Consider the following 63,508-nt stretch of genomic DNA (forward strand, 5'->3'; position numbering starts at 1 on the left):
ACTTGACCTCTCTGTGGAGGCATAACAGCCACCTCATTCCTTCAACTTAAACATATAGTTATTTCATCACAATTATAGTTCCTCAGCTACAAATCTAGTCTGTTATAACAGTAGTTTTTATATTTAAAAAAAAAATGACAAGAGGATTTTTGGGAGTAACAACACAATCCTCCAGTTCTCTTGCCTCTACGTATTTCCCTTTTTGAACAGCGAAGACCATAAGGTGAACGTATTTTAAGAAAGCTTAAAAAGGAATTAAGCTATAAGTGGTTTGCTTGCTGTCACTGTGCACTAATTGCTGTGTGCCGCTGTGTTGCAGGCTTCGCCGTGGCCTATAGACCTGTCTGTACCACCTCAGTACTCTTCAGATTTTCCTCGTCCTTTTCTCTAAAGCAGGTCTATTCCATTACGGTCTTGGGGGCTACGGTCCAGTTTTGTTTTACTCCGCCACTGCAGCACTACGACTGAACCGGTCTGCCTCCCTTCCTCAGTGGTATAATGAGAACAGTCCAGCCAGGATCAAAGCTGACTAAGCCACATTATTTATGATTAAACATTAAACAGAGGCAATTGTCAGTTTATCATCTTGTGCTAGGCTTTAAATGCAAGTTCTGCAACTTCTAAAACCAGGAGAAAAAAAACTGCTCAAGTTTCAGAGGCAGGTTGTACCTTAATAGTAATGTGGAAAAAGAAATATTCACCTTAAACTTCTGAAAGTTCATTTTCATTTCATATAATGAAAATTGTATTGTATTAAGTGTGTTTACTGTTTCCAGTTGATATAAAATTGTTTTAACTATGTATGGTCTGTGATCTTTAACAGATAAGGTTGCATAAGAGTTCAAATGAGTAAGTTAAAATACTCAAGTATATGTTAAGTCTTTTCAAAATAAATTCTGCTCTAAGATTTACACTCAGTACATTAACAAAATTGTGTACAAAATTTAACAGCCAGGTACTGGTTGCAACTATGAGCATACACAGCTTTTAATGTACTTTTGCTAAATTCTGTAAAAAATTAGCCTTCATTTAGGTGATGCCTTTGTCCAAGGCAACTAAACAATTTACTGTTTCATAAAGCAGTTTTTTTTCTTCTTTTTCAGTTCATGTGTCTTGACCAAGGGTACCACTGTAGTTGGATTTCAAGCAAAAACCATAAGAGCACAAGGCAAGAGCTCTAACCAGTGCACTATTTGCTATCTCCACAAAAAACAGGAAAGATAAATACGGATTTTGTTTTGAATTCCTACTCTGATACCTAACTGGTCTTTAATACTTCATGACATTTCATAAAGGACAGTATGTACAGTATATAGTCAAACAGTCAACTTTATAAGCCATATGAGCAATGACATTTTGATTTACACAAACTAATAGCCTCACCTATGTGTAAAGACAAAACCTGATAAATACAGTTTGGTTTCAATTAAAAATAACTTGGTTCTGTGTGGAAGAATTATATATTAACCATATAAATCATGTTCAAGGTGAGGAAACAATGTCTGATATTTAATAAGATTCAAAATTCACACAGTTTTGGTTTAAATCAGCAGAACCAATAGTTCTCAGAGAAACTGCACAGGCTTCCAACAGTAACTTTTCAAAAATGCAGAAACAATCATCCAGAGAGCAAAGAGAACAGGCAAGAACAGACTGAGAACCCCTGTTCTGTACCTTCCAGCTGTCACATTTTCAGTCATCTGTGCCTGAAGTCCAAATTGGGAGCCTGCAGAAGATGCGGGCAATACCAAGGCTGGATAACATGTCAAACCACGCAGGACAATGTAAAGCTCTTCTTCTTAGAGAATTCATAAGTTAAAACATCTGTGATGAGACCAATTTGATAATCCAAACTGTTTGAAGTTTCTTCAGTCCCACCCCCAAAAAAAGTCCATAAAAGTCATTAAAATATAGGTGCCTCTTTTTGTTTCAGAAAATACATAGTAGCAAAAAGTAACAAATCTTGTAAACATGGATTTAAAAGGGAATTATGTTTGTATCATCATCTCTGTTTTAGACGGGAATATCGTTGGTTTCGTCTTATGCTGGGCTAACTGACTTTCTATCATACACGCATAAAACATTTTCAAGTGCAATCCATTACACATTCAAGGGTTTAAGAACCCAAAGAGACGGCTGTCAAAGCAAATGGAAAGAAGACCATTGAAATATTAATTACTAAAGGAAGTCAATCAAGCTACACAGATAAAATTTTTTTTTTTTTTACAATGAACACACAACCACACATTAACAAAGGAATGGTTTAAAGACCCTCCACATCAATATAATATATGGATATGAACAGAACATTTAAAGGGGCAGTTTAAATTGGCTTATTAAGACCAGTCAAGATATTTCTGTGATACTGGTAGTCACAAATGGAAAAACTATAAATTTGGAGTACACATATACTGCAAAAAATTTGACTGGTAAAATTATGATCCAACAGTCACTATGGCTCATGAATACCCAACAGTGAACTTCCAGCCTTCATTGTAATGAGTAATATTTAGCCAATTACTATGGACACAAAGTGTACTCTTCTTCTTACTACATTAGACTAAAAACCCACAGCAACCTATGTACCCTGTGAACCTTTCAATTTTGCAAAATGCAGAAAAAAGGAATAGGGAAGGTTGATTTTTAAAAAACATTCATACATTCCTTTGATACTTTTAATATATCAAAAATGATTGCACCATTAAAAAAAAAAAAAAAAAAAAAAAACCACCACCACTTTAAGTTAGTTGTGATTAGTTTTTGGATCCCAGATATTTTTTCCTTTTTGTATGCCACCACAAATGAAAGTTAAATGTAAATTCACCATAAAATATTTGAACCCTTTGAAGGCATCCTGGTTTCCCTACAGTCCTCACAGCAACTGGTTTCTGTTCATTGATATACAGTCACAGCTGCAGACTGAAATGTACTCAAGACCAACCTCTGCTGTAAGTCGATACATCCAGCAAGCATCAGATGTCTTGCTTTTCCTGCATTTGTTCAGCATTGTAGATATCCAAATTGGCACGGTTCAGTGGTTTCTAGCCTTTTGCTGCTGTACTTTCATGTATGGTGGTTTTCAATGCAGATGAGCTCTTAAAGCTATGCAGTCTTGACATAACGAAAGAAAGTCCAGTTACTGCTACATTACACATGATAGAGCTTTATGATGTAATCTGTAACAATTTACAATTAGACAAACTAAATCAGCAGCAATCCACCTGTAACATTTTATCTTTTCAGACAGTTGTCAACTAGCAAAAGAAAACAAAAACCCCTGGAGGCCTCATTTTAACATGTCAGGTGTTGATACAAAAATTGGACGGCGGATTACGTTTCAACTCTATTAAGGTTAATACATTAAGAGCTCAACCAAAATGAAAACCAAAATACATACAGAATTTCCCAGAACACAGTCTGAACCTCTGGTGTACTTCAAACATGTCACTCTGGGTTGGGTTGCCTGACAACTGAAAACTGTCCCAAAGCGCTGCACCTCCCCTTCCCCCTGCAACACCCATCACACAGCCCCCTTCCTATCCTTCCATTTGGTTGTTTTTCCAGTAGCAGATTTTCACCGATGCAGTCCTACCTACACACGAAGATTCCTCATACTTAGGACAAGAGCTGTAGTCCCACTATCTTCTTGCTTCTGGACCTTTGGGAAGCTTTTCTGCCTGCTCTGAACCTTTGGGCTCAGTCTCCACACCGGCCTCCTTCGACCTTCCATCCACCTTTTCCGGGCTAGTCAAAGCCTTGGGAGGTGGGGGCTGATAGCGGTATTTGTACCCAAAGGCACGCAGGTGGTAGGTATAGTATTCCAACAAGTACATCAGCTTGGCATCTACGTAGTGAAATGAGATGGCGAGGTCAGAGCAGCACTGAGGGCCCTGCGGGACAAACAGAAGGTGCAACATAACTAGGGAGAAGCAACTAACTCAGTCTTAACAAGCAGATCACTCACTTGCACTGCCGCCCTGTCCAGCAATAAACTGACAAATATGAGTCAGTGACAAAGTTATATGCAATTTTAACCATGTTTAGGTGGATACTTCACCCCAAAATATGTCACTCAAGGGTACCACCTCAGGGTCCATTCTGGGCCAAGCTTAACTTGACAAATTTACTTTCTTGCTCACTATGGCACCTATTGTCCTGAGAAATAAACATGTAGAAACCATGGTCTTACTTGCCTCCACAATGGGGTAGTAGCAGTAATTCCAGTACCAGAAGCTTTTAGAGAACTTGCCAGTAAGATGACTCTCAGGCACAAAGGGATGGAAAGTCTCACGTTGTAGAGTATCCCGGGAGTCCCCAGCCAGGACTCCCATCTTCTCCATGCATTGCCCCAGTGCCAGGTCCTCCACCGACGTGGTGTGGGTACATACCTTGGTGCGGAAGCCCTCCACAAACCTTTTAAGGGCCTCTTTGCTGAGTACGTAGCCTGCGCCTCCACTCATGTAGCCCTGCTTGGCATAGGGCTTGAAGCGCTTGCCAAAGTAGATGGGGTCCTCCGGTGTGTAGTTTGCTAAGATCCAGCGCAGATTATCCAGCACAACATAAGTATCATCGTCTGCTTTGAGGAACCAATCTGCCTCATCACCATGCTTCTCTAAGGCATAGTGAAAGGCACGGATGGTCTTCCAGTACAGCTGATCACGGCCCTCTTTCGTGCCCAGTCCAACGGTGGGGAAGTCTGGGTCTGCCACTGAACTCATGAACACAACCGCATTGCAGTGCCTAGTCCACGTGGCTTTTACATGCCGGGCCTTCTGCTGTAGGTTGTTTGGGCCTGTCATCACCCAGCAGAAAATACGAACCTTCTTATACAGTTCATCTGCAACATGTCTGTCTGCCTCTGGGGAAAAGGGAAAGACTTCAATAAGCTCAATAGTCAGTAAGCTGTGTTTTCACTTCATGTACAAATTATGTTTATTCAAGAAGCAAACTCCTGCTAGAGGATGTATGTATCTATGGTGAAACATAACGTACTGCCGCATCAGATGTGCAAAAACGGCACATTCGTAACAGAATTGTAGCAGACACATTGACTTTTGAATCTGAATCACAAACATTGCATCTAAACCTTACTGGGCTATTGCACCAGTTCAAGAGCAGATCATTCTAGTTTAAGTCTAAATGCAACTGAGTGAAAACTTATGAAAGGTTATTGAAAGTACACATTTAAACTTCCAGGAAACATCCATCTTGAATAATGGAGCCTAAAATTAAAATTCTGAGATGGTTAAATGTCGATTAATGGTCGGTTAAATGTGGATAAATGTCTATAACTTAATGTCCTTAAAACCTGGCAGCATGGTGGTAGAGCAAGTAGTGCTGCTGTCTCACAGCACCTGGATGGTGCGAGAGAATGTGGGTTCAATCCCTGCTCAGTCTGTGTGGAGTTTGCGTGTTCTCCCCGTGTCTGTGTGGGTTTCCTCCCACAGTCCAAAGACATGCTGTTCAGGTGTTTTCACTTTTTTTGTGAAAGTGACAGAGAGAGTGTGTATGTTCCACTGATGTATGGATAAGTGACCCATTGTAAGTAGTGTATCTAGCAGTATAAGTCACCTTGGTGAATAAGGTGTGTGGGCTGGTAACATGACATAATATCCAACAGAAGTTGCTTTGGAGAAAAGCATCTGCTAAATGAGTAAATGTAAAACCCAACTATGTAGACATTTAGGCAACAGGTATTTTTTCTAAGTTAAATGTCTGTGGAGCTTTCAGCTGCATTGTATATTTTGTTGGGCATTTCTGTTGTGGAATCCTTTTCTTGTGTTTTTATCATCTTACAGACTACTAAATTTGTTGGTAACAAATAATATTGCAGTCAGTGGAGTCCTAAAAAACACGGTCCAAGTTAACGTGAATAATTTTACATCCACTGTTTCACATGTAGGGGGGGGTGTGGTGGTGCAGGGGGTTTGACCAGGGCCTGCTCTGCGGTGGGTCTTGGGATCGAGTCCTGCTTGGGGTGCCTTGCGAAGGACGGGCGTCCCGTCCAGGGTGTATCCCCTCCCCCTTGCGTCCTGTGTTGCCAGGTTAAGCTCCGGCTCAACGCGACCCCACTCGGGACAAGCGGCTGTAGACATTGTGTGTTTCGCACGAATAAATGTGACTGAGTAACATGGTTTTACACTTAAGTCAAATACCAAATCTGAGGCCCTTTCAAGTATGTGTCCTATGAAGTAGCAACTGCAGTGAGGTTCAAATCTGGGTCACATCCACTTTTCACATTACTCCCGGAAGCAGGAGTTAACCTGAAACGGTGCATTTCGGCTTGTGCGGCACGCAGCCTTGTACCGGACATAGACTTCGGCGTCGTCACAAATCTACTTAGCAGAAAACAGCGCAGGAGTGAGCGCGTGCGTGCGCACCTGGAGCGTGGTGGCCAGGCTGGCTGCTAGGTGCAGAACCGTCCTGGGCGTCCAGCTGAGCGCTGCCGCCTTCGCCATGCACTTGTCCCACCAGCAAGCCGACCACGTTCTCGGGGCTCCTGGGCAGTTCCAGTAGACTGTGCGGGTCGCGCAGCTGCCGCAGGAACATGTAGAGCGTGCACGTTCCCAGCAGGAAGCCCGCGCAGAAGGCGCACCGCGAGCTGAGCCCCTTCATGCTGAAGCGCCAGGCGTCACAGCGTCCTTCCATCCCGATTCAGAAACACACACACACACACACACACACACGTGTTAGCTTAACACACTAAAATTCTGATACACTTTACATGATCATGAGCTACTGAGACCCGAGAGAAACTACACGCTGTACTTACAGTTACAGTATTATTACCCGGTCCGTGCGATTTTTGTGACAAGTTCTCAAATCACACTAACATGATTAACGATAACCTGGAGAACAAGAACTTGTAGCAGCTGAATAAAAATTTTATTCTAAATTATTCTGAATTAAAAATTTATTTTATTTTATTAAATACGACCTTTTTTGCTATTTTGTTGGGACGTAGCGAGTAGTAAGTCCGTACCGAGCAGCTCTGTCACAAGGTTTAACTACTCAGTTACGACGTCTGTATAACTAGTATTTTAGTATTTTATTGGAACCTGCTGCTGACAGAGCACACAGGTTTATCCTGATCCTCCTGGAAAACATTAACAAAGAAAGACAAGACCGCCTTGAACTTGACGTTGAAACATCATAGCTAGACTAGAGCCTCTCTCTCTCTCTCACACACACACACACAAACGCGACTCGTGAACCAGTTCACAGCAGGCCACACTAGTAAAGTTGACTTTGAAAAAAGGAGGATAATAAAATCGCTTAGCTTTTGTTTGAATAATACCTGTTCAAACAAATCTGTATGGGCAGGGCGACGTGGTGAAGCAGAGTGAGTGACAATGACAATGAACGAAACTTGACACGTAAACCATTTTTACGACACAACCGCAGGATTTCCACTGAATGGCTCGTCATAGACAGACACAAGACACCAATAATAATACACTTAGTTTTACACAGTACAGAAAATGCATTGATTGCTAGAATTTCTTAAAGAAAACACTCACCTTTAGGCTTTATTTAACATGTAGACGCCTTCGTTTTTGAACTTTGCCAAAAAGAAAAGGCTGGCAGAAAACTAACAATCAACAACTAGTCTCAAATCAAATGTCGTGACGTGAGGAACCGACGATTCTGAACTATTCGATTTGAAGTGAGCCGAAAAACCCGCTGCGGCTGTTAACAGACTGTGTAACTTAAGCTGCACAGCTGAGCTTTTGTACCGGTTAATATTAAACTGATTTTTTTTGTTTACCTCAAAGCGTCCCAACCGACATCACTTTCGACATCTTTTATTATGTGACACAGAACACAACCGTTTCTCGACGCTGAACAGCGCGAAGTATGTTCGTTGTCATAAGGAAGTTCCGGTTGCTAAACGTCACCAGTACGGACGGCAGTCGAATACGAGGACGCCGAGGAATGACCTATGTCTGCGCATGCGTATACACGTGTACACCAGCAAATCACCGGCGAGTATTCCGTTCTTAAAGGATCAACGTTTTTTTCAACAAGAGGTAAATAGCAGCATTATAACAATGTGGACTGTGGAATAAATTCGTAAAAAAACTAGTTTTAAATACAAGTTTCTTCTCATGGTTTCCAAAGAAGTCATTCACAGCTTGTCTTCGTCAGGGTCGCGGTCGTCCGGAGCCCATCTCGGAATTACTGGGCTCCGAAGGACACGAAACGAGTCCATGCGGATAGGTACCACGCACGCGCTCGCTCTTGCGGCATACTGTCATATGTAGTCATAAATTGGTGTTGTATATTCAATTATTGACGTGACAATATTAAGTAAAAGGTTACTAATATGTAGTGGCAATAAAAAGAATACAAAATACACTGGTGAGATGTGTTTTAATAACACTATAATAATCACACCTGAACAAATGAAAATGTTTACTCAGCAACTTCTCTCTCAAGCAAAAACTATTTACAGATCTTACACTAATTATTCACAAAATTTGTACATGAAAGCCCTTTGTCACTTATCCAAGATTTCAGGGGAACTATTAAAAAAAAAAAGTTTTAAACATTTTTAGACTGTGTACAATTTCTAGAACCATGTCTGGCACTTCAGAATAAAGCTCTCCATCAGTTATGTCAAATGTAATGAAAGAAAAAAAAAAAAAAAATCACAAAGGATTTGTTTTAAGTATAATTCCAGAGAAAGGGGCTGTTTGGAAAAACCAACATTAACTCCTAATTTTGAATAACTTATGGTGTCCTAGTACTATATCACCATACTATACCATGCTGAAGTCAGACTGCATAGATTTAGATGAGACTTGCAATGATCCTCAGTAGATTTCATTCAAGAAATTCTCCTTAAGTTAAAAGGCATATGAAAATATGTTTGTCCCATATGCAGTATCTGTTTAAAATGCATTTGTTACAAATACTGAAATATATCAAAAACATAATTGCAGGTTTATGCTTCACAGCAATAGATGATTTCAAAATTTAAATATTTATACAGTTAGGAACTGGCTGCAATTTAACTTCACTAGGTCACAGCTTCAAAAGGAATTGGATACAGCTTAAAATATTATAACTAACAACTGGTGCTGTTGAAATATTAAACTCTTCAGCCTATGCTCAATCGTGATGTGGTTTCTCAAATATGTGAAACAACCTTGAATTTATTTCTTCCACCGTATCAAAAAGTGACATTAAAAAAAGTGCATAGCAGAGCTTAATGAGGCTTGAGGTACAGCTGAGATTCCCGGACAAAGCTAACATTAGTTTGTTCAATTACTGAAGTGTCTCACCACCCAACGCAGAGGGGACAGCAGCTGTAACAGGAAAGGAGGACAGATTAGGCAAAAGCCACATGTTTTCATTACAGTTATAAACAAGGCATAATTTTAAACAAGCTTTAAAGTCACAGCAAAAATGTAAGCTCTGCTTTATATTCAGTTCAAGCACTGAAGAGGGTCCTTTAAAAGATCCAGATTATCCAGATGTGCTTAAGAGTGGAGCCAAGTATTTAGACTTGTATGAATAGTCATTCTTTTGCATCTCGGTTCTCAACATGAAAACCATCCATGGGAGGGACACATTCTATTTATGTTCTTAAATAATTTGGACTTTAGTTTGCAGAACAGTCACATGTGCTACAGTAATAAACATTTTGGAGCATGGAAAGAAAGCCTTTTTGGTCACTGGTCCTCAGTTAATGATTTTGATTGAGATCTGTGACAGTGCAATAGAGTCCATACGCCACACTGTCCCTGTTGACCAAAGAGGCAGTGTTCAGAAGTCCACGTCATCAGAATCTGCTGCTCCCGTTGACTGTGTCTCTTCCTGCTTCTCCCCCCACACAAATCTGTAATTGTTCTCCAACTCTTGCTGTCTCTTCTGCTCCTTGTATACTTCCTCTGACCCACCTGTCTGAAAAAAACAGAGCATGTTATTTTAATGGTTAAGATTGTATGAGTATTAGCCTTCACACATTTAATACATTTGTTGCTTAGTAATAACTTTTACGAAGGATAAGCAGGAGGTATCACGTTTTCTAACAGTTTATCCACAACTTGTTAGCCACATTTCATTGTAGGTTATGTGAACTGATTCCCCCCCCCCCTTTTGTCTGACAGAATGCAGATTTTTGATCTCCAGTTCCATGGCTAACATTAACTGGGAATGTTTTCAAAATCCATATCCTTTACCAGTAAATTGATGAGAAGTTCCCGGAAAGATTTGGTGTCCTCTTCGGTGAGCCACTGGTCTCCAGCCTCCTCCGCTGTCCTGCGCGTCAGAATCTTCACCTCAATCCTACCTGGAAATAACACGTTTGTCAGGTATGCAAGAAAGTTGCTTGTACCACCAAGTCTCAAATGGCCCAATTTATGCAGATTCAACTTCTACCTCCAGAAGGACACTCCGACAGAGCCCACAAAAATGCATAATAGAGAGTGACACCAGCAAACACAAAAAGGTAGTGAGTGATGATATTTCAATGTTTGATCAAATGTCAGAGTTAGGATTCTCACAGGTGACTGTGCAGGTTTGCTAGCATTAAAAGAACTGAATTAGTTACAAGAAAAGCTTTAACAACAGGGCAGAAAACAAACAAACAAACAAACAAACAAAAATTACCTTTGTGATTCTTTCACAAGGAAATTTTGCTACTGATACAGGTGAGGACAAAGCCACAGACAGAACAAGCCAACAAACAGAATGGCAGCTTCTCTTGAAGGTGCACCACACAGAGCCACGTTTGAAATTTTTGTATGTCTACTGGCAGTTTTACAGAAAACGAGTGGATAGCAGAGTAGCAGCCTGTGGAAGAGATGCCCAAGGTTCCATCACTCTCCTACCTTCAGCTTTCAGTCCAGCTCTCTCTAGCTGCTCTTTAACCACGTCCTTAATTTGCTGCAATTGGGGGTCCCCTTCGCTCATTTCCTGCAACTTCAACTGCTGCTCGGGGCTGCCACCCGGCTTATACTTAGTAACTCTGATTTTAACCTGGTCGTCAGTGGCTCGGTCTAGTGCAACAAACAGAACATAAGGGTCACTGAAACAATCATGGGGAACCAGGCCTGGGTTCCTATTCACACAGGCCTGTAATGAGTAAGTGGGAGGACAACACCTGCTCTTGGGCTGAGCTGGTGATAACAGTTTGAGACAAGGATTCTTGTAAAACCTGTTTTATGATGTATTTATGACACAGCTAAAATACAAAATGACTTACATGCAGATGGTATGAGTATTACAAGCTTATGAATATGTGCGCATCAAAACAGTACTGGGTCTTTAACTTACGAACATGACTAGGATCAGAAATCTGTACCTCGATTTGTTTGTAAATCCAAATTCACTTACAACATAATAATCAATATTAGATTCCGTGAAAGCCCCAGAAAAACTATAATGCATTAAAAATTCACTCAGTCATGTATATATTCAGTTTTCATTAAACACTTGTTATGTGGAGGGCTTCACTCTGGAGCCTCTCCTTTAAGGCAAGGTCATGATACAGAGAACACCATTTATTAACATTTTTACTTCAGGCAACATTAAAACTGGGTGTGTTTTACTTCCAACTAAGGGCTAGGTGTAGAAGCACAGGTTGTGTCACTCCACAGCAAACTAAATTTTGAAAATAGACAAGTAAAGGAAATACAGTTAAATTAACTAAAAATATATTTTTTTTCCTTCAGAAATCTATAACTCGAAAGTTCGTAACCCAAGGACCCAATGTATATACATATGGAGTATGTAACGATATACATGCTAAAATCAGGAAAAAAAATAAAAAAGGTGCATCCACATGTTAAAGCCAGCGATCAAAGTATGGCTACCAGACTGCAATGGAGTGAATGGCAAAGTCAACAAATGACAATGAAACATCTCCCCCAAACTTCAATACAGGAACAGTACAACAAACAAAAAGGGTATGAAGGAGTGAAAAAATGCAGAGGCTGACAATTGTACCGTACCTGGCTGGCGGGGAACGAGGCTTGGGCTACCCCTAGCAGGATCTGCAGCCTCCTGGTCCCCTTCTGCTCCAGCCTCCCGGGCTTCTTTGTCTTCCAGCCGGTCCAAAAGCTTATCCAAAGTAGTTTCCAGTGTCTGGGTAGCTTGGTTGCGATCAAACTCTCCTTTCAAGCCCTCCGTTTCTAATTCTTGCTGAGCCTGGAATATAACATTTAATATTTTACTGCATTACCATTTTTTAATGACACACTACAATTATTGACTCAGATGCCTCAAAATATGCACATGAAAACAGAATGCAGCATTTTATGTGAACAAAAATTGAGGTGGTGTCCATTCCCAGTATCCTCAGCTTGTAGGCACAGCTGTTTAAGTGTTTGTTGGCTAGAACTGGTTATCAATCTGGTAACAACAGTCTGTGTCTAAACGTACTGGGACAAGTAAAAAATTTCTATCAGAGAAGTTTCACCTGTTTTGGTGCACTTATACACTGAATAGTCTAGATAATCATAGATAGCATCTTTGTACCAGAATGAATGGTGCAAATTTTTGAAATTTGGATTAGCAAACCTTGTATATAGATTCTCAGTATAAGAGGTAAAGTACATACTACGCTTTTTTTCTAAAAGCACTTACATTTTACCTATTCATACAGTTAGAGAATTTCATTGTACATACTTACAAATTATATAGTAGGGCCCAGCAGTCCTATTAAATCTTTCATCCATTTCCATCTAAATTCATAATGCTTTGATATTTGCCTAAAACATAAGTCTAGCAGGTAGGACAGATTCACTAAAACTTATCTAAGATTAATATGTTATGTTAAACAAAGCACCTTGATTTTCATCATGCCTCATTTACATGTGTAACTCCACTGTATACCTCATCAATAATGTTGTCAAATTCCTTCTGCATCTCTTCTTTGATTTCCTCAATCTTTTCAGAGGGGACTGAAAGGTCTGCCATTTCATCCTCGAACTCCTGCAGCAGACGTTCATCTTCGTCATCTCCCACACTCTCTTTTGCCTGCTTCCCTCTGCCTTCCTTCCTTTCTGCCGCAATGTTCTGCTTGTCAAGGGATTCTCCCTTTGGCCTTTCTTCTTCAGGGGAAATCTGAAGGGTGAGTGGTGTCATTTAAAAAAAAAAAGAAAAAAAAAAAAAAAATTTAAATTTACAGAACAACCACACCAGTGATGAGGTGACTGTCAATCACAGCAGCATTGTAAGTTAACTCATAATTGCATCTTAAGCCATTTCTCAGATGGTCCAGGGATTTGGCTTTTTAAAAGCAAAGAATGGCAATCTATGGTGAATTCAAGTACAAGCAATCCAGTTCAGAAATTTTGGATTCCAAATGCAGCTTGTTCCTTAGACTGCAGTGTGACAGTAGCGTAGTATAACAATTTCACCTCTTGGGTATGTCTTTTGTGTGCAGATGTCAGCTCAGTGAATGACATATCACACACACAGAAAATATCAAACAAAACAATTTAGTATGAGAGACACAGGCAGTCACTAACCTTTTTACTGCTCTCTTTCAGTTGTTTGACAAACTTCATTAAGTCAGATGAATCTGTGATGATTTTGAAATTGAACTTTTCATCTCCAAATGCTGTACCGAACAGACAAAGGAAAATCAGTCCCTACGCAATAACGCTGTACATAAGACAAGGCCCTTTAAAATGCACTGGGTTACCTTCTTCGTTGATGTCATCATCAGTGGTGACCTTGGAATTTACATCAACACCATCTTCCTGACAACAAAGCAGAATATTAGCATTATTAGCATTGTATGAGGAAAAGCTGTAGGTTAAAGCACTTCACAACAGTCTCCTTAGTACCTGCTGATTCTCCTGAGGGCTCTCTGGCTTTGTCACCCCTTCCCAGAAGACTGTGTCCTCCACATCTTCAACAGCAGAGTCCTCAAGAACTTCTGTTCAAACACAAATATAATCTCTGACTGGTGACTGTCAATCACTGCAAACAACAAATATGACTAACTATGGTCTTCAAAATAAGAACAAAGATAGCATGTTATTGGGTACCTGTGAATTAGTAGCACTGTAGAACTTGAACACAAACAACCTATAAAAAACAGCTTTTACCTGATTTTATAAGTCATTTCAGTGACAGGAGTCCAATTTAATTAAACGCTGTCTACCTTTTGGGTCCGACTCTACATCCTCTCCATCAGGCTTGGTCAAAGCCACTTTCTCTACTCTATCTTCATCTGTCTTGCCATCCTTCTCTTCATCCTTGGCCAAGAGCTCATCAAGATTCTTCAGCTCCTCTGATATCTGCTCTACCTTGCGTTTGGTGTCAGCTGAGATTAAGCAAAACATTTAGTTCCAAACACCGTGCTCTTACATTGCACCTCTCACATCACTTTATTTATAAGCAAAACTGCATACATGTACTGTTTATTGAATCATTTTGCTTTCTATCCCTTGGAAAAAAGAAAAAAAAAAAAAATCATTCACCATTCAATGAAGCTGTATCCAAAAAACATCCATATTTGCTAACCAAAACCTTTTAACCCAAGCATCTTAAATTGAGCACAATTTCACATGTTCTACAATTTTATTGCTATTTACTTTGTGACACTAGGCAAAACGTTTTCCACAGTACAGAGATAATTATGGCACGTATGACTTCTTGATACAACCCAAGGAAATAGAAGTAAAACAACCATGTAAGGGAAAAAAGTAGCACACCCTAAGAAGCAGTGAGCAACACTAAGTCTTTGGTACTCACAGACTTGAGCCCTCACATAGTCCATGTATTGCTGGGGACTCAAAGCTGGCTGGCAGATGATGCCCTGCGGTTTTGCTGAGGATGGTGGGCGCAAGAAGGGATGGCGGCAGGTGCGTGTGGTATGGACTGTCAGCACATAGCGGCAGGACTGTGGCTCATCCACACGGGCAATATAGTCCCCTGACCCCTCCTCGCACAAAAACTGGGACAATGAGAAGAAGCCTTCTTATATTTACGACCCCTAACCTCATGTTTTTCAGAAAGAATACAAGCGACAGTGCTTTACAGGAACCCGTGATGCAATACTTTGTATCATCCTCACCCTGACTTCAGTTTCTCTGGGCTTCCCATTGAGATCACATTTTGAGCCATTAATGTATGACTGGCTGTGGTACCGTTTCAGTCTATGCTGCTTGGAGGCCTGAAGAAAGAGGAAGGGTGGATCAGCAGGCACCCGATGAATGAATGCAAATGACTAATGTGCGCATTAAATTCACTGTAATTTTATTAACGAAAGCACAGACTACCTCCGTTTTGTGTTTTACGGACATACGGCAACATAACAAGCACACAGTAATTGTAAACACAGCAATATATGTAAACCTAAGTGGAAAGCACCTGATTCTCTATCTGTGTAATGAGAGATGACACCTAATAGACACTCCAAACACAAATTGGTTACAGATTTTGTACCAGTTATATCAATGTTAAGACAAATTAATCACATATGTACACTGAAGAGAATCACTGGTACCTTTGCAGTTTCATTATTCCAATCAAATTCAGAGTCATAATAACCCAAGAACAGCACATCTCCTTTGATTTCAGAATCTGTGAAAAGAAAGCAAATGGGTGATTATGACGACAAAGTACTTGGCACTGTTTTCGAAGCATCTTATACTTGGTTCCATCTTGCATCAAACCACAATCAGCCTGCAAAACTTACCTTCTAAGTGATACTGTCGAACATGCTGCCCAAAGCAAAACTCATACGTCCACCAATCTTTTGTCTGTAGTTTAAGAGAAAGGATGCGAGTTAAATATGATATGAAACTAAATTTAATCCAGATGTACTGAAAGCTGAATGTAGGTTGACAGATTAACTAGTTTAAAAAAAAAAAAAAAAAAAAAAAAAAAGTCCCAAAATTTCATGATATCACTTCAAGTTAAAATTAAAGGCTTGCTGTTGCAGTTGGATAGCTTCCTATGAAAATACAACAGATATATTTTTTTTTGGGGGGGGGGGGGGGGGGGGGGGGAATTAAAAATTTGATTTTAAAAAGACTCTTTAGTATGACTGAAAACAAGTAAAAGAAGCAGTGCCATCGGGAAGTTTTTACAGTGCTGACCTTCACCAAGCACGGAGCACTGTACATGGGTTTAAGCAGGTCAGAGATGCCTGGGCCAGAGTAACCTTGGGAGTCCGGCTCAGCTGCTGGGTCTTGGTGGAACCGGACTGCCTGAGCAGGCAAGCGACACTCGTACAGCTGCTTGTACTTGTTGGAAACCAGCATTACATCTTCTGTTTTGGCCTGCAGGGGACACGGACAAGAACACATGAGAACCTCAACTGATAGCATTAGTAACCATCAGCAGCACATTCTTCGGAAGCTCTTCGCTATCTGAAAAGGGTGACACAGGACAAAATGACCACTGCACGAGCTCAAAAGATGTTTTAGCCAGTAATTCCCATTTAATCCTTGCTGACAGATCTGTTGAGAACAACAAATGCACACCCATCTTTTTTTTTTTTTTTTTTTTGTTTACAAGAACATTTCAATACTGTTTCTACTAATAACAATTCTGACATGACATCAGGGTGCAGGAACAGCTAAGCTGTACAAATTCGTATCCACACACTATAACTGGCCAATGTTACAGCATGTTTTTTTTCTTTTAAATTTAAAAATAACTACTGAAAATCATTCCAAAATAAAACGCATTCTGTGTAACAGTAACATTTTACAGGCGAAACATCTGAAGAGAAGCTAAATTTTCGTCAGGTCACAATTCGAGTGCCTCTTGCGCCGATGGGTCTTTGTACAGATTCGTACAACTAAGCAGATCGGATCTGACAAAATGCTTCAGTTACGACTCGAGTGAAGAAGTTCGACATTTTAGTTCCAAATCTGAACATCATTACTATGATGATCCACAAAAAAATGTAAGGTTATTCCTTAAACTAAATTTGTAACAGTCAGCATTACTTAAGTCGTGTAAAGATCATCTTCCCTCCCTCCGTTCGTTGTCTCACAGACACAGCGGACAGCTGAAGAGCAGTGGTTAACGAGAGCAGGCTCGAAGGGTGTAGAAACGTGGTGAGAAAGGGTGTAGGAACTGGGTCACAAGCCGGCGCCTCATGTGCGCAACTCCCGCCTCAGCCCATTCCCTCACCCGAGACAAGAGCCGGGCGGGAAGCCTAAGGTGAAGGTCATGTTAACGATAACAATTCTTTCCACCTATTTAGACCTGGGCTTATTCCACCTATTCGAACTACTTAAAGGAACATGATGATATGAGGATCCCGAACGATATGGACAGAGAGAGAGAGAGAGAGAGGCGGCAGAGCTGAGTCTGTTTCTTTTGGAGCGCGCGCGCATTCAGTGACCAGTGCAGTTTGTACCCGTGGCCTAAACGTCCTCACAGCTGAGCTGACTCCAGCCTGGGCACTCACTCAGAATTCCTCATCTGATTCACTTCCACGGACACAGCTGACACAAGGGATTATTCCTCTACAAACAACATATCGACTGCGGCGCACCGAGCCCGATTAATAACGGTGTCACGGTCCGGTCCGAGCGACAAGCCAGTCGCAGTTCGCCTCGTCCTGCGCTATGTATTGTGTGCTGCGCTCGGGCGGTTCTTATTTACCTCAGTTTATCGCTAACACCGTGAAGTGCGTCTAACCTTCGTGTTAAGACTAGTAATACGTCTGGTTTCGGCCTGATCGGCTGGACTGCACAACAACTGCCAGTTCACATGATTTAGGCAGCAGTTCGTGGTCGAGTGGCTGCTTTCACGGTACTCGTGAACAGCACAGCGTCCAGGAACAACACGAGCAGGTCAGATGCTGCTGAGTGAGAGATAGCCGCCTGTGTGATCAACTACACTCCGCATAATAATTATTATTAAGGTGAACAACATCTATGTATCACCTGTCCCGCGATGACCGGGTCTGGAAGAATCTGGATGCCGTATTTCATCTCATTTAGCTCCTCCAAATTCAAGAAGGAGGACGCGGGGAGAAGACATGTCAAAAAGAAGATGTACAAGCCCCTGAACCATCGCACCATGGAAGCAGCCATATTTTTCACCAGATCTCGGTTTCAATTCCTCTTTCTAGCGTTTGCACAAAAATATTCTATCGTTGACATGGTCCATACTCATTGGGTGTAATGGCTGCAACCTGCATTACTATTGGACTTAAATCCCGTCTGTCCACTCATTGTCGTTTTTAATTGGGCGAGAGCTTTATAAATCCCACCTTATGTGACGAAACACTTCCTTATTGGCCTAAATGGCATAATTCTTGGGCGACAAATAAAACTGAATGTCTTATGTTAGACGTGTAAGTGTTCTGATAACTGTGTGGTTATTTACATTTTGTACCTGTAAAACGGATTGCAGTAATAAATCTTTTGTTGCAGAGGTTTTACGCGTTCCATGGCGTTTGCGTGACCCTTCATCGTTGAGTTTTCAGAGTCCATTGACAATGATGGAAAACATTCCTGAAGAAAAAAAATACTTGGTTTACCTTCTGTTGAAATTACGTAACACAGAGCGAGTGTAAAACATAACAGTTTAATGTATTTTTACTGGCGTATCACTATGTTTGGAAAATGATTTTTCTGCTTTATAATTTATTTTACCTTGCAATTTTAGTGTAGAATTATCTGCGTCGTACTACTTTATTTAGTTATGTTATTAAACATTACTTTCATCAATACAATAAACTATTACTGGTGGCACAGCGAGTAGCGCTACTGTCTCACAGTGCCTGGGTGGTGCGGGAAGACGTAGGTTTGATCCCCACTCAGTCTATGTGAAGTTTGTATATTGTCTGCGTGGATTTTTTTTTTCCGGGTGCTCCGGTTTCCTCCCACAATCCAAAGACATGCTGTTCAGCGTATCTAACCGCACGGTCTCGTTATGCTTTACACCGTGAAAGACACAGGCAGTGATCTTGTCAGCTTCATTTCTTTTGTATTGTAACGACCCGTGTTACCGCGTGTTGAGGGGAAGAACGCAATAATTGTAATTGAATGGATTTGCGTCACGTACGGGAATATAACGGGTGACTGCGGCTGCCAGGCTGGAGAAGAAGCCTGGGGGACGCAAAACAGGTTGGCTTACTAGCAGGTCCTTGAGGAAAAGCCAGGGGTCCTCGGACCGAGAGTGTGCCGATGTTCTATTATAACATTCGCACTGAACGCTGCCTTTGTGTGTGTCTTTCTTCGCCCCATCCGAACCCAGAGCGCCGCACGCCTCAGTATTAATAATAAGGTACTCTCTATACCCTGTCTTGTGCCCTGCTGTTCTTCCGGGGCCTCTGCCAACCTGCACCGACAAACATTATGTTATACATAATAATTTGTTACAAGTACTAAAAAAATTAGTATTTAAGTAATTTATTTATAGCAAGTAATTTGTTTTTAACCAAATGAATTCATATACCCTATAATAATGCACAAAATACACGAAACACAGTTCTATGCAATCAACAGCATCTTTATTTCAGAACTGTTGAGAGAGATACAAGCACATTGAGCCAAATAATAGCACTCGTACTTAAACTGGATGCAGGTGAAAAACTCTGTTGGAACATAGTAGTACACACTGTGACTGGCTCCTCAGCTTCAGAACACAACGGAGTGGAAAGCTTTAGTTGTCTGCAATGCCAAATTCCGTCCCACCACTCTTTCACAAGAGTTACAATTGTTATGATTTACTCCTTTGTGCCCTACGACCTAAATTCCCAGGCACGATTTCCTCTAAACTGCTGAGCATGACCTGTACGGAGAAGAGTTAAACTGAGATGACACCCCCCCGATTTGTTGTGCTGTGTGTTACTGACATCTACAGGATTGGAGTGTAAACGTCGGTTGCTGCCGCTCCACTGTAAAAATGAGTTTCAAAAAAGTAAAACGACAAGAGTTTGAAGTTTGGGGGGAAATTTAGAGGGAAAATGTTCGTACTTTCGAAACTTCGTAACTCTAATTTGCTCCATGATTCGTAACTCAAGTAGCAAGCGCACGCATTCTTTGCGTTCCGCGCTGCTTTTCACGCACTGCAATATGACACCGTGACACAGATCTCTGCCACTAGAGGGAGCGCGCAGCTCGCTGTCACACACCGATCGGGCTGGAGGGGCGGGGCGGGGCGGGGCGGGGCTGCGAGGGGAGGGGGAGGGAAGGCGGTGCAGCCGCAGTGCACGTTAGGGTCCACGTACAGTCCGCATCAGTGAGCCTTCAGTGCTATTTTCTCCGTACTGGTGTGTTCTGCACTATAGTGCGGAGAAAACTGGAGATCTGAAGGTAAGCTCTGTTTCTGCCTTTTCCATTTCCAATTTAGCAGCCGTGAATTTGATGAATGTTTTCATTCCCATAGCATTGGTGTTTCAAAGCTAATTACCGAGATCAGCCAGTGAATGTCAGGATATACATGGTACAGCAAATACATACATTGCAATATAAAGAAGGTTACAGGGTCGTTTATTGTCCACACTATAATTCGATGTAATGCAACGGAATGCCGAAGCCAATTAGGCCAAATGTAGACGGTCTGCCCAGTTATGGGTCTACTAAATATCATCATGATGATGGGTGTCATAAATCTCCGTTAAACTGCTCGTTCCATTATGGAACCTGTCGTGGCGTTTTTCCCTCGTACTTCAAACACGGTGGGCCGTCATCTAGTTTGCACTGTGTTCGTGGTAAAGCAATTAGTCTGTTTTTTCACAAGTGATGCATTTCCGTGGGCAGCGAGGCCTCGGCGAGCGCAGCAATCACAGCGCCATCCCTCCGAGCACCAATCTGACAGCATAATATAATTATTATTTGGAATGATCGCATTCGTGGCGCGTGGACGCGCGACCGGTCCCCGCGCGTGGACCGCATCGCAGAGTGTGACGGCTGCCTGGAACACGGGGACATGATCATCACGGCGGCGGCGGTGCGGGGTGGGGACAGAGGAGAGAGGAGGGGGGGGGGGGTGATACCTGTGCGGAACAATGGAAGGATCGCGGCGGATCGAGCCCTGCTTCGCCCCCGTCCCCGTGTTCCCAAGATAGTCCACGCGGAAAGGGCAGCCCCCCCCCCAATCCAGCCGGGGGCGAGCGCGGGGCGTATCGTGCGCAATGTGGCAAAACCCGAAAATGCAGAAACGAGCGGCCCGTGCCATGTCGGCGTGAGCCCCTCTCACCCTGAGCCCGTTCGTGTTTCCCCTCTTGCGTGAAATATAGACTAGTTTCACACTGCGCGTTGGCCCTCGGGTCCAGTTCGAAGGGGTATAAACGTGTCATCATGATAACGCCGCGGTCCAGGATGAGCAGGATGATGAGCAGGATGAGCGCTGTGGGGGGGAAAGTGAGCATCCCTGTGAAAGTCCCCAGTCCCGTCTCCTCCACTGTGCCTCTTTTAATGCTTTATTACCTACCTGCCCACTCAGTGTCTGATTTGAGTAAACAGCCCTTACAACGAAATGAGCACACTGACTGTTCCTCCCGAGCTCCTCACACTTGTACCGCAGTACTTGTGTTACTCGCTCATTGGGTGGTAGCAAAAAATATTTACAGTGTTCCTCTCCTAAAATCCAAGTGCATTCTTGGGGGGGGGGAGGGGGGTTACGTGGGATTGCTTGAGCAGCCCAGGGGACGTGTCCCTCCCCTGGTGCCTGTGTCTTCGGCTCGAGAGGACACGCACGGTCTGCTCCGTCCAGCAGCGTGCTGCGAGGAAGTGTGCCTTTATGTACATTAAGTGTGAAGTGGTGACGGTGATTTTTGCCACTTCTTTGCTGTGCAGATGGCGACGTGGCCGGACGGCGTTCCTCTGCTAGATCCCAGCGGCCAGGAACTGCAAATGTCATGGAACACCGGGACATAAAAAGCCCGTGACGAACGGGCGGTTCGTGGAACAAGAGGACACCGACTCAGGATTTCCGAATTTAGTAGCTCTTTGTTCTGGAACTCCTAGGCTGGCCGTGTTATCGAGGAGAAGGGGATCGCAAAAGTAGGCAGATGCCCAGGCTCCCGAACCCTTTCTCTCAGTCCTTCTCCATCTCTCGCTCAAGGCGAGTACCTTCCCAGTGTCAACAGGGTCTTAAAAAGGGGAGTCAAGGCAACTAGGTGCTTCTAACTAGGCATCTATGTTAGAGTGGCAGGATGAGCAGCATGATAAGCAGGTTGAGGTGTGTGTGTGTGTGTGTGTGTGTGTGTGTGTGTGTGTGTGTGTGTGTGTGTGTGTGTGCATAAATAATGACTTATGAACAACCTCCAGAAAGTAGGGTGGTTTTTAAAAGTCCTGTTGCGGTATTATGAGTGCTTCTGGTAATTATAATGTTCTGTAATCATGAATCAGATGGAAACTATAGGTCAGGCTTTTGGAGAAGGTTTCATTGTCATTAATACTACTCGCGATTTGTCCGTCTGCAATTTATTTCTTCTGCTTTCATTTCTCACAGATTTCCTAAGTTTTGCACTTAGCTGGCACTTGTCACCAAAGACCTTGATGCTTTTATGAAGCGATTTAGATGAAGTGCCTAGCTAAAGGATATAAAAGCTGCTCCCCTCCTGGGATTTGGACCTGCAATCGATTGGTCACAAGGACAGTGCCTTGACACCCACTGGGGATCAGTGTCCAGGATGCGTTCTCCACGAAAGGCGGTGTTGCTGGTGATCGTGGCCTCGGTGCTGCTTGTGGCGGCCCTCCTCCGCTCCTGGACGCCACGGACCTACACGACCGTGGATGTGCGCCAGAGACCAGGGACCGAAGCCGAGAAGCTGCTGGAGGAGAGGCTGCAGGACTCGGATCAGCGATACGCTGGGATTCCCTTTCGTCTGAAGGAGAGTGTGGCTAGGTGAGGAGGTCTGAAAGGACGTTCTCTGGAACCCAGCAGTGCATGTTCGTCACCTGCAGCGTAATTGTAAACCATTTTTAGTAATTGCCATTATTTAAACCAGGGAGCTTTGAAACACAAGGTTCTTTCTCTGGGTATATCACTTGTGTAGTTGCTGCTCTAAAGTCCAGTATATATTCATGTACAACAACTTTACTGAATTTCTTTCACCCTTATGGAAAGTGAAAATAACTCATTAAAGCAAATGAGTGGCACCATTGGAAGCGCTGCTGCCTCACAGCTCCTGAGCTGTGGGTTCGAATTTGTCTCTATTTGTGCAGAGTTTGCGTGGCTTTTCTGGGTGCTCGGGTTTCCTCCCACTGTCAAAAGACATACGTTTTATGTGAACTGGTGACTCCGCATTGCCCGGAGTGTGTGTAAATAGGTGTGATTGTCCTGCAACGGATTGAAATCCCATCCAGTGTGTTCTCTTCTTCATGCCCTATGCCTGGTGGGATAGGCTCCAGACCACCGTGACCCTGCAGTGGACAAGTGTTTACTAAAAACGAATAACCAAATGTAGAATTAAACCTGTTATGCACTGTTCAATGACAAGATAATATTTTTAAAAGCTATGCTAAATTACAAGAAAAATAAATATCTTTTCTCTCGTCTCACCACTCCAGCCTACTCGCACGAAATGGATGTGTTTGTGAAAGTGAGGGGAGTAGCATGAACCTGCCCTTCACCCAGCTGCTGTTTCCGAGGGTATCGGCCCACCCTCTCCACACGGCCTTCAAGGCCTCTGAGCTGGGAGAAGTGAAGCGGCGCCGGGCCCAGGAGTACCACAGCTTCCAGATGAGGTGAGTCTTTTCCCTGCTCAGCTGCACTGTAGGAATGTGTGTGTGTGTGGGGAGGGGATGCTCAGAGGAAAATGATGGAAATGAACATACCATTGATGATAATGATGACTATTATTAGGATTATTGTTACCGCTGACATAGATTCAGGTTCATTGTGTCCTGTTAAATGCTGGCGACGCGCCGATTATAAATAATAGTTCAGAAATGTTTTTGAGCTGCGGATTGAAAGGTTCAACGGATTATTCTGAAAAATAAAACGTGTCCGCAGCTGAGCACCACGTCCGGAATCGGGATTTCCACACGGAGTGGTTTGCTCAGCTGCTCTCGCTGTTATTACCCTGTGCTGTGTGCACCATATGTTTCAGGTCCCAGACTCCTGCAGATGTGCTCATTGTTGCAGAAGCCAACAGCCCTTTGCAGTATCCCACCCAGGGTGTGGAGGTTCGCCCCCTCAAAACCATCCTTATCCCAGGTACGCAGATACAGTCCCCACTCATCTGTGTGTATCTATGTACCGCACTGGTGTTAAGGAGAGGCAGCGTTGGAGCCTAGGAAGTAAGTTAGTGACAGCAGCTTCGCTTCTCTGTGCGTTGTTTGCTTTTCGATCCGTCACCAATATTCTGTTGAAACAGAGCTACAAAGGCCACCATTAAAACACAATTCTGTGCCAGATACGTAAGAGGAGGCAGTCGCTTTTCTCTCTAGACATGTGGATTAGAGAACCGTTTAAATCCCCCCCCCCCCCCACTTGACATATTGACATTTGAATTGCATGACGACTCCAGAGAATCCTGGAATATCAGGACACCCTTTGGGAAGTTATTAGAAAGTGCTGCATGATCATTCCTGTGAGAAATTGTAGCCTTTTGACCCCGTACCCTCACTCTGTGTATGTGGACTCGTGCATTTCCAGTGTGCGGTCTGCATGTGTGCTGTTTTGACCCTGTACTCTGCATGAAACAAACAAAAAAAAAAAAAAAAAAAATAAAGAAAGAAACCAAAATGACCCTTCAGTAAACATGTAAATTTATTACCATTTTTCAGGCTTAGCCATAGAAGAAACACCCAGAGAACTTCATCAGGTAAGTTCACTTTTTTTTTTTTTTTTTTTTTTTTCCTTTTAATAGCCCGATACCACCGGGTGGTGTTAATGGGATGGGATTTGAACACTGGAACGTTCTTTGTGCTTCTAGATCTCCACATTAACAAAACGCTGTGGGGAAACTGCTATTTGTGTTGTCTGTACTTGATGAAATTAGAGATACAAATTGCCCTTGTGTTCTGAGAAATCTTGCAGAAGTAGAACTTGCCCATCAGGCTGCTTAGTTAGAAAAACAGAATTATTTGTGAAAACATCTGAAGCTACTACTTCTGAAGTAACCTGTAATGTTGCCTGCAATGATATTTAATGTTACCTAATGTTTGTTATTTATTTTGGTAGATGATACTCAAGGACCTCTGCGTAAACCGAAGACATTCCTTATGTCCTTTATATATTTTTTGTGAATCGATATAAGTGCCGTTAAATAATGACATTAAGTTGGTGCGATTTCTGATAGGCAGAGTTGCCCACATGGGATACAGCAAGAAAAAAACCATACATGACAACCAGTAAGAATAATCGTGTGCTGCTGATGCTTAGCAGTGTAGAGCATGTTAGTATTTCTACTGCCATATGAGTCCAGCAGGAAAGAGCAGGTTGGCACCTGGGGCACCAGGTAGTGTAGTTCTTCGGACTGTTGTCTTGTAAGCTGGGATGCTGTTTCAAATCATGTTCCTGCTATAGTACCCTTGATCGTGGTATTTACCGTGTAAGAGTATTGTGCTGTATAAATGAGTAAATAATTGTAAGTTATACTGTATAAAGGAAAATGTCATCAAAATTATAATAATTATATGTCATTGTCATTTTTTTGAATTAAATGACTGTTTCAGAGCCGTGAAGTTTTGTCACTTAACTATCATCAGGATTTGGCGGTGTCTTCGGAGTCAACTGTGCAGATGTGATATAGCGACTTGACAGCAGGGGAATCGAGCTGCTCGGAAAGGGTCCTGATACTATTGCCTTTTTTTTTTTTTTTTTGTAGGTCTGAAGGTGTCCTAGTTACACTTGAAGCCGGGCTTTTATTAGCACAGAAAAGAGTGATCTTTCTTTCCTATCTCTTCTGTCACATTAGGTGAACTTGACAGGCACTCTAGGAACTTTCAATTTAGCAGCGGAGGTGGAGGGGGTAAAGGTCAGAGGTGAAGGAGAGATGCACATGACTCTTTCAAGCAGCCTCCTGCCCCACTTGAACAGGCAGCTCCAGTTTGTCACCTACACGAATACCCTGTTCCATCCCAGCACTGCTGACACAGGTGAGGCAGGGCAAGGGACAATCCACTCTGCTCTCCAGTGGCCGCTTTCAGTCTCTCGTGTCCTCATCTTGCTTTAATACCGCTTCCTAAGTGTGCTCATTTACGGGCAAGTGGTAGTCATGAAATTGAGAAATGTATGGGTTTCCAGTTGAAGATGTGCGATAAATTTCCTGTGTAAATGAAGACGGGGAGTAAAATTTACCACATTACATAAACAGTTGATTAAATGCTGCCCGCTTTAGTGTGCAAGGTTCAAGGTGGGTTTTCCTGCAAGGCCAGAATGCACAATATATGTGAAAGTGACTTGTCTGAATATAATCTGATGTGATAAGGACTCTGTAGCTTCACGTGTGAGAAGCGAGCAGTTGGACAGAGCAGAAGTGCACCCGATGTGGTTCTTCGGTGTTCGGATGTAGCGTAAAGGAACCTGGGGGATATACGTGTTTCCACGGTAGAGTCACACCGAGTATCTGCAGAAATGGCTAAATCCAGAATGCGAGTCCATAAAACGAGAGAATATGCCTGAAAAAGTAGCGATAGTGCATAAGTGTAACTGTATCTTCTGTGTTTTCAGTGCAGTTTGAGACAGATGGGCACCAGGCAGCCTTCACCATCAAGGTTCGCCATGGCGCCACTCCAAAGCTCTACAACCCGGGACCCAAAGGAGGTATGTTGGCCTCCCAGGCGGGATTCTCGCAAACCAAGATTCAGCAACCTCTGCTGTTTTCTTTCTTCCGCTCTTCGGCCGATTTCCGTTGTACGATCTCAAAAGCGCCACCCATAAAATGCCGCGAAGGTTCTTACGGCCTGATGTTTGATTTCAAGATATTTCACGACTTGATTTGCACTCCGGAGGGGGGAAAAAAAAAACACATCGCCGGGAACAGATGAATTTCTAGCTTCATTCAGCGTTAAAATGGAGAATGAGTTAATCGTGAAGTTCTTTGACTCGTCAGTTAGTCAGGCCTTCAGAGGCCTGTTTATTTGTCGCCCAGCACAGCCAAATCGTGATAAATCCAACTCCGCTTTTGTTGTGACAGTACGTTTATACAGCAACAAGCTGCAGCTGCTTTCTCCGAAGGTACCGCTCTTCTGCATATTCACCTCATTTCTGTTTTCACATTTTGATCCCATCCGATTCGGTTCATTAACCCTGCAGTTGTTTCACACATTATTGTGCAGGCAATATCTGTGCGAGCTGCAAAAGTTAAGTTCGGTGACACGTCCCTCATTAGGGCACGGCGGCATACGAGGCTTTACCCGGGACGTCCTCGTCCCATTTTTTGAACACTGGTGTCATTCTGCTTTGCTGTTCACATGTTACTGTAAGAAGTTCCTTTGATTGTGCCTGTTGATGGTTTTGTCCTGGTATTATTCGACTTTCTCGTTTAAAGCTCATGTCGTCCTTGGTTTTGATATCTGTTCTCTCAGGTTCTTTAACCCTCTTGCTGCAGCAACTTTTTCTGCAGCTGTGTTTAATGTTTTTTTTTTTTTTTTTTTTTTTTTTTTTTTTTTTCTTCAGGTAAGGCTTTAGTTTGTACAGGCTTAGGAAGGTACATAAATACGTACGGCACCTATTTCAACCGTTTACTTTGGTAACAAACTAAAATATAAACGTGAAAAAAAATCTATATTTATCGTAGGAGGTTTAATATAGCAAAGAAATTACCATACATAACATATTCATTTATCAGTGATGTGCTTGCACAAGCGCAAAATAAGAAAATTAAACACTCTTTGCAACACTGAAGATGTGCAAATGAGAGAGGAGATGTGTGCTAAGAATTTCAAGTGGAGCAGGTGGTACAGCAGGTCATGTGGGTGCTTCACAGTGTGATCGGCTGTAGATGTGGAGTGTGGTGTTCCTCGAGGTGCTCTGGTTTCCTCCCACAGTCCGAAGACATGTTTTAGGTGGACTGGCAGCTCTAAATTTGTGCGTGTGTGTGTGTGTGTGTGAGTGAAAGAGAGAGCTTTAATGAGTGTGTGCTTGCCTTGTGATAGACTAGCTTCTCATCCTTGTCTAGCCTAGCACCATAATGCTTCCCGGATAGGTGCTGGATGACTGGCTAGCAGATGAAATGAGCGAGTTGTTCAGTTTGAGACAGACTTCCCAACAGCTGTGAGATGAAAAGTCTCTGTTTCGAAAAGGTTGAGTTGCAGATTAAGTTCCTGACAGGTGGATGGACCAGTTGGGAGGTGACGAATGATTGACCAACGTCTACAACTCAACCGAGATCCAAGATAAGATGTGTGAGAGGCAAGCTGCGATGCATGAGGAAACGTGTAGCTGCAAGCGAAAAAGGGAAGAGCTCAATATTGTCAATGTAGCAGCGATAGGAGAACCCCCGAGAGGCAATGGCCGAGCCAAGGGAAGCGGCGATATAGCATAAAAACCGTTTTCCATGCTGTTCCTTACCTTAAAACCCCAGTCAGTTCAAAGAATCTTTGCAACTTCTTACTTGGGCTTTAAAATTTATATACTTATCAGCACTTATTTACCCACAGTTATATACTAAATTTCAGCTGCAGTTGAGGTGTGTGCTGTATTATGCGTGGCTTTGATAGTGTTGTACTTGCATTTAAAAATGATAATACATATTCATAATCTGTTCTCCTGCATGCAAAGACTGTGGGTTAAATGCATAGCGGCCCAAAGGCGCTGTAGCCCTAGCAGTGTTACGTTTGAATCAAGTTCATATCTAGTAGAGTAGTGGTTTGAGCCACTGCCTTTGGACCCAAAGGTTACAGTTTCAAATCCCACCTCCACCTGTAGTACCCTTGAGCAAGGTACTTACCCTAAATTGCTTCTGTAAAATTACCCAGCTGTGTAAATGGTAAATAACTGCAAGTAGCTTAATATTGTAAGTGGCTTTGGAGAAAAGCATCAGCTAAATAAATAAATAAATGTAAATGAATCACTGCGGTAGTACCCTTCAGCATGTAAATATCATGACATGTATATAAATAGTAAATATCTTAGTAAGCTGCATGGGAGAGAAGCATAAGGTAAATGAGTAAGTAATAATATAGTTGTTCTAGGACTACTGAAATGTAACTTCTAGGAACAGAAATGATGATAAGCCAGACTTTGAGCTTTTAAGTCTGTTGTACACCTTCACTTCACTGTCTGTCTCTTGCTCACATTCTTTTTTTTTTGCTATTTTTCTGGAATTTTGGTATAGATGTATCTTTTAACTTGCATGTGAAATGAGAGCAAACTTCTGACCTTCGTCAGTGCAGGCCAGCAATGCTTATTTTACGCACATTCTACCAAAGTGGAACATTTGGAGACTCTTTCAGTCTCCATCACTCAGTGTTAAAATGAATAAAGTGCTTTCCTTTCTGTCACATTCAGATTCTGCAAAACGTTTGCAAAGCTGTTGGTGGTCTTTGGTCATCCTTACGTACGGTCTTGCTGTGTCTTATGTGAGATGGTTCAGTTTGTACATAGTTCAAGCTTCTTCATTTTTATCCATTTTTTCAGCTCCTGTGATTTCTACACCGTTACACAGCAGCTTCACCCGAGGTCAAGTAGAGATGAGCCATTCCTGAATTATGCTTTGTTCTCTGACTGAAGCTTTGCGCTCAACTTAAGCTTGACAGTAGTGTACTTTTCATATGACCATCTTAGATCCTGATTACCATCAGTCCCACCACCGTTGGAGAGTCTGCAGACCACCTCCTCACCCATGCTACCAGTAGCTGTTTCACCGTCCTGGAAACCGGCCTGTAATTTCTAAAAAAAAAGTTAACGTGTGCGCTGTTTCATTGTGATTAAATACCTGTACCGTGTTCAGGGCCCATTTGACAGATTCAATTCAACTTATTTTTATAGAGCACGCTTCTCGGGCAGTGACACATTTACTTCTTTCGCAGATGCATTTCATTACGGGTAATATTTTTAGCGTTTGTTATTGTTATGATAGTTGTTGAGGTATGTTTCCTGTTTTACCTGTTTTTGTTCATTTTACCGGTTTCATTTCATTCTTTTTATAGTTCAGACAGCAAAACAATCTCTTCAACAGAATAAAATGCTGTATGAAAGATTATTACTGTTAAACAGGACTTTTATGTCTTTCTTTTTCTCTAGAATACAATATCAGTGCCCTGGTCACTATAGCAACCAAAACATTTCTGCGTTATGACAAGCTGCAAAATTTAATTGACAGCGTACGTCGTTACTATCCAGACGTCACCATCGTCATTGCAGATGACAGTGAGCACCCACAACCGGTCACAGGCCCCCACATCGAGCACTATATCATGCCTTTTGGGAAGGTAAGTGAGCTGTGAAGTAGCACTGACCCCTGTGAGACCAGACTAGGTGGAGAATAGTGTAAAAATATGTCTCCTGCTCTTCAGATTTGTGATTTTTCCTTTTTCTTTAATCATAGGGATGGTTTGCAGGGCGAAATTTGGCCGTGTCTCAAGTGACCACGAAGTACGTTCTCTGGGTAGACGATGACTTCATCTTCACGGCCAGCACTAGGCTGGAGAAGCTTGTGGATGTGTTGGAGAGCACCACCCTAGACCTGGTGAGCAACTCGGTGGTAGAAAGGTGAAAAATGTGCTGAACTGAACCCTTTGAATTAGTGTCGGTTGTATCTGGTGAGGGGGGCGCGGGGGCGCGGTGGTGCAGTGGGTTGGACCGGGTCCTGCTCTCCAGTAGGTCTGGGGTTCGAGTCCCGCTTGGGGTGCCTTGCGATGGACTGGCGTCCCGTCCTGGGTGTCCCCCCTCCCCCTCTGGTCTTACGCCCTGTGTTGCCGGGTAGGCTCCGGTTTCCCGTGACCCCGTATGGGACAAGCGGTTCAGAAAGTGTGTGTGTGTGTATCTGGTGACCCCCTTCTGTGACACAAAATAAACTCATTTACAATTGCAAGAAATATACCAATCTATCTTAAAATAAACATTTACGTTTATTCATTTCGCAGACGCTTTTGTCCAAAGCGACGCACATCTCAGCAAAAATACAATTTGTGCATTACATTAAAAGAAAGAAACATGGCTGCGGACATGTGACTCTTAAGTAAACCTAGTTTGTTACCTTCCACTTGATGCACCGATGTTCATCACTTGAGCACGTGCATAGAATGCAGGATAGATGAATGCTGATAAGCTTCTACCAATTTTTAAACAATTTTTTTTTGTTTATAATATAAGATCACATACAATGCCGGAGTAGCGGCTGTTTAAAGGCTAATCTGGGGATGCTCATGAAGTTACGATGCATGAACATTTACACCATGCATGAGCTGGAGAGATCTTGGGCGAAATGAGTGCAGAAAAGGTGAGTTTTCAGACTCTTGTTGAATTTAGACAGAGTTTCTGCAGTTCTCAGAGGAAGGGGAAGGTCATTCCACCACAACGGAGCCAGAACCGAGAACCACCGTGCTTTACAAGTATATCCGTTACTATTATTACTACTTGGCTTATTTCACCTTTTTAGCCAGTGTAACATGCAAGTGTTACATTGTACATGTTGTACACTGAGCTGGAGCAGTTACTGTAAGTTCAAGAGTGATGTGACTAGAGTAAGAATTGAACATCAGCCTTCAGGTTACAAGTTACAAACTTCCTTTTTTTTTTTTTTTTTTTAAATATTTTCTCACTGTTTTTCTCATGTTATGTCTCATTTGTTTTCAAATGTTTAGACATTCTACAGTGTATTTTTTGATGAGACAATAGAGTGTAACGCACTCTTGCTCACTGACAAAGCAAAGCACTCACTCGGTGTGCGTGCCCAAATGACGCATTCAGCAGATGAACGCAGTGATAGGTCAGTTCCTGGAAAATTCCTCTCTTTTTCTGGCCTGAAGACACTCAGCACCTCAGCCATCCTGAAGTGATTTCCGTCGAAGAGACAGTAGCTGAAAAATTACTTTCAAACACGAGTACAAACTCAGGAAAACAAGTCTTGTCTTTGGGCAATAATTCCACTTAATATTTAAAACTATATAAAAATATTAAATATTCTTTTCAATCTCCCATGAGAGCCTTTCCAGCAGCCAACGAAACTGACTTTTTGTGAGTGAAAGTGAGAATTATGTATTAAGTTAACAAAACATCATAACACATCTCAAATAATTAATTAGAAATCAGTTAAAAAGCAATGTTGTATCTCTGAATGGAACAAAAGGCATGGAATCTATTTTTTACTGACTTGAGGACAACAAAGTGTAAAAATGTATTTCATTGTTATATGGTTTCCTGTCTCTTTTTTTTGTAGTTATTGCACACACACACATTTTCAGAACCGCTTGTCCCTTACGGGGTCACGGGGAACCGGAGCCTACCCGGCAACACAGGGCGTAAGGCCGGAGGGGGAGGGGACACACCCAGGACGGGACGCCAGTCCGCCGCAAGGCACCCCAAGCGGGACTTGAACCCCAGACCCACCGGAGAGCAGGACTGCGGTCCAACCCACTGCGCCACCGCACCCCACTTGTAGTTATTGCTAAAAATTATATTTCAAACACCCACTTTTAGCTTGATGTTGATTAAGCTGTAGCCTTTCTTGCTGTATTGAAGTGACAACAAGATCTGGCTACAGGTCTCATTGCAAGGAGGTCAGCGCTGTTCGACGCCTCTCTCTCAGTAGTTTAAGGGCTTAGAAGACACAACGGAGCCTTTCTCTCCATGTTCAGAGGATGTATAAATGGTCACTTTTGCCCAGAAAAGTTGCACTCAGACTGCATCATGAATCCTGATTGAAAGATTCAGCCCACTTCGCCGGGCAAAAAAAAAATGGGCTTGCGCTGAAGAGTCGGAACAGGGACTCTTTTGTATGGGTCCAGCTGCATGGAGGAACTTTGTCAGCATTTCTGCAGTGACATATTGTCAACATGCTGGGCCCATCAGAGAAAAGCAGAAAACAGAGCCTGTGAGTTCAGGCCAAAGGGCGAGTTATTCATCTGTCTGACTGACTTAATTTACAAGGATCAAAACTGCTGTTCTTCATGTAGTGTTCCTGCACACGAATCTGGTGGTAAGTTGCAAATGCACAGTTTTTTAAAAAAAAAATTTTAATGCATATTTTTGCATCATTTTTTCAAATATTTTTTATGAGTTCCTGTGTTTGGGTATTGGTCAATTACAAGGACAGTTAAAGATCTGCAAGCCCAACTGAACTGTACAAAAGTATGAGTAATTGTGAGAGTCACTCTAATATTGCGTAGAAGGTATAGATGTACATCTGGTGTGCGTTGTTTCTGAAAAGCCCAGTTGTAACTGACAAACATTCAGTTACGAAAGTGTACGCTGCACACAGTTAATTTGTCGACACCCCCGCGCTAAAACTACTGACCTTTTGTTCCTGCAGGTCGGCGGGGCAGTGCGCGAGGCCACAGGCTACACTGCTACCTATCGGCAAACCATCTCCATCGAAGCCGGTGAGGAGGAAGGAGACTGCCTGCACATGCGGAGGGGCTTCCACCATGTGGTCCAGGGCTTCCCCAATTGTGTCATCACTGATGGGGTCATCAACTTCTTCCTAGCCCGCACCGACAAGGTTCAGCAAGTGGGCTTCGACCCTCGGCTTGCAAGGGTTGCCCATCTGGGTGAGTTGGTCCTTATTATGGTGTCTTCTCAGCCTCTGGCAGGGGCTCTTTACCCTGGTTTGTCAGCTTGTTTATCTGTCCTATGTACAACAAATAATGTTTCTTTTGTGTAAAACTTGTTTTGAAAAAGGCCTACAGGCTAGTCATTAGTCTTGATGAACAAATTTCATTCAAGTCTCCAGTTTTCAGAGTTATAGGATATAGCAGAAGTGAGTACACCCCTGTGCAATATCACTTAAATATGAAATGATTCAAAATTTTCTCACCTCTCAATAATTGCATTATTTCTAAGCTGACAAGTAGGCTATTTGCACTTATGTAAAAGCAGAAACTAATAGTTTAGATTTACTGTATTAAAAATACAGGCCACACAGTAGGAACTCAATGCAACAAAAGTCAGTACACCTTTCATTATTGAGATCAAATCTTTTATTTTGTATAAAATTTGGAAAAAAATAACAAAAGATGATGAGATTAGGAATTAAAATTTAAATATGAATACACTCCACCGGTGCTGCTTGACTCTCTTGCAAGGTTAGTTGCTAAGTTAATATTTTTTTTAAAAAAAGTCTTTGTTTTTGAGGGTTGGGTTAACTGGACAGCTCACTGCTTGTGAGAAGTCAGTGACCATCAACACAAAGTGTGCCATGTTTTCGTCCGGAAGGAGAAGGCGGACTCGATTGCGGAGTACGCAGGAGTTTATTTAGGGACTGGACAGGAACCGTAGTCGGGGACAGGCGTGGGTCTTCGTACTGCAAACGTCGTTTATCAGGACATCCAGAATCGTGGTCGGTGAATACAGGCAACAGGTCAAACACGAAAACACGGATCAGAACACAGGAAGGGAAGAGGTCACGGGAGAAGGACTCGGGCGAGTGGACTGGGAACAAGGATCAGAAGCGAGAAGCAGACTGACTCAAACGAGTGAGCTGTGTCGGCGAACAAGGTTCCGCATCCTTCTATATTTGCTTCTGCCTTATATCCTGCCAGGTCCAGGTGTATCTGATTATGTTGATGGCATGGGTGTGGCAAAGTGTGTCCCAGATATAATTTCTGTCAGAGGTACCAACCACACAATTTGACTGTTTCCTGTTTACCAGTTAGCGAGCCTGGAGCTATTCTCATGCTAGCTAACGAAATGCTAGCTACATAGCTTCAGTCACCAGTGTTGTAGATGCAGTGACAGAAAAGTGTAAAATGAAATGGATGCTCAGGGCAACTTAGGTTCTGTTTGGTCAACATTTAGTAATGCTTAAGATGAATGAACAGATAATGGTTCTACAGTAAAACTTCACACTTTGTGCAAGAAACACATGAAGCAAGACTTTAGCGCAAAGGGTGAACTGAAGGCAGATTGTGTGGGATGGAGAAATATGTCAAGTTCTTTTTATCTTAACCTAACCAGGCCTGAAATTTTAATAATTTTTACTGTTGGTTATCTTAAAATTAAGTTACTCTATGTGGGTAATTTTTTGTGTGTTGTAGCTACGTACATTTACATGTTTTCATTTAGCTGATGCTTTTCTCCAAAGCGACTTACAATGCGAAGGTTACAGTTATTACAGTCACAGTTATTTACCCATTTATACAGCTGGGTAATTTTACTGGAGCAATTTAGGGTAAGTACCTTACTCAAGGCTACTACAGCCGGAGGTGGGAATCGAACCTGCAACCTTTGGATCCAAAGGCAGTAACTCTAACCCTAACACACATTATGGTAGCACGTATGAACTGAAGCAACAACAAACATGCCTTCTCATTGCTGTAGAAAACATACAGTACGTAAAATACCATAAGAGACATTCAGTTATTCACTTTCTTTAACTGCTTGTCAGGGTCCTGGTGGTCCAGAGCCCATCCTTGAATCACTGGACACTGGGGTAGGTGGGGTGTACCCTGGTCAGGAGAAGGCTATGCTCAGCTTAGCCTCACCAGTTCACTTGGAACACATCTCTGCGCTGTAGGAGGAAAATGGATAACCCAGAGGAAACATACAAACACAAAGAGACATGTATAGAAACATATGTACTGTAGTATTCCCCCATGGAACTACTGGAGACAGGCTTGGGAATCAGGGTTTCTGGAAACTGCTCTTTATTGACCACATAGCCATGTACATAGATGGGACCATCTGTACTTCCTGCCTGCTCTGTGTGCACTATTCTGCTGGACAGTCCATCTTTTTTCCATAAATTCCAATGGTTTAAATCATCAGCCATTAGATGTTCTTTAGATTTAAGTTCTTAAATGTGAATGAGGACACAAAACCTTGATTTAAATGTGACGCAAGCACTAATAATAGTCACCCCCATTAATGTGTGTGTGTCATATAATCTGTCATCCGCCAGAGTTCTTCATCGATGGTCTCGGCTCCCTCCACGTGGGCTCCTGCGATGATGTCATTGTCAGTCACGCTACCAAGATCAAGCTGCCCTGGCACCAGTCAGAGAGCGATAAGACCTACGCCAAGTACCGCTACCCTCCGGCTTCCTCCGATGCCACACACACCAAGAATGGTCTACTGTACTTCAAAAACCGGTTCCAGTGCTTGACCCACAATTGAACTTGTCTGTTCAATTGAAGTGAATCTCTTTGAGATTCACTGTCTGGGTTCCTAAGGAAGCCCAGGTCCTAAGGGAAGTCCAGTTGTCCTGGGTCACACAGTTCTGTCCTCCTTAGAGAGGGTAGGTTTTCCCTGGGGGGTTTTCTTGTAGTTTAAATGACTTGTACCCCCTACATACCCCTCACCACCCAAACCTCAGTCTGCCAGTGCATTGAAAGCCTCTAGTATTTTACCTTCTCTTCAGGATACCTACCTTATACTGGATGGAAATAGAGTATGCTTAAGAAGGGCCACTGAACCTCAAAGGGAGTCTTACTGCATTAGTTGTTACATTGACTCACTCAGATGTCAGTATTGGGTCATTAGCCTCACGGGGCAAAGACAGGCACCATCAGATGGTATGCATGTCAGTAATGACATGGGACATCCAAACAAGTGAAACGGGCTCGAAGGCCGTCATTTCTCTGGAACACGTGTTAATTCCTCCAGTGTTACTGAGGATTCCTTGTGCCATGATCAAGTAACAAAAGATGGTAAAGGTTTGTGCCCATCCCTGTCTTCGCAGGAGAGTGTGATGGAGATGTTCTCTTTCCATCCGGAATCATCAGTGTGTATGGTTGCTGCCGGAACTTCCTTGAGTAACCTAGAGTGCCACCACTGATCCAAAAACTGGTTTACCTGTAACACATTCTCTTTTGTCTACAGTCTTAGATGAGGAATCAATGGATTTTTTTTTTTTTTTAGCTTTGAAAATTTAGGAAATTACACATGTACCCCATCAGATTTCCAATTACCTCCCCTGTGCGCAGTGTTATTCCTCGATGAAATTGAAGCATATCGCCCCCTTTATACTACTCCCTCCTGAATTGTTTGAACTGGAAACTGTTTTTATACAGCAGGACTTTACTGTGGATAAGTAAGTGCTACACCTCTGATAAATGTGCGTATGTGCTGTGATTTTTCTTATTTTTTTCTAACCACTAGATGGCCTCCCTACACCACTTCTTTTTAATGAAATAGCAGCAATTTTCAATTTCCCCTCGCTTGTTTTTCTTGGAACAAAATGACATGAACATATATGAATTTAGCCATGAGTGTGGAATTTATAACTTTTAACAAAGGTTTATTTTTTAACCCTTAGTTCTATGTTCCAGAAGAATGACCAGGTTAGAACGCAGAGACAAACCTATTAGAGCATTTGGACAAAGACATTAGTGACTGATATAGTAAGTAAAACAGCAGTATCTTTTTGATCATTTTTATTCAATGAGAGCATTCACAGCACTTGCAGAACATGGACAAAGGAATAAATTGAGTACTGTACTCTGTGAGACCTGAAAGATTTTTTGTGTGGTTTTCACAACATCGAGTACCCCTTTTTGTCATTTTTCCTCAATTAAATTGACACTGATTTTTTTTTTTTTTTTTTTTTTTTTTTTTTTTAATAGCTGTTTCTCTAGGTGTTATGTTTAGAGATGTGTGTCATCAGACACCACCTTTTTCCCCATGTGTCCCCTATGAGCTGGTAAGAAGCCAGATAACTAACAGTTTGTGAAGAGTTGTCTAATCGAATGCTGGATGATAAAGGCTGAAGAGTCGTGTTGAAGTCCAGTGAACAGCTGTTACTGTTGGAAAAAAATATATATACACAGGTATGGTATACCAGAGACTTTATTAAGGTTATTTTTTATAAATGAAAGCAATTTCTTAACGTTGTCATGCAGAGTAACAGGTGCAGCCTTAAAAAAAAAAAAAATAGTTTTGCAAAGTCAGCATCACGTCCAAAAATAATCCAAAACAATTCCAGTAATATTAGAACACAAATAAGGACAAAGTTAAACAATCCCTTAAAGTAGCATAGGCATCAAAATGCAACTAGGACAAAGAACAAGAATAGAAACACAGTTGCCGTTTGCGTAACTGAGGAACACGATCACAAAAGAACAAGGTAACCAAGTGTGAGAAAGCTGGAGGAGTAAATATGCTGTACAGCGGTTTTGAAGTGAAGGGACGGTAGCGTAAGCGCAGGCAAGGCAGGTCACTCAATGGGAGCTGACTGGTCTGCCAGGTGGGAAGTGGGAAGGTCCCTCAGCCCTGGAGGCCACTGAGAGAACGAGTAACCGGTACACGCAGTCGGTCAGCGGGGGGCAGGACCACGGGGCGTGGGCTACAGGCCAGTGAGGACGCTGTACTCTACTCAGAAATGGAATCACCTGTGAGAACGACCCTATTACAAGGAACGAGTGGCTCAAGTTCTTCAATACTGCCTTTTAAAGTGGAGGGGGTGAGAGTCGTTCTTTGGTAAACCAAATTCACACAGGTCGAGAGGCGTTCCCATCTAGTCCCTGTGCCTGTCTCAGATGTCCAAAAGTGTGGCTCATGTCATGATGTTTTAAATCACGAGCATGTCGTGTTCGTCCATGAGGCCCAAAGCACCGAACTGGGAAAGTTCCAGAACACGTGGATTGTGTAACGGCATCTGGGCAGAATCTCAGACTCCCGACAGCACCTGGTCACAGCGTGGCAGTTGTGCGGTTTCTCCGAGGCAGGTTACTTTGCCCGCTCTCCTTATTGCCAATTAACAAATTACTCCAAGAGCTTTAAAGAGAAAGCCCAGAGGAGACACTACCAAGAGATCTCTTTGAAATATGAACTGGTGCAAAAAAATTAATAACATGGGCATACAACATCAAGCAGGCAAGTGATTCATGTCTGTGTTGATTATATTTTTGTATCCCCCCCCCCCCCCCCCCCTTCATTTTTAAACTTAATTTGCACTCGCCTTCCAGGTCAAGGTAACAGTGTTCGCTTGGGATTGAGCCCAACTGGAGGGATGAAAGACTTGCATGATGAAACTGAGGGCAGATGATATGTATGGTCTGGGGACCGCCAGTGCAACAGACATCTCATCCTGGCGTGGTTTTCTTTCAAAGGGCAGCCTCTGTGTCTTAATGTGTATGAGGGGTTTTCACATGCTTGTGAGAGGATTCATTCCTTGTCTGAATCACACGGGGGGGGGGGCACTGTGTAAATAAATGTATGTCTGCATCCAGCATGTATGTTGGTGGGCTCCTGTACGCAGAGGGTGCTGGTGGGACTTTCTGTGCATTTGCAGATGAGCCTGAATGGTTGTAATTCACTGGTATATTTGAGTTCCCTGTGAAACTCCAGGATAGCGACTGAATGAGGGAAGAGCTACTCCATGTTCATCTTTGTGTCTGGCGTAACTTATGAGAGGGAGCATTACGCTGGGGGCTGAATCCTGCTGTCATCAATCCTTCCTTCCTGGTGTGATCTCTTCTGCCATTTGTACAAACCTGGTTTTATTGCTGGGAAAAATTACATCCAGACCTATCTGCATTGTTCATTGGCTTTTTCGGTGCTGAACTCACTGGCACAGGAATCAACGAATCAGAAGTTGGTGTTAAAAATAAAGCCCTTGTTCCAAACCATCACATGTGTTTTTTTCCATAACTATTTCAAGACGATGAACAATGTTAAATGTAGGTTAAACCCAAGGTAAGCACTTAAGTATCTAATAGTTCACTAATAGTTGATACTTAAAACATTTGATACAGTTTTACCTTAGTCAGCCCAATGTGTAGTTTGAAGAACACTTAATAGTATATAAATATGAAATGTTTCAAGGCTAAGTGAAATATCTTAAATGTTGGGGAAAGTGGTATTCAACAAATTTACCAACAATCATAAGAGGCTAGAAATTAAGTGATGAGCTCAATGAGTGTGTTACTTCATTCATAATACACCCTTCATTTAGAACAATGTATAAGTTCCCAAGGAGCAACATTTTATAACCTGTCTGCTCCTTCATTCAGTCGTCCCTAAGAACATATTTAACAGCCTGCTTACAGTTTGCTTAGTTTCACATCTGCCTTCATCTGCTTATTCTGCTCAAGACCACTGGCTTCAGACTTCACATCAGTCTCCCACATTGCTCTCTAACAAGAGGCTTAAACGCAATGTTCTGGTTTCCGACAAGTTTGTCACTCATAAAACGAGCAATCCAAAGAGCAAAAAGTAGAGACTCTGGCAAGAATGCAGAAAGCTGACAAATCAAAAAAGTTGATGTTGAGTGACCTTCCATGAGTTCTCACTGAAACACACATAATGACCTGTAGCACTCACCTGGTTCCAATTCCGCTTTAGGCCCCTTCAGCTTTGATCACCAGATCTAGAGAAGATGAGCAACTGTCCATGGTGCTGAACTCTCTTAAAAAGTATGGTGAATACATTTACATTTACATTTATTCATTTAGCAGATGCTTTTCCAAAAGCGATGTACATCACAGAGAAAAAAAACAATAGTTTGGATGCAGACATGTGATTCTAGGGTACAATCAGTGTGGCACGTTCCATTACGGTAGTGGGAACCTGGCTGTTGTGGACCACCATGTTCTCAGTTGCTTGCTGATGCAGTAAGACCCTGGAGATTTCACCTGAAGAGGCTGTGGGGTGAGACTGGCTAACCACATCTGGAAGTTCCAGCGGACTAATAAACAAGTGTGCTTTGCTATATCTAGCTCAGTGTCATTGACAAAAAAAATTGTAGCACCATATGATCAAAGAAAAAGTGCAGAGGTTTTACACAGTCTGTGGAAAAATTAACTACAGGTTTGAATTTCTACATTGACTTCCTCTTAGAGTCCAGTCAGTTTTTAATCAGACTACAGCTGACCAGAAGAAGACTTTACCTCCAACTCCTTGGGCAAGACGTTTGCACTCCCACAGCGAGCATCCTAACAGCTAGAGTTAAGCGGGAAAGTGCTAAGGAGTCTGTTTGTGAGCATGGTAGAGCTACTAAAACCAAGCACTTGGAGGTGTTTTCAGGGGGAAACATGAAACATTGAGCTGTGCACAGCACTGCCATCCTCAGAGATACATTTCAGAGATGCCAACACCTGTCAGCCTGCTGCTGCCTGCTGGGATAAACAAACAGACAAGAAAGGCCTTGGGTAGCAAGCCATGTGTTGGCTGAAGGTGCTGCACAATGGCAAATATTGTCTTTGCATGTTGCTACGCGGTAATTACAGTGAAATCTATAAACAGATGGCAATGTCCCCAGATGCAAGCTCCTCCCTCTTCAGAACAATTTGTCCCCAACCCTTGAGTCCCAGGGTTGGTCGTGCCTGTAGCTATGCGTCTCGCTCACTTCCCCAACATCTTGCGTGACGAGCAGCACTGCGGCTCCTCATCGAGACTGGCTGGACCCCAGGAAGATGAGTGAGTGGATCCACTCCCAGCCATTTCATAGCCGTTTAACACTTGGCAACATTTAGTGAGACGCAGCACTCTTGATCTAAGGGCCAGACTAGAATATTAGCCTGCTCTCAACTGACTTTTTAAGGTCACATAGAGAAATGAATGGATTGCTGAGGACGCTGCTATATTTTCTGTTTTAAATGGAACATAAACATCTTATCAATTACCATTTTTGTCTTTTCGTTGCTGGTAACGAATTCGAATTCCGTTAGTGTTACTTAGTAACTGATGTAACTGCAAAAGATTATAGAAAAAACATCGGAAGAACTATTTCAAGGGAAAATATATAGATAAGGTTTCAAATGGAAGTACTTTTCTGCTGTATTATAAACAAGCTTGTTTTTTTTCTCTTTCTGTGTCTCTGTCAATCCCAAATGAAAAAAAAAAAAAAAAACAGTGGGAGTCTTCTGTCATCGCAATGAAAGCCCATTTGAATAAGCAAATGAAGCCAGGGTGATGATGAAGAGGCTGGCGGAGACACCCTCATCGGCTGCCGCGCTGACGGAGGAGCGGGGAGCCAGGAAAACGGGCCCGTGCTAATTAGGGAATAATCAGCCCCCGTGAAGCGAGCTGTCTCGCGGCTGCCACTCAAAAAGGGCCTGACATAATGGGGCTGCTGGAGCCTCTGCTACACGGCCACCGGCAGGAAGAGGCGCTTGGCGCGCACAAGTCTTCGGTGGCTGGATGGGGATTTTGTTGGATGGGGAAGTGTTGAGGAAAGTAGAGGGAGTGGCGGGACCGCCGCTTTGCTCATAGGACATCCCCTTGGGTACGGCACTTGTCCCTGGAATCAAATCTGTCTTTGAACTTCAATTAACAACGAGAACTTAATAAACCTCTAAGGACCACAAACGTGCTGGAATATGAGAGCAGCGCACTTGATTTGAGGGAGAGCCACACTGATGTCTGTGGGAACTACAATAAGACTTTTGCTTGAAATGACATTTACATTTACATTTATTAATTTAGCAGACGCTTTTGTCCAAAACGACGTGCATCTCAGCGAAAATACAATTTGTGCATTATATTAAGAGACATAGCTGCAGAGACGTGTGATTCTGAAGGAAACCTACTTTGTTTTTTTCCACTTGAAGCACCGATGTTCATCACTCCAGTAGGTGCATAAAATGCAGGATAGGTGAATGAAAAAGAAATGAGAAAGTGAGACAAAATATTTTGCATTTCAGTTAAGCAACATCAAAAAGCAGTTAAGTTAAACATATAATATTGTGTTTTCCTGTCCTGGTGCAGAGTCAGAAAAAAGCATATTGTTTTTTTCTCACTTAGCAAAAAAACGTCGTTATGCCAGTTGAATAAATGTCACAAATAATACCACTGCTTGTGTACCGCTGCTTAACCAGCTATGGATTTTTTTTTCATTATTAAATATTATGCATGCAAACAGCTTTAGAAAAAAAGATAAAATTCTTGATCAGTTTTGAAAATACTATGCTGAACTTGACTGAAACTAGAAAAAAACAAGCAACTGGTACATGCAACATATATGAAAATCACTGATATGAAAATGAAAAAGACTAAATTTATGATATTCTGAGTTTTTCACATCTTACACCAGGTGACTCTATGGCTTTGCTTGATAGAGGCTACATTTAGTAGTGATATTTTCCACAATAAGATACATAGTATTTTGAAAGATTTACAATGCAAAATGTGTGCCCCTTGACAAACATTTCAGGAAATATAAAGCAACCACAGTGAGTTACCAAGACCTCTTCCACTTTGCTAAGATTAAAAATGATTGAGAATGGACACCTTGGGCAGTTTTTGGTTTGCTGTAGACACGAGGACAATTAAACTCTTAACTGTTAAGCGACTGCATATTCTCAGTGTTTCAGTTTTTTAAATCACATTTTGAAAGAAATGATAGAATTTCATTTCTTAGCAAATATATTTACCCAAATGGGGTTTGTTCAGAGAGGTTATTTTGAGGGAAACTATGGAATTCCCAAATGTTCTGTTTGCCCGCCATCACATATTTAGCGATCGACACAGCGGAATATTTTATTGAATAAATTCAGGTTAGTTAAAGACTTTCCCAAGGTACGGCCTCAGGAATGTTCAGGAATGTTCTTGAGCTGAATTTCTATAATGAAACACTCAGCTGTACTAATGCATGAAACTGTAAGTTATTCTAGCTACGCAGCAAAATAATTTGCTTCTACAATTCAGGGCACATTCTGAAGTTGGTCCAACAGCACCCCGGTGGTGCACCCCCTCTTCACGCGGGCCACTCGGCACCACGAGTGACCTCGAACCCCTGCCAGTGATTACACAGAATATATTCAGAGCCCCACAAAGAGAGTTCCCACAGCAGGGTGCTCAAAGTCTCATTCAGCGGGAACTCGGGGCACCAGAACCTCCTCGTACAGACGGCACGAGAGCAAAGTACCATAACCATAGTAATACACGCAAAATTACTGAACCCAGTTACTGTAACTAGAAAAAATAAAAACTGTCCTTACAGAGCATCCCAAGAACTCAAATTCAACAATCTGCAAATGTCTCCTTTTTTTCCTTTCCCTCATACTTTTTATTTGAAGATCAAGCAGCAGGAAAAAAGTTAAATAATTCTGTGTCTTTGATCTAAGAACACAAGTGAGAGTTCATTTCCATTTTTGATTTTTTCCCCCTTCTTTTCTGTAAGAGTGCCAACATCAAGATTTACCTTGGTGTGCAAATGCGCTGGAATAGGTTAAAAGAAAAACACGTGGCTCCCTGGAAGCAGGAGTGCAGATGCTATAACGTTAATTAAAGATTTAGCATTTCGTTCCTCGGCTCCCAATTTAGGTTGTGTATCAAGTGATCGAAGAAGAAAACAGAAGGGGAGCAACTTCTGATGAAGGTCCACATGGCCTGTCAGCTACTTTAAGCGTGTAATATTTTTGAGAAAAGGAGAACACGTCTGGAGTCGCTTCATCGTTCAGCGAACCGCAGTGACACCGTGGCTGCGGACTCCATCGAGCTCTGTCTTAGTTCTTAATGAGAGGAAGTCACGCATTCCGAACCTGCGTATACAGAAGCGCACCGTTACGGTCCGCGTTTCCGCTGAGCATGTTTGTTTCGGCTGGTTACTCATAAATAAGGAAACCAGTAAAAATAACAATGACCCAGATGAAAGCGTCAGTGGTTGTTGTTATTGGGGGGGTGTGGCGGGTTTGGCCTGTGCCCTGTGTGTGGCAGGTCTGGGGTTTGAGTCCCGCTTGGGGTGCCTTGTGATGGACTGGCGCTCTGTCCTGGGTGTGTCCCCTCCCCCTCCAGCCTTTGAAACCTGTGTTAGGCTCTGGCTTGCTGTGACCCTGCTTGGGACAAGCGGTTTCAGACAATGTGTGCGTGCACTTGTAACTATTGCATTAATTAGAATTTTTTCCTAGTTCTGTGTATTTTCCATTTTTTATTTTCACGCACACACACAATGTCTACAACCGCTTGCGGTCGAACCCCAGACCCGCCACAGAGCAGGCCCCGGCCAAACCCGCCACGCCACCGCGCCCCGCTGTGCTTCTTATTTTCAGATTTCCAAAAATATAAATTTCCGTGTGCCCGCGAACACCCGCTCTTGAAATTACCTGGGCCTAACAAAGGGGAGACCTCCCCCCCAGTGATCAAACAAGTCTACGTTTTCTGCCCAGTATTTGTGTTTAAGTCAACTAAGTACTGTACTGCTGATCATATACTGTCCCCTCCCATACCCGAACCGTCACGGCACCAGTAAGAAATAACAATGGAGACCAGAGTCCCGTGCCTTGTGGGTGAGCTCCGCTCGACCCCGCGCTGCGCGGCGCCTGCTGCGCCCGACGGGAGCGCGCTCCCCATTGAGGGATATTGGAAGCGGCAGAAGGGGGCCCGTGACGCGCTCGCGGTCCTCGGTGAATAACGATTGACTTGTTCAATTTGTCGAGGAGCCGCAGTCGACGCTTTGAAGCCTCGCGCTCCAGCATTAATCACACGCGCGCCTTCCTTCGTTTGAAATGCAGCATCTGGCTGCGGGTCCCGCGCCATACAATTAGTCAGCCGACATCAATGGGCTCACTTTCTACCATTTAGCATAGTAATAAAGCTTTTGTTTTGCGCTCCGATGACGAGTTATATCTTATTTATCCTCAAACGCTTCTGTTTTCCCGAAACATCACCTTGCTTTGTTACGGCGTCGCCGGTGCCTGCATTTGTGCAGCACTCCTCGTTACTCAGAAAGTCGCAGGACGCGCAACAGACGCGCGCCCGTTTTTTCACTTCGCTTTCCACCGCGCGCTGTACGTGTCTGTTTGTTTGTCTGGGGCTGAAGTGCTCCTCCAAGTAAAAGTTACGAACAGTAGGAGTGGCAGTGACGAGCTGTCTGCCACTTCCCATGCGCGTCAAACGCGCTGTCTGCGGCGAAGGCCTCCCACGCACGTCGTGCATTATGTTGGCGATTAAGAGCATATGCGCGCGCTCGGATCACGTGACACATGAACGCGTAGGAAGCGACCTGTTGGCGACGTTCCGCTTTGGCCTGGTGTCACAAGTTGCGAACTTCATAGGCACAAGCTCAAGCAAGGCGAACACGTCGCCTCGGTGCTTGTGTATCATAAAACCGAGTACGATTTTTTGTGCGTTTGCCCCCAAGTACCTCGCAAATTGTCATGCCAACATCTAAAAGTAAAGAAGAGTACATATAGGCAGCGTTTATTGTGTATCGCTCTTCGTCAGGTTCAGTGAAGGGAACCTTTGAAAATGACATCACGTTTGACAGGGCCCCAGAATAAATATTAACATTAATCTTTATTTTAGAATCATCCAAGTCGAATTATAACGCTAGTTAAGCAACTTTAGAACCATTTGCCCATTTACAAAGCAGGGTGATCTTGCTTTATTATTTAAGGGTACTCCAAGTACCTTGAAAATGGATGCTGCAGCAGGAGTTGGACTCAAACCAGAGATTTTTAGGTGCGAAGGAGCAGCACTCACTACTCTGCTACCCACCGACCAACTGCTACACAGTGCAAAAAATAATAGAGGTGCAAACTAGTACTGTACTGTGTCATTTCTGCAGCGTGATTCAGCTGAACATGGGGCCCTTTAGGGTTCCGCGAAAGAAATGTGAAATTGACCTGCATTTAATGGTAATCCATGTTAAACTGACTAATGTCTCATCCAAGGCTTGTCAATGGTTGCATTTACGTTTATTCATTTAGCAGGTTTTTTTCTCGAAAGCAACGTACAGCTCAATGAAAACAAAAGTGCTTTTCACCAACAGAAAGACATATACTGTATGGAGATATGTGATTGTTGACTGGCAGCATATGGAATTTGCAGAGAGTAAAAATTTTAAAGCAGGTAACATTAACATTAATATTGCATGAGTAGCATATGGGAAATACAAAGATGTTTGTGACACATGACATAATGTATGTTAACCAAGTAGATAGGAGATCTGGAGAGAAGTGAGCCTAAAATACATGGGTTAGGGTGAGGGACCCTTCTTGAATGTTGAGAGGGATTCGGCTGAAGGTAAAAAAGAGAAAGAGCAGGATATTTTCGATGAGGTAGGGACAGGAGAATCCGTGAGGGGCAATGACAGAGTCAAGTGGAGAGGTGGAGATGGAAAATGGTAAGGGGCCAGGCACTGAACCCTGCGGAACACCAGTTGAAAGAGGTTGAGGAGAAGAGGGAGCAAGACCACCCGGTAAAATCTACCTGATAGGTAGGACTCGAACTGAAACATAGTGAAAGAACCAAATGACAAACTGAGGACAGGGACATCCCAGGCTCAGATCTGAGCTTTGTAAAGCAAGAAACAGTCCCAGGGATGAACATGCAATTACAACTCCTTGACAGCTCGGCTTGCCAATACCACTTCCAGATACATCCGTGTACTGCACAATAAACTGGCAGTGCAAATTTAGCCCAATACCCAGATTAACTTGACGGCTTGTAAATTAACACTGTCAAGTCTTTGAGCATTTTCTTTTGTACCTAAGTGTGTGTTTGCATGCATGTGAGTATGTGCAGCAGTGCAGTGATTAATAATTGCATTGTTTCTTCCTGCTCCTTTTTCGCACTTGCTCTTTTATTATTTATATCCTGTGGTGTTAAAATGACGTGACAGCTATTGTGAAGAATTACTTGTTTTTTGTGTGTTTACAACTCAACAAATCATATGCATAAATAATAAATATCTAAATCTCTAATAAGCAAGTTAGTAATCATTCATTTTAAATGCATAATGGGGGAAATTGATGAATACATGGGAAGTGCTTTCCAAATCTGTGAAGAAAACCACTAGTTGAAATGCCTTCCATACATTCTTCTCATTCACAGGCCCATAGGCTGGCGTATGTAAATATTTATACAGCCAGGAAAACATGGGCAACAGCAGCAGGTTTTACGACAACTACCACAAACCATGAGTGCTCATCACTTTGCTCACCTATTTTACATTTATTTAGCTGACACTTTTCTCCAAAGCAACTTACAATGTTAAGGCACTAACAATTATTTATCCATTTATACAACTAGGAAGTTTTACTGGAGCAATTTAGGGTAAGTACCTTGTTCAAGGGTACTACAGCTGGAGGGGGAATCAGACTTGTGACATTTGGGCCCAAAAGCTGGGGCACTAACCACTGTGCTACCAGCTGTACCATTTTATTTAAGCCTATTTTAATATGTCTTTTAAATAACTATCTAAATCTAGATATTTTTTCGCTGATGATTTCGAGCGGGAATTAGTTGTACTTTTCTTGGGTTTATATGCGGGTATAGTCCAACGATCCATTGTAGCACAATGCAAATAATTTTGGTAATTTTTACGACATCTGAATCACACCGATTGATTAATTTTACGTCTGAAAATTCCAGGTTTGTGTGAATATTACAGAATTGCCATTGTCTACTCGAAGAAATCTGCGCCGCTAATGTTAAGCAGCACTTTTCACAATCAGTGCAACAGCCAAGCGAGCGCAAGACATATCTGTTGAGAAAGAGCTTGCGCTTTGACTTGAGCTCTCCCTGCCACCTCTAGCCGAACGGCTGTACACCATGACGTTCAAAAGGAGGATATACAATTACGTTCAGAAGACTAAATGGCCAATGGGCATCAGAGAACAAGCTGGTGAAGATTACACAGGGAGCAGAGAATAGCGGCGTCCTCTCAAATCACTGCCTCGTCTCAGGCAGTTACTCGAACCCCCTCCTAGCCCCTCTGTGCTCGACTCAAGGAGAAGAAGATGGTGCATGTCAAGCGATTGTTGAATTGAAATATTGATGTGGAGTATCAAAGAGTGAAGATTTACTCCTGTGTTTCCAGAACTAACCGTGAGCCGCTTTGATCACGGGCTCCTGTGATCTCACTTCTGAAGTTGTTAAGAGCACTGAAAAACAAAATGCAAACAAACTTCAAGCACCTCAAATACTGATGAAAGTTTCATCCAAAAAGTAGCGATGCACATATGCGCAGCTACTGTATTTTTTTATTATTATAGCTTTAAATGTGTAGATGGGGGCATACATAGGCTATGTGTATCCAGGTTTTGTTTTATTTTTTGTTTGTTTTTTTTTAATCTTGTAAAACATCTATAATTTTACTGGGGTGGAGACTGAAAAAAAATCTAAATTAGCTGAATTTTACACAACACACTTTCATAATTAATAATGTCTGCATGTGCTTGTGAATGACCAGATGAAGCTACGGGGCCCACTGTAGTAACTGTTTTGGCTTGTAATTGTGAATAACAGCAAATTAATGCACACCGTGTGGTGAAATGTACTGAATAAATATTGAAGCGTGGAGAGGATCAGATTCCCATGAGATCCACACTTGGTGCTTTTTTTAACCAATGGTCATATGACAGGGGGACACGGTGGCACAGCAGGCTTGGCCAAGGCCTGCTCTCTGGTGGGTCTGGGGTTTGAGTCCTGCTCGGGGTGCCTTGTGATGGAGTGGCATCCCATCCAGGGTGTGTCCCCTCCCCCTCCAGCCTTGCACCCTGTGCTGTGGGATTAGGCTCTGGCTTGCTGCAACCCCCCTTGGGACAAGCGGTTTCAGACAATGTGTGCGTGTGTGCGCCGTCATATGACCTGATTTGAAATGGATGAGGCAGGGGTTGTTGGGCAGAGGGAGTACAAAATGAGGGGGTCCATTCTCCGAGACCAGTGGTGAGAGCTATGGTGTAAAATTAGCTGTATGGTGACGCCATCAGTAGGAAGCGCTGTGCTACTCCTTGAGCTTCGTATGCAGATGGCTTGGGCAGCTGGGTCATTTCAGTGACCCCTCCAGGCACCACTTTAACTACCCGCACCCCCGGTTTCCTTATTTCCTCTTTGCTCTTCCATATCTCATTTCCTACATTAATACGGTAGAAGGGGTTTATTTCTCTTTCAGAGGTGATAAATTGCTTCGCTGGCTGATTTGACAGCTTTAAGAATTTTAATACTAATATGCAAAATACCAATATCCCAGTATATATACAGTATACAGTACGTACAGTATATGCCATGAGTGCATTTTATTATTCGTTTGGTATTATATCCAATACTGGCTCCTTGATAAGCGCTGAATAAGTGGCACTACTGAAGAGTTTTTCTTAGTGTAGAAGGTTATAATTAAGTGTTGCTCAACCTTCTAGGAGAGCAGTCCTGTTGGATTGAAGGCTCCATAGCTGTTTAATGATCCCTGGGATCTTCTCCTTCCTCTGGAAATTCCCTTTCCCCCCACATGCCATGGAAGCAGGATCCAGGTGTATTTAAATGAGGATCCGCATTATGGGGGGGAGGAAAGCGCTGCCACATGAGCATTGTTTTCACAGTTCAAAGTGAGGAGAGAGTTGTTAGCACTTCAAAGACACTCATCTGGGAGGGAGTCAGTACGGGTGGGGGGTGAGTGTGGGCTTGGGGGGGGGCGTAAGGACAGGAAATGACTGTGGGGGTAATTAATAACTTCTGCACAGTAATAAGAGCAAGGAGAGTGGCTGCTTGAACATACATCTCCTCTTCCTAAAGCCACACTATCAACGTGGTCTTGCATCCGCACCACGTTGCATCTGGGTGCGTTTGACGACCGCACGCTCAACGGCAAAGAAATGTCACCACCGTTCATGCTTCTCTACTCCATCACTTTGTATTCATTTTATTTTTCTTGCGGTCCTTTGCATCTCTACACTATTGCAAGGGTACCGTTCACAAAGCAAATAACCTAACTCTGTTTCTGCAAAATGACTATTATAGCAAATTCTCTCATCTCTTTGTCATGAAGGCACATTTTTATAAGTATGCAATGAAGTTTTTAAATTAGTTATGTGCAGTAATTGTTACTCTGAAAGGTAGCTATTTACTTGCACACATCAAGTGAAATAATGCATACACTGTTAGAAGGCAAATAATTTGCAGCTGGTGTTATGTGCAGGTTTCTTAGCAAAAAATTATAGTTTCCCAAGTGGAAAAAAAAAACATACTTGGAAAGTGCATAAAATAATGTATTTATGTATGTTTCTCATTCTGCAATACTACTTTCTGATTCAAAGGAGACTCAATCATTTTTAATAATTTCTTTAAAATGTGTGCAGGTACAAATAATTAGCTTTTTTCATTTATTTAAATATGCTTATTAATAAACACATACACATATATATGAAAAAATTAAATATGTATGTAAATGTGTGAAACTAAAAAATATTTTCCACAAAAGTGTCAGCAATTTTAATTAAAAGAATAATGAGCTGTTTGAAATTCCCAGGTGCAGAAAAACTGTAGATTGTTCTGGATTTCTTTGAGAGACAAGGCCGATCTCTCAAAACCATCAAGGTTTTGGTGACCACCGCTGCTGGTGTAAGACCTTCCTCTCATGAACATGAGATGCTGACCCAGTCCCACTGAGGGAAGCTGAAGACAGACAGTCAGTACTCGGGGACAGTTATCCCAAACAGCTGGCCGCACCATATGTCTCTCCACACATTGAACATTGATTTACAGGGATGGCCAGGACAGGAGAAGGAGGGGCAGGACTGCTCCATGCCAGTGCTGGACACCAAACAGCCATTAAAACAAAACAACGGGTTAGTTAAGAAGCCAGGATAGTTGACACATTGTGTGTGCGGTAAAAGGCTGCTGGCAACCCAGATGTTAAGGCCTTACAACCAAGGAGGTGACGCCCAGCTCCCAGCACTAATAACAAGGAGAGAATGCAGGGCTCTGACTCAATGAAAAAACAGTATTCCTCACTGGGGCTGGACAACATAACATAAAGATACTTCCAAAGCAACGATGAACAGGTTCAGGCCTAACCCTCCTTTCTAGCAATTAGCCACCAAGCAAAGCCAACTGAACTTAAGGACTACTTGGAAGGAAACCTTACATGGTAAATGTATGTTCCATTGCATACAGGGGTGAATAAAGGAAAAGAAACCACATGAAAAACTCGAACTTCGTAACAAAATTATGATAAATCACAAAAAAATGACAGTAATCACAGAGTTGTTACACGAGCCATATTTTTACGGCACCAATTACAAATTTTTCACAGATTTTATTTGATAACCTACACTTCAGTAACTGAGGTTATAAAGCAAGAAAACAAACAGAAAAAATGTAAACTGCAAAATAGCAGGTGCAACAATCACAAAAACTGAACGGTGTCATATTCCCTTGGGCAATAGTGCTGAGAATTAGAAATGTATCCACCAAACCAAAGAGTGAATTGGAAAACTGCACTGGTAAACTCGAACAATGGTTGCAAAACATACATCGGGGTAGGAATTAAAATTAAAAAGAATGGCTTCAAAAACTGTCACAGAATTTAATCAACATTTCAGTGACTCAAGTTCTCATATTATTTTTCTAACGTTCAGATGGGTTTAACTTTAAAGGAAGCCAAAGGATGCCTAGACATCAACTGTTCGTTGCAACATAGTGGTGGATCTTTAAGAGTATGAGCAGTTATTTTATGGGACTCACTGGGCCTGAAAAATTACACTGACATAAACACTGTTTCCACATAATGTTCCATATTCTGTGACAATAATGCTCCATAGACACTGATAAACAGATACCAGACTGGTCACCAGGATGACATGAACTATCTTCCACGGCCTTTTTCGGCGACGGAATGAAAACGCAGAACGTTTTGGAAGCAGAGTCCCAGATGCCATCCTGTCAACAGTTTAAAGGTTTCTTTGCTTAAAATGGTTCAGTGTTCCACAACAAACCATTCTGGCCTTATATAAGAGCAAACCGAAAAAAAAATTTCAGGACCTGATCTGAAGGCAAAGGGTTGCCCTGTTCCTTCTTATTTGAATTTCCTATATTGTTTGTGTTTCCATTATTTAGCCCACAAATTTATTTTGCAGTAGGGACCTTTAGAAGTGCCTTGAAATCTTTGCCTTCAGACATCATATCACAGCAAGCTTTATATTTATGCATTTTAAAAATAATTTAAAAATAATACCCTCACACAAGAAAGAAGTCTAAACTGGCTGAGTCATCATTTATTTTTATAAAGCTTAAGTGTACTTTCAGTACATTAACTCAAGTCACAGGCAAATTAATGATTAAAATTATTTTTATCTCAACTTCATCTTCCATCATACTTTAAATTTTATATTAATACAGTACATTATCCTCTACTGAAGGCAAATGAATTAACGGACTCATCTACATTTCACATTCATGATACATTATTTATGATATTTATTATGATTACAATGCAGATGGGTGAATATCAACATTCATTGAGGGAGATTACAGCACTGCTCATTTGAGACATTGCTGCTCCGAGACAAAAAAAAAAGAAAACAAAATCTGAGTAAGTCACAACACACATTATTTAATTATATGAATTATTACCTCTGGTATCATCCCATTGTTATAAGCAAAGACCTCAAATTGTAATAGCACAAAAGGTGAGGAACTAATAGCTCCCATTTAATCACACTTCTGTATTGTCTGCCTTTAGCCGACATGAGTAAGAAAGTGTCACTCTATCCATTACTTATCATAGTTCATTTCAGCATCTGTCACACATGTACAGGTAGGCTGAACAACTCGAGAGCCCAGGATGCAACCTGCCACATTTTATTTCAATGTGCAAAGAAATATTCACAGTCAGCTATTCATTTCTATTTTCTGTGTATTAGAAATATGTTGTAAAAGGCCCAGTGATGCTTGACCCAGGCACTAAACTGGTTGGGTAAAAATCAGTACAGGATCACGGCTGCACAGTATTAAAATACAAATATTTTCAGTGTTAAAAATCTGAATGCTTAAAGTGTAAACATGTTTATGAAAAAAAATATTATAGGTGGAGAAATGTATATGGCTATAGTGTAAAACTATGCAACAGCTGAAAGACTAAGTTTACCATACAAAAATGAGTAAACTGGGAGAATGAAAGGTCATGTCTTCGTTCTGCTGGAATAAATTAGTTTTACACATGTACCAGAATTATTATAACACTAACTACATACGCGTAAGCATGCAAAATTTTAACTATATTATCAGTATACATAAAAAAATAAATATGTATCCATCCAGTAAGAGCTTTTTCAGCATCTTGTCAGGGCAACTTTTTCCAGCACCTGATCCTCAAAATGTTTTCTTTCATTGAATTGGAATCTTTTCCAACTTCAGACACTTCGCTCAAATTCCGTGATGTGCTGAGCAGAAAATATAATGATATATGATATTCACACTGGGCGAGATGCGATTGACGTGATTTACACTTGGAACAGAAATGAGCGCGTTTTACAGACAATGAATGAATCGAATGGGAAAAGAGTTCTGAAGGGTCATGTGTAATTGTTGTAAATGTAAATGTAAATGTATGTAAATGAGAGGTCCTCGATGCTCAAATGTACTGCAATGTTAAAGCTCACATGTCCGTTTACAGCTCTCTTTCTTAGGAGAGACTGATCGGACCCTGGTGGAATTATCGATCCTGAGCTCTGCATTGAAATACCGCGAAAGTTAAATTCTTCAAGCTTAACGCGGAACCGACATCATCATGTTTCGGGTACTGATTTGGTGCGAACAGTGAAGAGATATTCTGTTTGGCAGAAATCAAATTGACGTAGAAACAATGACTTAAAAAGTTTATTATGTAAAACGTAAAATTCGTTGATTGCACATATTTCTGGCTAATATTGCCGTTACTCGCAGAAAAACAACATGCGACGTTGGAGGCTAAAAAACTAAAACTATTTCTGACTAAAAAACTAAAATCCTCCGTCATCACGTATGATTCATGTACATGATCATATATACATAATTTACATACGTACATAAACGCATGCAGGCGCGCAAAAAGTCGACACACTACTTCAAATGTAAAAAATAAAAAGGCTGACAGCGACGAGTTACGCTTTAGATACATTTTCAATATGATGTAAAACTCTTTCAAAAATACTAGAATATGCGTACGCCATAAATTGTGGATTATTTTTGCCTTCGAATGAATGGTGTTAATTTTTAAGAATCATGTGATGAAAATGTATAAAATGCTGCATCGTCATTAGCTAAAAACAACAACAAAAACAAAAAGTCGTTCTTTATACCCAAGGAAACTTTTTTGCTTCGTACACGAAAAACGAATGTGATAATAAATGTCTCCGTAAAATTACGTTTTTTACAGATGAAATTCTATTGTGAGACCATCCCGGCGTATAACGTTACTTCATAAAAGATGCTCATACTTACACTACCTCTTCTCCGTATCTTTGAAGCACAATAAATTAATAAAAAGACAGGTGATGAATAAATGATTGCTGTCCTATCATAAACTGTATCCGTCCTCACCCCCATTAACTGCCCCCACCCCCGCGTCTTCAACTCCTGAAATCCCTGCGAACACGCGCCCGTCAAGCCCCCACCCCCACCCCCACCCCCACCCCACCTGTCCTCGCTGTCTCCCGGTGCATACATAAGGGACCCCGTGGAGAGGGTCTCTCCACTGTACAGGGATGTGATCCATGCATCCGCCTTTGAAATGGTCCCAAGGACTTATAACGATTGGCTCTCTCGCGCACTTCAAAAGACTCGCCAGCTATTTGAAAGCCGCCGCCGCTTGTGGAGCGCAGGAAGACCGGCGGGGAAGTTCCTACAAGTGCCAGGCGCGCGGCGAGGCGCGGCAAGAGGGGCGCCTCCAACCAAGCAGGGCGCCGACTACGGTTCTGGGACGCGCTCGCACCTACGGGATTATCATCTCGAAATCTCGGGTCTCCGCCGGTCGTCGTCCGTGCCCGGCCTCCGCTGAGCGGACTCTTCCTCGCGGCGCGGTCCGCGCGCAGATGACCGCGCTTCTCGGGGTCGCGCGCTGCTGCTCAGGTCGCTCTCGCTCGCGGCAGCCGGCCCGTGCCGCTGGCTCGCGCCGAGGGAACGCGCACACACATGGCTGCGCTCGCCTTGCCCAGGACCGATCATTTCCTGCACTCCTTCTTACAGGTTCGTTCTCCGTTCCTCCTTCCTTCACACCTTCGCTTCGTTTTCCATTTCTTTTTCTCCGCCTTAAGCATTAACTTAAGCTGCTCTGACCACACTGTGTTGTTAGGACGTCTTCACACTCGTGTGTGTGTCGTCCTCTCTCTGCACGTGTTCCAAGGGCAGTTTTTGCGCAGAAGATGTCATAGTGTGTGAGTGACAGAGAGAGAGCGTGTGTGTGTTCCACTCACTGTGAATGAGTGACCAAGTAGTGTATCTAGCAGTGTAAGTCACCTTGAATATATTATTATATGGTGTGTGGGCTCACACTACACTTCACTTGGCATGGCGTTCATTCAATTGGAAGTTGCTTTGGAGAAAAGTGTCTGCTAAATAAATAAATGTTAATTTATAGGCAGTTTCCACAGAAAATTCTCCCCCTGCCCGTGAGCGTGAAAGTGAGTTTCCGAGGCTCTCAATGAGTCGGAGTGTCGCTCCTTCCTGACTGCATCCGTCCATCACTTCATCGCTCCTTAGCGCGAAGGCCTGAGTCTTTGTGTCTCTCCGCAGACTGAGCGGAGCAGTAACTCCACGTCCCATAACGTACTGCAAGAAAGTCAATTACACAACATCATGGCTTTACTTTAAATGACAAGATTGCCGTTGAAAGATAAAGGAAACACACGAGCCCTACTGTAGTTTTATTTACTGTTTTATTCTGTTAACTAGTAAGTATTAGGTGTATGAATTCAGTCTCCAGCTGCGTAAAGTTTCTATATCATTATCTAGCCGTTACTACCAGCATAAAAAAATGTATCTTACTGTCAGTGTTCTTCACTGATCTTCTTTAACATGGAAGTGAGGGCAACATGGAAAATGTGCAGCACAGGGTCAAAATTTGAAGGAATTTTGGCCTGAAACTATGCAAAATTCTAAGGAAGTTACCCTGTATTTCTGTGTATTCACTGTATATATTTTTTAGCTGATTCAATGGAAATTCTTCAGACCGCATCGTGAGTATATCATTACTGTTTATTAACACTTTCAGAGTAACATACCAACATGTTACATTTCTCTGAGCTGATACTGTAACTTACAGCTATATATCTGGAAAAGTAGTTGATCAAATTCTGAAAATACTGAAATACTAAGTGTGTTACTCTCCATTCAACAAAGAACTAAAGCCAAATCACATCATATGCTCAAATAATGTAAGTATATTCCATATGTAAAAACTATCTTAAATGGATTGTGTTGGGAAAATGTGGAACTCTAAGTTTGTTGATTTTGCTAATATTGTTTGATTTCAGGGACAAGCGGTTTCAGACACTGTGTGTGTGTGTGTGTGTGTGTTTGATTTCAGAATGTATTCATGCCCTCCACTATAATTTGCTGGGTTATTTACGAATGCTGTCTCTGCAGTCTTCACCTGTGAGGTTACAAACGCCACTGTGCAATATTAATGTTTTATTATTATCTAGTACATTGGTTAACAGTATAAACATTGTCGATAACCCAAGTTAGGCGAGACTGTAACACACTATATGTTCCGTCCTATTTTGAATGGGTGGGTAACTTTTAAATCAGCATTTTCACAGTGTGAGAAGAGAACAGTAGTAGATTGACAGATACTCTTGAGACATTTTCATGTACATTACATTCTAAAGCCAGAGCAGGTATTCTTTTAAATGCTTTCCCTTCCATTTATGTGTCTCATGCAGGATCGTACCCCCAGTTCTTCTCCAGACAGTAGCACCCACACGCTCTCCTTCCTGGCCTCCGCCTGTGGCCAGGCCCGGCAGGTGGGCAGCAGCGTGGACATCGAGGGACCCCAGTTTCCATATGAAGGGGCTGTCAGCTCAACATCTGGGATGTTTCAGCTTTGGAGCAACGATGTGGCACCAACCTCTGGCCTCGGTGCCCACCAGATGGCCCTAACTATGCCCAAAGTTCAGTTTCCAAGTCATGTCCAGACCAGCCTGGGGTCACATTCTCACCACCACCACCACCACCACCATCACCACCATGAACTGCCTCTTACACCACCTGCTGAGCCACCAGCCTCCTACTCCTTTGACCTCTCCCCTGTCAAAGTGCTGTCCTCTCAGGTACAAGCCAACAGCTCCTACTACCATCAGCACAGCAGTGTGAGCCAGAGTTTCCCCAGCCTGCTCCAGAACTCCTCCAACAGGCACCACCTTGCTGGGAGCCACGTAGAGGAGGGCCAACAATGGTGGAGTCTCCCGCAGACCAATGGCAATCCCCCGGGCCACCCCTTCACACTGGGGAGACAACTGGTCCTCGGGCACCAGCCTCAGATTGCAGCCCTTCTTCAGGGTAGCTCAAAGGGACTCTTGAGCTCAACGCGCCGCTGCAGGAGGTGCAAGTGTCCCAACTGCCAGGCCTCCAGCAGTGGCCTGGCCAGCCAGCCTACTGAGGAGCTGGGCAAGAAGAGACTACACATCTGCCACATCCCTGAGTGTGGAAAGGTGTACAAGAAGACCTCCCACCTGAAGGCACACCTACGCTGGCATGCCGGGGAGCGGCCCTTTGTCTGCAACTGGCTCTTCTGTGGCAAGAGCTTCACCCGCTCTGATGAGCTGCAACGCCACCTGAGGACGCACACCGGGGAGAAGCGCTTTGGCTGCTCTCAGTGTGGCAAGAGGTTCATGAGGAGTGACCACTTGGCCAAGCATGTCAAGACTCACCAGAACCGCAAGGGCAGGAGCAGCCAGCACGCTCAGTCCCCGCACTCTGGTGCTTTGCTCAGGCATATCAAGAAAGAGTAAGAAGCCCAGGAACTGATGAGGAAAGGCAGCCAGTCATCACCAAACATGATTCATATCAAGGAACCATTGCCAGGCTTCATCCAGGAGTCATACATGTCCTACTACAATTTCATTTCACCAGTGTTTCCTCTGTCTCTGCTCTGTCCTTTAAAGTGTTCATTTGAATTTCTGCAGTTTTGCCACATTGTAAACGTGTGCTATATCAGTGACTGTCCATCGTTTAAATCATTGTATTATAAAACATGGTGAGAATCACTTCCATGGGTTATGGTGTTAGTGTACAAGGACCCATGGCAGAGCAATTTTACTTCCATGCATACAGTTTAATCAAAATAATATGGTATGACAGAATATGCAATACCACACACCTCACAAATGTGTGTGTCAAACAGAGCAAAACTCACCAAGTGACATTTCACTAAATTATAAAATCTAAACAACCAGTCTAGTAAAGATAGATAGGACTTAGAATGAGAAAAACATGAAAATCGATATTCGGTTGAATAAAGAGATTTAGATCTGACACTGACTAATTTGTCTTCAGATTTCCCCAAAAACCTTGAAAACAGTAGGCTACTTGCATCAAAATTATCTGTATGTGCCATGTGGTGTAAATATTTTCTTACATTTATTTTCATTCATTCAACTGAAGCACAACTCAATATATTTATGAAAGAAAGCACTATAAAAACTAAAGCATATGCTTCTTCTATAGAGATTTATAACATAAATGCGTATAAGGTCTTTTCTGTAAGGTTTTGCAGGACTTTCAGACCAATATGTTTCATGTAACCAAGTACAATGTTGATAATTCAGTCTGAGGTTCTTTATAAAATGTATTGCGGAGTTATTTGGACCACTCTTGAATATGCTTCTTTACACCCTTTCCTATTGCAGGCTTCCCCAGGCACATGTGCAAAGTACAGTATATCCTTGTACGGACAGTTAGCCTTGTTTTTAAATGTTGATGTACATAACATGTATGTAACTCTTGTATATTGAGAAGGCATGTAAGAAATTTTCTGTAAATGCAAATAAAGACAATGACCAACTCAATTTTTGCCTATTTAAATTCTTTGTTTAACTGCAGCAGATACAATTATATGGTCAAATTAGCAGAAAACCAATTCAAAGGTTATTCCGATGCCCCTTCAAAGACACAAAAATGAGGCAAATGTATAGTTTATCTAACAATTTTTCACGTCAGGATGGCAGATTGTGGATAAAAAAACAACTTTACGGTATTAATTTTATAGGTCAATCCTTTACTATTACTAGAGGCATAATTGCTGCTAGATGTGTGTGACTTTTTCATTGAAATTAGCCGTAGGCACTTCAGACAATAGTTATTGACAAAAGTCTGTGTTTGAGTGTCGAAGCAGCTCAAGTACAAAACACAGCCATCTTACAGAAAACGTTTTATGACGAGGTGTGTGTGCGCGCGCATACATACATAGATACACCCACACGGAACGCGCACAAAAGCGGGAAAAGCAGTAAGCAAGGCTCGCGATGACGACACAAGCCGAGCACGCGCCGAACACCGGTCCCCCGGCACGAGCCTCTCTCACTCACTGCCTCCCATCCCACCTAAACATTTACATTTACATTTATTCATTTATCAGACGCTTTTGTCCAAAGCGACGTACATCTCTGCAAAGGTACGATTTATGCATTACATTATAGAGAAAGCGACATGGATGAAAGTCTCAAGTAAACATAGTAAGTGTTAAACAGCGGACATACGGCTAAATTTAAGTCCGCATCCCATTTGAATTTAATCATGTCTTTTTAGAAGAAGTTTTCTAAGTGTATACATAAAACAGTGTTTTAAGACACTCGTATTTAGTATTTCATACGATATATATATATTCAGTAAAATAAAAACCACTACAGAGTTTGCAATTTGAATGTGTAAAAAAATGGGACCTAAATTTAAAAATTAAACGAAATTAAAATGAAAAAAATCAAAACTGAATAGTTCGTACTGCAAATTGTGTTGTTCATACTGAGAAATATTCATATAATTTAGAATAGATTCATTCCGTCCAGAGCGGCCTCACCGGCTGGTCCCACTGTCTTCCTTTAGAACGTGAGGTGAACGGGGGAAATATTATTTTGAATCATTAAAAGCGTCTCGAATTTATTGCGCAGAAATGCATATGAGTACAGAATACTCACGTGGTAATCGTTACATGAAGCGCCATAAAATCACTCCTTAGCCGGTTGGCGATTTCAAACCAAGCAAAAGGTGACCAGCAGAGGGCAGCAGCTACTTTTTTTTTTTTTCCAGGCGCATTTTAGCAATGCGGATATGAGCAGATGCGTGTAACAGAGTAAGTACTGCACACACACACGCGCGCGCCAGGAAGGTGACAGTTAATGTGTGAAGTGTACACGGATGTGCAGCCGGTGCAGCTGCGCCCTCAACTCAACCCGCAAACACAATTCAGGACGAAAGTCTCTTCTTCGTCACTCGCAAGTCGTGTTGTAACCATGTCGAAATCAGTCAAATTTTAGTAGAGTCCTTTCAGTTTATTTATTCATTTATTTATTTTAAAACCGTTTAGGCATTTTAGAGAGCCTAACCTGATTGTAAAATGATGAGCTATAATGCAACAACACTCAGTAACTCTTCTGTCCATCACCGGAAACTGCTCGCCTCACTGTTCTAGTTTTTGCAGTTTATCCCGGAAGTGGGCCACGAGACGACATGTTACGCTTGACGTGACGCTACTACATTGCAGTATAAAACGTTTATATTATTGCTTTTATTAACTTTTAACAACACTAAAGTAACTTGTTTACTGAAAAAAAAAAAAAAACATGTAACCTCCATAACTTCCCATTCAGTGCCAGTGAATTCACATAAACATCCAGTTTTTGTTAACTACGGACTACTTTGAACTTTATATTGTCTGTGTGATTAATTAACGTTTAATTCAACAGATGTCCTTCCGTTTATAGACAGATAAGCTTGTATTGGTGGTGTGGCGGGTTTGGCCGTCTCCTGCTCTCTGGCAGGTCTGGGGTTCGAGTTCCTCTTACGGTGCCTTGTGATGGACTGCCCCGATCAAAAATTATGAGCCAACTGCGGAACCGGTCATTACTCATTTTACACGTCATTGGTAGAGATATCTCAGCAGGACAGCTGCTCCCACGTAGATTCACCATTTATATTAGCCTGGCGCTTTTTTCCAAAGCAACTTACAGTGTTAAGTCACTTACAGTTATTTACCCATTTATACAGCAAAACTATCAATAATCTCTGACTGGTGAAAACCCACCAGAGAGCAGGACCCAGCCAAACCTGCTGCACCACCGCACCATCGCACCAGCGCAGCCCCCTGATTTAAAACAGCACAAGTTAATTATTTAAGATGAGCACACATTTTTCACCTTTAATATGAATTTCATTAACAGAAAAATGGCGTGAAAAAGCCGTATTTGAATATATCAAACAAAAATGATAAATTTTGTGTAGTATTCCCATTGATATAGAGCTGTTAAATCAGAGTTGAACAGACATGATTTTGGAAGAGAAAATCTGATTGCTGTTACATTTTTGCAATTAATCATTTTCACATTAGGATAAGATAGTGGGTTGTGTAAGCTGGAAGTGTGATGTTCCAAGACAACCCAATCATCTATTTTTTCAGGAAATTCCTAATGCCCTCTTGATATTTTGTGCTTATTCGTCTAAAATTTACAATGAAAATCATACCATTAAACTAGTGCTGTGAGTTAAAGGTTTACAGCTAAGGGTTTGCATGTTTAAATCAACAACTCTTTTATTATGCACACCGCATGGTTTTCAAAAAGATGCGTTTTATTTGATATGATACAACAGTAGATTTCTTCAGACAGCTTAATCTATCCCTTTTCCTGTTCTTTTGTACTTTTACTTTCACTCCTGATATGCTTTTGTCTTTAACAATGCATGCAAAGTAGCAAGTATAAACTGACCCCAAGAGTGGGGAAAAAAAAACACAGCATCTGCATTTAAAAATCTGGGCATGGTGAGTCCCAACTACTTGGCAAGAAGGATTCTCCCTGGGGAATCTCACCTTAGTTTCTGGTTGTCCAGAAGGACCAAAGAATTCAGGTGTAACAGAAAGTCTCCTGTACAGTCAGATTTAGCCAGAAGTAGCAAAGTAAACTTTTTGTCGAAGGAGTGAATATGCAACAGCATTTCTTTGGTACCCTTTCTGAATATGATATAAAACCTTCCACCAATAAAAAAGTATACCTGCCAAATGTCATTTATTCTTCACTGATAACTATACTTGCCGTCACCATGATACAACATTGCATTCCATTTTGATGGGTTTTCTGAGCTGCCAAAATCAAATATATCTTTGTATTTTCAAGATATCTAGCATTTCTGCTTTGATTGCCTTGTCGTAAAATTACCGGTAAAAACATGAAATCAGATCAAAGGGGGCATTATATTACAAAGAAGTCAGAAGCCAAAGTATTTTTTCAAAACCCTGTCAAAAAGGCCTCTACCCCAGGTTGGTCTTCAAGCGCATACAGACATCCCTCAATTTGCAAATTTTGTCAAACTTACCAACTTTATCTGAAATTTCAGTCTCATGGCTCTTGGCTTTTGATTCCAATATGAGGAAATTTATCTGAAGCATCCAAAAAAATTTGCTCAACACATGACTGAAGCAGAAGTGCAGTAATGTACTGTAGCTGGCATGTCTGCATCCAGATCTCTCTGTCTGTTGGTGTGTTAGGAATATGAGAGTTTTGCTTCAAGAGAATGGGCACTATGGAAAGTGTATCGAATTTTACAGGTGTATCTATTAGGCGAGTTATTGAACTCAGTGATTGAGGAGACCGCAGAACAATTTGAAAGCAAAGCCTAACTGATAGTTTTTCAGGGTTTTTTATGTGGATTTTGTCAAGTGGATAGTTTTAGA

The 63,508-nt window shown here is 42.3% G+C and overlaps 4 protein-coding genes across 6 annotated transcripts; 2 read left to right on the forward strand and 2 right to left on the reverse strand.

Annotated features, from left to right (window-relative positions):
• Positions 1–2,761: 2,761 nt before the first annotated feature.
• Positions 2,762–7,893, reverse strand: c1galt1lb (core 1 synthase, glycoprotein-N-acetylgalactosamine 3-beta-galactosyltransferase 1, like b). 2 transcript variants are annotated; one of them, XM_018725441.1, is made up of 4 exons: positions 7,769–7,893; positions 6,381–6,641; positions 4,194–4,858; positions 2,762–3,890 (listed from the first exon to the last, which is right to left on the reverse strand). In XM_018725441.1, exons 2-4 carry the CDS (start codon positions 6,613–6,615, stop codon positions 3,639–3,641), a joined length of 1,152 nt encoding a protein of 383 aa, XP_018580957.1. In that variant the 5' UTR covers positions 6,616–6,641; positions 7,769–7,893; the 3' UTR covers positions 2,762–3,638. The 2 variants fall into 2 exon arrangements, with proteins under 2 accessions (XP_018580957.1, XP_018580956.1); XM_018725440.1 differs by having other exon boundaries at positions 7,521–7,893.
• A 461-nt stretch (positions 7,894–8,354) lies between these two features.
• On the reverse strand, positions 8,355–18,123 carry os9 (OS9 endoplasmic reticulum lectin). 2 transcript variants are annotated; one of them, XM_018725207.2, is made up of 15 exons: positions 17,871–18,122; positions 16,065–16,247; positions 15,662–15,725; positions 15,470–15,546; positions 15,038–15,136; positions 14,716–14,917; positions 14,123–14,284; positions 13,803–13,894; positions 13,658–13,715; positions 13,482–13,573; positions 12,844–13,074; positions 11,961–12,156; positions 10,839–11,006; positions 10,188–10,297; positions 8,355–9,909 (listed from the first exon to the last, which is right to left on the reverse strand). In XM_018725207.2, the coding sequence occupies exons 1-15, from the start codon at positions 18,018–18,020 to the stop codon at positions 9,772–9,774; spliced, it is 2,022 nt and encodes a 673-aa protein (XP_018580723.1). In that variant the 5' UTR covers positions 18,021–18,122; the 3' UTR covers positions 8,355–9,771. The 2 variants fall into 2 exon arrangements, with proteins under 2 accessions (XP_018580723.1, XP_018580724.1); XM_018725208.2 differs by lacking the exon at positions 10,839–11,006 and having other exon boundaries at positions 17,871–18,123.
• A 4,284-nt stretch (positions 18,124–22,407) lies between these two features.
• On the forward strand, positions 22,408–37,517 carry b4galnt1b (beta-1,4-N-acetyl-galactosaminyl transferase 1b). Its single transcript, XM_018726028.2, has 10 exons — positions 22,408–22,788; positions 23,454–23,630; positions 23,996–24,102; positions 24,675–24,712; positions 25,808–25,988; positions 26,563–26,655; positions 30,079–30,266; positions 30,383–30,523; positions 33,308–33,545; positions 35,894–37,517. Exons 1-10 carry the CDS (start codon positions 22,574–22,576, stop codon positions 36,106–36,108), a joined length of 1,593 nt encoding a protein of 530 aa, XP_018581544.1. The 5' UTR covers positions 22,408–22,573; the 3' UTR covers positions 36,109–37,517.
• An 18,041-nt stretch (positions 37,518–55,558) lies between these two features.
• On the forward strand, positions 55,559–59,176 carry LOC108918291 (transcription factor Sp5-like). The gene is made up of 2 exons (XM_018725412.2): positions 55,559–55,815; positions 57,513–59,176. Exons 1-2 carry the CDS (start codon positions 55,762–55,764, stop codon positions 58,578–58,580), a joined length of 1,122 nt encoding a protein of 373 aa, XP_018580928.2. The 5' UTR covers positions 55,559–55,761; the 3' UTR covers positions 58,581–59,176.
• Positions 59,177–63,508: the final 4,332 nt, after the last annotated feature.

Source organism: Scleropages formosus, chromosome 22, assembly GCF_900964775.1.
Source record: "Scleropages formosus chromosome 22, fSclFor1.1, whole genome shotgun sequence".
Taxonomy (NCBI): Eukaryota; Metazoa; Chordata; class Actinopteri; order Osteoglossiformes; family Osteoglossidae; genus Scleropages; species Scleropages formosus.

Coding starts and splice junctions, on each gene's coding strand:
- b4galnt1b (XM_018726028.2), top strand. CDS start 22,574: ATGCGTTCTCCACGAAAGGCGGTGTTGCTGGTGATCGTGGCCTCGGTG. Junction 23,631..23,995: donor TACCACAGCTTCCAGATGAG/GTGAGTCTTTTC, acceptor CATATGTTTCAG/GTCCCAGACTCCTGCAGATG. Junction 26,656..30,078: donor CAACCCGGGACCCAAAGGAG/GTATGTTGGCCT, acceptor CTTTTTCTCTAG/AATACAATATCAGTGCCCTG.
- c1galt1lb (XM_018725441.1), bottom strand. CDS start 6,615: ATGAAGGGGCTCAGCTCGCGGTGCGCCTTCTGCGCGGGCTTCCTGCTG. Junction 4,859..6,380: donor GCCTGGCCACCACGCTCCAG/GTGCGCACGCAC, acceptor CCTTTTCCCCAG/AGGCAGACAGACATGTTGCA. Junction 3,891..4,193: donor GCTACTACCCCATTGTGGAG/GCAAGTAAGACC, acceptor TTTGTCCCGCAG/GGCCCTCAGTGCTGCTCTGA.
- os9 (XM_018725207.2), bottom strand. CDS start 18,020: ATGGCTGCTTCCATGGTGCGATGGTTCAGGGGCTTGTACATCTTCTTT. Junction 14,285..14,715: donor CTATGTGAGGGCTCAAGTCT/GTGAGTACCAAA, acceptor GCTTAATCTCAG/CTGACACCAAACGCAAGGTA. Junction 12,157..12,843: donor TTGACAACATTATTGATGAG/GTATACAGTGGA, acceptor GTTATATTCCAG/GCTCAGCAAGAATTAGAAAC.
- LOC108918291 (XM_018725412.2), top strand. CDS start 55,762: ATGGCTGCGCTCGCCTTGCCCAGGACCGATCATTTCCTGCACTCCTTC. Junction 55,816..57,512: donor TCCTGCACTCCTTCTTACAG/GTTCGTTCTCCG, acceptor TGTCTCATGCAG/GATCGTACCCCCAGTTCTTC.